Genomic DNA, 72089 nt, shown 5'->3' with positions numbered 1-72089 from the left:
ACTGTTTATTCTAGTTCCACTTCTCCATGGGTCACATTTTTCACAGCACAGAAACTCAAAAAGAAAAGTCAGTCAACCATGGCTAACAAAGGAAATTAAGGACTGTATAAGATTAAAAGAAAAGGCCTATAAAGTTGCCACAAATAGTAGTAAACCCGAGGACTGGGAGGATTTTAGAATACAGCAAAGAAGGGCCAAGAAACTGATAAAGAAAGGACGAATAGAATATAAAAGTAAACTAGCAAAAAACAGACTGTAAAAGCTTCTATAGGTACATAAAAAAGAAAACGTGCCTCACAAATTTTTTCCCACTTACTGATAAAGGTCAGTCAAAGACTATTTTTATCCCAGAATAAAACACACCAACCAGGTTTCTTTAATAAACAACACAATTATCAGTTTATTATAAAACAAAGCATAATGAAGCAAAGCATAAATACACAGATTGACATATTTTTTCCCTTTTTACCTTAGCCCTTCACACACACACACACATACATACATCGATAAACCAGAAAAATAAAAGAGATTTTGGTTTAGAGCTCTGTTACAAAAAATTAAAAAGACAAACAAAAAAACACTTAGGCTGAATACTTGCTTATTCTTGAAGAAAAAAAAGAAGATATGGAAAGATGTCCTTTGCTTTGGTTTGGCATCCTAAATGCATATAGATGGCTGTCACTGGGATCTTCCTAGAACAGTCCTTTCCAGGCGATGTTGAAGATCAGTTTGGGTAGGCTTTCCAAGAAATGCAGCTACAAAGGCTTCAGATAGGCTTTACAACAGAAATGTGACAACAAGGGTTTCAGTTCCTACACATTCAATATGCAGGCTTTCTTCAAATATAGGAGGAAAGAGGAGACTGACACAAGAGAGAGAAAGAGACAAGCTGGGTTTTTCTTGGCAGGCAAAAAACAACTGTCTTTTTTAAAAATTCAAAGTGAAAGCAAAAACATTCCAGAAGTCAAGCTTTCTGACCTGTCACTTCTCTGTAAACATCTTCTCCAAGTACAGCAGTAGAAAACAGGTGCCTTCCAGTAAAGGTTTGTTTAAAAGCCAAGTCCAGGAAGCCTTCTAGTGACCTCTTTTAAAAAAAACACAAAGTTCAGCATCTCTTCAAGCTTCCAGATGAATCAACGTCCATAATTCAACTATAGATTCTTAAAAGCATATTTTACAAAAAATAGAGGCACTCTCGGAACAAAACAGACACAAAGTAATCATTTAGCTTCTTTGCCATTTCTCTATTCCCCATTATAAATTCTCCTGACTCTGCCCCTAATGGACCCACATTTGTCTTAGCCAAATGTTTCCTTTTTACGTACCTATAGAAGCTTTTACAGTCTGTTTGTATGCTTTTTGCTAGTTTACATTCATATTCTATTCTCCCTTTCATTATCATTTTTTAGTTCTCGTTTGCTGTATTCCAAAATCTTCCCAATCCTCCGGTTTACTACTATTTCTGGCAACGTAATAGGCCTTTTCTTTTAATCTTATGTAATCCTTAGCTTCCTTTGTTAGCCATGGTTGACTGACTTTTCTTTTGGGGTTTTTGTGCCTTGAAGGAATGTATAGTTGCTGTAAACTATGTAATAATTCTTTAAAGACTATCCATTGCCTATGTACTGTCATACCTTTGAATGTATTTTCCCAATCCACCTCAGCCAATTTGCCTCTCATACCTTCATAATTTCCTTTGTTCAAATGTAACACCCTGGCTTCAGATTGAACTACCTCACTTTCAAATTCTATCATATTATGGTCACTCATTCCACAGAATGAGTGTAGAATCACAGAATCGCAGAATAATATGGTACAGAAGAGGCCGTTCGGCCCATCGAGTCTGCACCGATGCATTAAAGACACCTGACCTGTCTACTAAAAGCCCTGCTTTTATACTTCTGAAAAACAACTGATTCATGCTTCTGAAAACCAGTTTAAGCCAGCTACCTAATTAACTTGCTGCAGCTGCTCCCAGAGAGCTTGTATACCCCTGTTTTAAGGCTGGAATAAAACTTAACTTCTCTTAAGGAGTAATTTATAGTTAACTGCTTAATTGAAGAAAAAATTAGACTTTAGATAGAAATTAACAGTTAAAACTCTCTCTCACCAGTCTCACCAGATTCACCAGCTGAGTACAGACTCAGTGCAGGTCTCCATTTCTTTAAAAATTCTTTCACGGATGTCAGTGTCACTGGCTACGGTCATAGGAAATAAAATCAGGAGTAGGCCATTCGGCCAGTTGAGCCTGCTCCGCCATTCAAACAGATCATGGCTGATCATCTACCTCTATGCTATTTTTCCCCATTATCCCCATGTCCCTGCCTGTTGTTGGTATTCTGAAATCTATCAGTTTCTGTCTTGAACATGCTCAATGATTGAGCTTCCACAGCCCTCTGGGGTGGAGAATTCCACAGATTCACCACCCTCTGAGTGAAGAAATTCCTCTTCGTCTCAGTCTTAAATAACCGGCCCCTTATTCTGAGACTGTGTTCCCTCCTGCTAGACTCACCAGCCAGCGGAAACATCCTATCCACATTTATCCTGTCACACCCTGTAAGAATTTTGTAAGTTTCAATGAGATCACCTCTCATTCTTCGAAACCCTAGAGAATACAGGCCCAGTTTCCTCAATCTCTCCTCATAAGACAATCCCGCCATCCCAGGAATCAGTTTGGTGAACCTCCGTTACACTCCCTCTACGGCAAGTATATCCTTCCTTAGATAAGGAGACCAAAACGATACACAATACTCCAGGTGAGGTCTCACCAAGGCTTTATACAATTGCAGCACTACATATTTACTCCTGTCATCAAATCCCCTTGCAATGAAGGCCAACATATCATTTCCCTTTTTAATGGCTGCACATGCATTCTAGCTTTTAGTGACTCATGAACAAGGACACCCAGGTCTCTTTGGATATCAACACTTCCCAACCTCTCATCATTTAAGAAATACTCTGCCTTTCTGTTTTTGTTCTACCCAAGTGGATCATTTCACACTTATTCACATTATATTCGATCGGCCATGTTCTTGTCCATTCACTTAGCCTGTCCAAATCCCCTTGAAGCCTCTTTGCATCCTCCACACAAGTTACATTTCCACCTAGTTTTGTGTCATCAGCAAATCTGGAAATATTACATTTGGTCCCCATATCCAAATCATTTATATAGATTGTGAACAGCTGGGATCCAAGCACTGATCCTTGCAGTACCCCACTAGTAACAGCCTGCCATCCTGAGAATGACCCATTTATTCCTACTCTCTGCTTTCTGTCTGTTAACTAATTCTCAATCCATAGCAGTATATTACCCCCAATCCCATGTGCTCTAATTTTGTTTACTAACCTCCTGTGTGGGACCTTATCAAAGACTTCTGAAAATCCAAATACACCATATCCACGAGTTTTAATTTATCTTTGCTACAAGTAACATCCTCAAAAAACTCCAACAGGTTTGTCAAACATGATTTCCCTTCACAAATCCATGTTAATTCTGCCCAATCATATCATTATTTTCCAAGTGTCCAGTTATCTCATCCTTTACAATAGATTCTAACATTTTCCCTATTACTGACGTCAAACTAACAGGTCTGTAGTTCTCTGTTTTCTCTGACCCTCCCTTCTTAAATAGTGGGGTTACATACAGTCATAGATTTATACAGCACAGAAACAGGCTCTTCTGCCCATCGTGTCTGTGCTGGCCATCAATCACCGATCTATTCTAATCCCATTTTCCAGCACTTGGCCCGTGGCCTTGTATGCTATGGCGTTTCAAGTGCTCATCTAAATACTTCTTAAAAGTTGTGAGGGTTCCTGCCTCTACCACCTCTTCAGGCAGTGTGTTCCAGATTCCAACCACCCTCTGGGTAGAAAAATATTTCCTCAAATCCCCTCTAAACCTCCTGCCCCTTAACTTAAATCTATGCCCCCTGGTTATTGACACCTCCGCTAAGGGAAAAAGTTTCTTCCTATCTAACCTCTCAATGCCCCTCATAATCTTGAACACCTCAATCTTGTCCCCCCTCAGTCTTCCCTGCTCCCAGGAAAACAACCCTAGCCTTTTCAGTGTCTCTTCATAGTTGAAATGCTCCAGCCCAGGCAACATCCTGGTGAATCTCCTCTGCACCCTCTCCAGTGCAATTACATCCTTCCTGTAGTGTGGTGTCCAGAACTGTACGCAGTACTCCAGCTGTGGCCTAACTAGCGTTTTATACAGCTCCATCATAACCTCCGTGCTCTTATATTCTATGCCTCATCTAATAAAGGCAAGTATCCCATATGCCTTCCGAACCACCTTATCTACCTGTGCTGCTGCAGTGATCTATGGACAAGTACACCAAGGTCCCTCTGACCTTCTGTACTTCCTAGGGTCCTACCATCCATTGTATATTCCCTTGCCTAGTTAGTCCTCCCAAAATGCATCACCTCACATTTCTCAGGATTAAATTCCATTTGCCACTGCTCCGCCCATCTTACCAGCCCATCTATATCATCCTGTAATCTAAGGCTTTCCTCCTCACTATTTACGACACCACCAATTTTCATGACATCCGTGAACTTACTGATCATACCTTCTATATGCATGTCTAAATCATTAATGTACATTACAAACAGCAAGGGTCCCAGCACCGATCCCTGCGGTACACCACTGGTCACAGGCTTCCACTCGCGGAAACCACCCTCGACCATTACCCTCTGCCTCCTGCCACTAAGCCAATTTTGGATCCAATTTGCTAAATTGCCCTGGATCCCATGGGCTCTTACCTTCTTAACCAATCTCCCATGCGGGACCTTATCAAAAGCCTTACTGAAGTCCATGTAGACTACATCAACTGCTTTACCCTCATCTACATATCTAGTCACCTCCTCGAAAAATCCAATCAAGTTAGTTAGACACGATCTCCCCCTGACAAAGCCATGCTGACTATCCCTGATTAATCCCTGCTTCTTCAAGTGGAGATTAATCCTGTCCCTCAGAATTTTTTCCAATATTTTCCCAACCGCTGATGTTAGACACACTGGCCTGTAATTACCTGGTTTATCCTTGCTACCTTTCTTGAATAATGGTACCAAATTCGCTGTCCTCCAGTCGTCTGGTACCTCTCCTGTGGCCAGAGAGGATTTGAAAATCTGTGTCAGAGCCCCTGCTATCTCCTCCCTTGCCTCACATAACAGCCTGGGATACATCTCATCTGGGCCTCTGGATTTATCCACTTTTAAACCCGCTAAAACAGCTAATACTTCCTCCCTTTCAATGTTAATATGTTCAAGTATATCACAATCCCCCTCCCTGATCTCTACACCTACATCGTCCTTCTCCATAGTGAACACAGATGAAAAGTAATCATTTAAAACCTCACCTATATCCTCCGGTTCCACACACAGATTGCCACGTTGGTCCCTATTGGGCCCTACTCTTTCCCTGGTTATCCTCTTGCCTTTAATATACTTATAAAATGCCTTAGGATTTTCCTTTATCTTGCCCACCATTGTTTTATCATGTGCCCTCTTTGCTCTCCTAATTACTTTTTTAAGTACCCCCCTACACTTTCTATACTCCTCTAGTGCCTCTGCTGTTTTCTGCACTCTGAATCTGCCATAAGCCTCCTTTTTTTCCTTATCCAATCCTCTATATCCCTTGACATCCAGGTTTCCCTGGACTTGTTAGTCCTACCCTTCACCTTTACGGGTACATGTTGGCTCTGAACTCCTCTATTTCCTCTTTGAATGACTCCCACTGGTCTGATGTAGACTTTCCTACAAGTAGCTGCCCGCAGTTCACTTTGGCCAGATCCTGTTTAATCATACTGAAATCGGCCTTCTCCCAATTCAGTACCTTTATTTCTGATCCCTCTTTGTCCTTTCCCATAACTACCTTAAATCTTACAGAGTTATGGTCACTATCCCTGAAATGCTCCCCCACTGACACTTCTACCACTTGACCGGCTTCATTCCCTAGGATTAGGTCCAGCACTGCCCCTTCTCTTGTAGGACTTTCTACGTACTGGCTCAAAAAGCTCTCCTTTATGCATTTTAAGAATTCCGCCCCCTTGAAGCCTTTTGCACTAAGACTATCCCAGTTAATATTGGGGAAGTTGAAATCCCCTACTACTATTACCCTATTATTTTTACACCTCTCTGAGATTTGCCTACATATCTGCTCCTCTATCTCTCCCTGACTGTTTGGAGGCCTGTAGTATACTCCCAGCCAAGTAATTGTCCCCTTTTTGTTTTTAAGTTCTATCCATATGGCCTCATTTGAGGAACCTTCTGAGATATCATCCCTCCTTACTGCAGTAATTGACTCCTTGATCAACAGTGCAATGCCACCTCCTCTTTTACCCCCTCCCCTGTTGTGCCTGAAGATTCTATACCCTGGAATATTGAGCTGCCAGTCCTGCCCCTCCCTCAACCATGTCTCTGTGATAGCAACAATCTCATAATGCCGTGTACTAATCAACACCCTCAATTCATGTCTGTTACTCATAAGACTCCTTGTGTTAAAATAGATGCAATCCAGTCTTGCATTTTTCACTTGTGCCTTAACAGGTCGATATTTGCTCTGCCTTCCGGACTGACTCAGTTTCTCTTTTCTATTTGACTGTTCATCACCCCCTACTGTACCTTCACTCTGTATCCCATTCCCCTGCCAAATTAGTTTAAACCCCGCCCCCCCCCCCCCCACCTGCCAACAGCACTGACAAACCTCCCAGCAAGGATGTTGGTCTCGTTCCGGTTCAGGTGCAACCCGTCCAACTTGTACAGGTCCCACCTTTGCCAGAAACAGACCCAGTGATCCAGGAAACTAAAGCCCTCCCTCCTGCATCATCTCTTCAGCCACGCATTCATCTGCTCTATCCTCCTGTCCCTATCTCACTAGCATGTGGCACCGGGAGTAATCCAGAGATTACAACCTTTGAGGTCCTGCTTTAATCTGCTACCTGGCTCCCTAAATTCTTGTTGCAGGGCCTCATCCCTCTTTCTACCTATGTTGTTGGTACCAATGTAAACCAGGACCTCTGACTGTTCACCCTCCCCCTTCAGAATGTCCTGCAGTCGCTCCGTGACATCCTTGACCCTGGCACCAGGGAGGCAACATACCATCCTGGAGTCACGTTTGCGGCCACAGAAACATCTATCTGTACCCCTTACGATAGAATCCCCTATCACTATAGCTCTTCCACTCCTTTCCCCACCCCCTGCTGTGCAGCAGAGCCATCCTTGGTGCCACAGACTTGGCTCTTGCTGCATTCCCCTGAGAAGCTATCTCCCCCAGCAATATCCAAAGTGGAAAATCTGTTAGAAAGGGAAATGGACCCAGGGGACTCCTGCACTACCTGCCTAGTTCTTCTACTTTGCCTGGCGGTCACCCATTCCCTTTCTGCCTGAGCACTCTTTACCTGCAGTGTGACCAGGTCCTTGTACGTGCTATCCACGGTGATCTCAGCCTCGCGGATGCTCCACAGGGTCTCCAGCCTCCGCTCCAGATCCGAAACGCAGATTTCGAGTAGCTGTAGCTGGAGACACTTACTGCACACGTGTTCACCCTGGACACTGGAAGTGTCCCTGACTTCCCACATTGCACAGGAGGAGCACTCCACGTTGCCGAGCTGCCCTGCAATGATTTACCCTTAATTTATCCCCATAAATTACCCAAAAATTAGATTATTTACACTAGGGACCTTGATTCCCTAAAAAGAAACACTACCTACTATATTAGAAAAAAACTGTAACCTTTCCCTTTACTTTAGTTACTAACCCAGCTATTTAGAGTTATTCCTTAACAGCAGTGACTCACCAACCAATCACCTTGCAGCTTTCCTGTGACGTCACTGTTGGCTTTTTTTTTCCAATCTGCAAGAACCCTTCCAGAATCGATAGAATTTTGAAAGATAACCACCAATGCATCCACTATCTCTATAGCCACCTCCTTCAGTACTCTGTAATGTAGCTTATCTGCTTCAGGGGATTTATCAGCTTTCAATCCAATTAATTTTTCAAGTACTACTTCTTTATTGATACTAATTACTTTCAGTTCCTCAATTTTACAAGTCCCTTGGTTCTCTAGCATTTCTGGGAGATTTTCTGTATCTTCCTCCGTGAAGACAGACACAAAGTAATTGTCTACTCTCCCCGCTATTTCCTCATTCTCCACCACAAACTCTCTTGTCTCCGCCTGCAATAGACCACATTCGACCTTGCTAATCATTTCCTTTTCACATACTTAAAGCAGCTTTTACAGTCTGCCTTTATGCTTCTAGCTAGTTTGCATTCATAATCCCTTTTCCCTTTCTTTATCAGTTTCTTGGTCCTCCTCTGTTGGACTCCAAATTGCTCCCAGTCCTTGGTCTTACTACTTTTTCTGGTGACCTTATAAGTCAATTCCTTTGACCTAGTGAAATCTTTGACTTCCTTTGTTAGCCACGGTTGATTCACCTTTCCAGTTGGGTTTTTGTATCTTAGATGAATGTATATTTTTTGTAAACCGTGTAATATATCTTTAAATGGCTAGGCGAGCATTTGTTGCCCATCCCTAATTGCCCTTGAGAAGGTGGTGGTGAGCTGCCTTCTTGAACCGCTGCAGTCCATGTGGGGTAGGGACACCCACAGTGCTATTAGGAAAGGAGTTCCAGGATTTTGACCCAGCGACAGTGAAGGAATGGTGATATAGTTCCAAGTCAGGATGGTGTGTGGCTTGGAGGGGAATTTGCAGGTGGTGGTGTTCCCATGTATTTGCTGCCCTTGTCCTTCTAGGTGGTAGAGGTTGTGGGTTTGGAAGGTGCTGTCTAAGGAGCCCTGGTAAGTTCCTCCAGTGCATCGTGTAGATGGTACACACTGCTACCACTGTCAGTCAGCGGTGGAGGGAGTGAAGGTTGAAGGTGGTGGATGGTGTGCCAGTCAAGTGGCTGCTTTGTCCTGGATGGTGTCAAGCAACTTGATTGTTGTTGGAGCTGCACCCATCCAGACAAGTGGAGAATATTCCATTACACTCCTGACTTGTGCCTTGTAGGTGGTGGACAAGCATTGGGGAGATAGGAGGCGAGTTACTCACCACAGAATTCCCAGCCATTGACCTTTCCCTATAGCCACGGTATTTATATGGCTGGGCCAGTTCAATATCTGGTCAATGCTAACCACTAGGCTGTTGATAGTGGGGGATTCCGCGATTGTAATGCATTGAATGTCAAGGGGAAATGGTTAGATTCTCTCTTGTTGGAAATGATCATTGCCTTGCATTTGTGTGACGTGAATGTAACTTGCCACTTATCAGCCCAGGCCTGAATATTGTCCAGGTCTTGCTGCATATTAACTCACGCTGCTTCAGTATCTGAGGAATCACAAATGGTGCGGAACATTGTGCAATCATCAGCGAACCTCCCCACTTCTGACCTTATGGTGGAGGGAAGGTCATTGATGAAGCAGCTGAAGATGGTTGGGCCTAGGACACTACCCTGAGGAACCCCTGCAGTGATGTCCTGGAACTCAGATGATTGACCTCCAACAACCACAACCATCTTCCTTTGCGCTAGGTACGACTCCAACCAGCGGAGTGTTTTCCCCTGATTTCCATTGACTCCAGTTTTGCTAGGGCTCCTTGATGCCATACTCGGTCAAATGCTGCCTTGATATCAAGGGCTGTCACTCTCGCCTCACCTCTTGAGTCCAAATCTTTTGTCCATGTTTGGACCAAGGCAGTTACGAGGTCAGGAGCTGAGTGGCCCTGGCGGAACCCAAACTGAGCGTCACTGAGCAGGTTATTGCTGAGCAAGTGCTGCTTGATAGCACTGTCGACGACCCCTTCCATCACTTCACTGTTGATCAAGAATTTCAGATTTCAGTAATGCATGTGTCTTAGTTGAAAAAACCTGACACACTGAAATAATACAGCTCAATGGAAATGTGTATATTGGGTACTGCCTACTGGGTAGTGGTATTATCATTAGACTAGTAACCCAGAGACCCAGGGAATTTCTCTGGGGACATGAGTTCGAATCCCACCACAGCAGAAGGTGGAATTTGAATTTAATTAATAAATCTGGAATTAAAAGCTAGTCCAATGATGGCCATGAAACCATTGTCGATTGTTGTAAAAACCCATCCGGTTCACTAATGTCCTTCAGGGAAGGAAATCTGCTGTCCTTACCTGGTCTGGCCTACATGTGACTCCAGACCCACAGCAATGTGGTTAACTCTTACATGCCCTCTGAAATGGCCGAGCAAGTCACTCAGTTGTACCTAACCGCTACGAAGTCAATAAAAAGGAATGAAACCGGACGGAACACCCGGCATCGACCTAGGCACCGGAAATGACAACCCCAAACCCAGCCCTGTCGACCCTGCAAAGTCCTCCTTACTAACATCTGGGGGCTTGTGCCAAAGTTGGGAGAGCTGTCCCACAGACTAGTCAAGCAACAGTCTGACATTGTCATACTCACGGAATCATACCTTACAGACAATGTCCCAGACACTGCAATCACTATCCCTGGGTATGTCCTATCCCACTGGCAGGACAGACCCACCAGAGGTGGCAGCACAGTGGTATACAGTAGGGAGGGAGTTGCCCTGGGAGTCCTCAACATTGGCTCCGGACCCCATGAAGTGTCATGGCATCAGGTCAAACATGGGCAAGGAAACCTCCTGCTGATTACCACCTACCGCCCTCCCCCAGCTGATGACTCAGTACTCCTCCATGTTGAACAGCACTTGGAGGAAGCACTGAGGGTGGCAAGGGCACAAAATGTACTCTGGGTGGAGGACTTCAATGTCCATCACCAAGAGTGGCTCGGTAGCACCACTACTGACCGAGCTGGCCGAGTACTAAAGGTCATAGCTGCAAGACTGGGTCTGCGGCAGGTGGTGGGGAAACCAACACGAGGGAAAAACATACTTGACCTCGTCCTCACCAATCTGCCTGCCGCAGATGCTTCTGTCCATGACTGTATTGGTAGGAGTGACCACTGCACAGTACTTGTGGAGAGGAAGTCCCGCCTTCACATTGAGGATACACTCCATAGTGTTGTGTGGCACTACCACCGTGCTGAATGGGATAGATTTCGAACAGATCTAGCAATGCAAAACTGGGCATCCATGAGGCACTGTGGGCCATCAGCAGCAGTAGAATTGTACTCAACCACAATCTGCAACCTCATGGCCCGGCATATCCCCCACTCTACCATTATCATCAAGCCAGGAGACCAACCTTGGTTCAATGAAGAGTGCAGGAGGGCATGCCAGGAGCAGCACCAGGCATGCCTCAAAATGAGGTGTCAACCTGGTGAAGCTACAACCCAGGACTACTTGCATGCCAAACTGCGTAAGCAGCATGCGATAGACAGAGCTAAGCGATCCCATAACCAACGGATCAGATCTAAGCTCTGCAGTCCTGCCACATCCAGCCGTGAATGGTGGTGGACAATTAAACAACTAACTGGAGGAGGTGGCTCCACAAATATCCTCATCCTCAATGATGGGGGAGCCCAGCACATTAGTGCGAAAGATAAGGCTGAAGCATTTGCAACAATCTTCAGCCAGAAGTGCCGAGTTCAAGCATCTCGTGCTCCTCCTGAAGTCCCCAGCATCACAGATACCAGACTTCAGTTAATTCTATTCACTCCGCGTGCTATCAAGAAACGACTGAAGGCACTGGATACTGCAAAGGCTATGGGCCCTGACAATATTCCGGCAATAGTACTGAAGGCCTATGCTCCAGAACGTGCCATGCCCCTAGCCAAGCTGTTCCAGTACCGCTACAACACTGGCATCTACCCGGCAATGTGGAAAATTGCCCACGTATGTCCTGTACACAAAAAGCAGGACAAGTCCAACCCGACCAATTACTGCCCCATCAGCCTACTCTCAATCATCAGCAAAGTGATGGAAGGTGTCATCAACAGTGCCATCAAGCAGCACTTGCTTAGCAATAACCTGCTCAGTGACGCTCAATTTGGGTTCCACCAGGGCCACTCAGATCCTGACCTCATTACAGCCTTGGTTCAAACATGGATAAAAGAGCTGAACTCAGGAGGTGTGGTGAGAGTGAGTGCCCTTGACATCAAGGCAGCATTTGACTGAGTATGGCATCAAGGAGCCCGAGCAAAACTGAGGTCAATGGGAATCAGGGGGAAAACCCTCCGCTGGCTGGAGTCATACCTAGCACAAAGGAAGATGGTTGTGGTTGTTGGAGGTCAATCATCGGAGCTCCAGGACATCACTGCAGGAGTTCCTCAGAGTAGTGTCCTCGGCCCAACCATCTTCAGCTGCTTCATCAATGACCTTCCTTCAATCATAAGGTCAGAAGTGGGGATGTTCGCTGATGATTGCACAATGTTCAGCACCGTTCGTGACTCCTCAGATACTGAAGCAGTCAATGTAGAAATGCAGCAAGACCTGGACAGTATCCAGGCTTGGGCTGATAAGTGGCAAGTAACATTCGCACCACACAAGTGCCAGGCAATGACCATCTCCAACAAGAGAGAATCTAACCATCTCCCCTTGACATTCAATGGCATTACCATTACTGAATCCCCCACTATCAACATCCTCAGGGCCACCATTGACCAGAAACTGAACTGGAGTAGCCATATAAATACCGTGGCTATAAGAGCAGGTCAGAGGCTGGGAATCCTGAGGCGAGTAACTCACCACCTGACTCCCCAAAGCCTGTCCACCATCTACAAGGCACAAGTCAGGAGTGTGATGGAATACTCTCCACTTGCCTGGATGGGTGCAGCTCCAACAACACTCAAGAAGCTCGACACCATCCAGGACAAAGCAGCCCGCTTGATTGCCACCCCATCTACAAACATTCACTCCCTCCACCACCGACGCACAGTGGCAGCAGTGTGTACCATCCACAAGATGCACTGCAGCAATGCACCAAGGGTCCTTTGACAGCACCTTCCAAACCCACGACCTCTACCAACTAGAAGGACAAGGGCAGCAAATGCATGGGGACACCACCACGTGCAAGTTCCCCTCCAAGTCACACACCATCCTGATTTGGAACTATATCGCCATTCCTTCACTGTCACTGGGTCAAAATCCTGAAACTCCCTTCCTAACAGCACTGTGGATGTACCTACCTCAAATGGACTGCAGCGGTTCAAGAAGGCAGCTCACCACCACCTTCTCAAGGGCAATTAGGGATGGGTAATAAATGCTGGCCTAGCCAGCGACGCCCACATCCCTGCATGAATTTTAAAAAATTGACTGAACAAATATTTACCACCAATCTGCCATCTATGATGCAAAGATCTCACTACATCAAAAAAAAACTTGCACACTCTCCTGATTGTCTCACCATTTTACCAACAAACACATAAAAAGGCTTTAGTTCACATGTGCACCGTGAGAATTTTAGGATTGAGGTCACATGCCCAGTGTTATGGACAGAATCGAGAGAGAACTGAAACCACAGTTCTTTACCCTTTACTGTCCGTAGTAAATCGTGACAAAGAAGATGTGTGTTTCTTAACTCCTGAGTGTATGTCCAATTTGAATAACCAACAGCTCATTTTGGTGTGTTTAAATAAAGAGGATTATTTTTATTCACATGTTCACCCTGAAAGTCTAACGCTCTGTCACTCACTCACCCCACACACGCACACACTTGAGAAAGAAAGCCGTTAAAGAGGATAGTGCACTTTTCCAAATTGCAAAAAGAGGAATTGCTCGTAAGTCACATCATTTGGCTCGTCTTGGGGAAAAGGCATGCTTTGTAGGCCCGGTGAAGAAGGTGTTTTCACTGCTGAAAGATAGTTGGTTCGATAGCCGGAGTCATATATCGCTGTTGTTGCACGATTCTCTCAAAGAGGTGAATTTTCAGCAGCTCATGAAGTTCGTTGCTTGTAGTTTCATTCCTAGGAGGTTGGTTTTCGGTACTGGTGGGCTTGAAAAGGAAACAGGCTTGGAGAGCTTAAGATTTTATGGCCTCCACTTCTTTGAAGGCCTGATGCCCTGGTCTGCTTGCTGCTTTTTCCTGCTGTCTGTATTTTAAAGGTTTTTAAAAAGAGACCACATGGCTGCCCCAGCATGTGACTTCTCACAGTACGTTTTCCAAATATGGTAGGGGTCCAGGTTGATAAGCCCCATCCTGTTTATCAAAGAATCACAGAACTGCTACAGTGCAGAAGGAGGCTATTCGGCCCATGGTGTCTGCACCGGCTCTCCGAATGAGCAATTCACTTAGTGCCATTCCCCCACCTTCTCCTCTTAACCCTGCACATTCTTCCTTCTCTTATAATTCCCTTTTGAATGCCTCGATTGAACCTGCCTCCACCACACTCTCGGGCAGCGCATTCCAGACCTTAACCACTCGCTGCGTGAAAAAGATTTTCCTCATGTCGCTTTTGCTTCTCTTATCAAGTACTTTAAATCTGTGCCCCCTCGTTCTCACTCCTTTCACAAGTGGGAACAGTTTCTCTCTATCTGCTCTGTCCAGATCCTTCATGATTTTGAATACCTCTATCTAATCACCTCTCAGCCTTCTCTTCTCCAAAGAAAACAGTCCCAAATTCTCCAATCTATCTTCATAACTGAAGTCCCTCATCCCTGGAATCATTCTCATGAATCTTTTCTGTACTCTCTCCAAGGCCCTCACATCTTTCCTAAAGTGCGGTGCCCAGAACTGGATACAATATTCCAGCTGAGGCCGAACTAGTGTCTGAGACAAGTTCAACATAACTTCCTTGCTCTTGTACTCTATGCCCCTATTAATAAAGCCCAGGATACTGTATGCTTTATTAACTGCTCTCTCAACCTGTCCTGCCACCTTCAATGACTTATGCACATATACACCCAGGTCCCTCTGCTCCTGCACCCACTTTAGAATTGTACCCTTTATTTTATATTGTCTCTCCATGTTCTTCTTACCAAAATGAATCACTTCACATTTCTCTGCATTGAACTTCAGCTGCCGCCTGTCTGCCCATTCCACCAACTAGACTACGTCCTTTTGCAGTTCTACACTATCTTCCTCACAGTTCACAATGCTTCCAAGTTTTGTATCATCCGCAAACTTTTAAATTGTGCCCTCTACACCAAGGTCTAGGTCATTAATTTATATCAGGAAAAGAAAGGGTCCCAACATTACCGAGACGTGGATATCACAGGGGCAGGAATGGATGTTGGATGTTCCGGGGTTTAGATGTTTCAAAAGGAATAGGGAGGGAGGTAAAAGAGGTGGGGGAGTGGCATTGTTAATCAGGGATAGTATCACAGCTGCAGAAAGGGAGGTCGTCGAGGAGGGTTTGTCTACTGAGTCATTATGGGTGGAAGTCAGAAACAGGAAAGGAGCAGTCACTTTATTGGGAGTTTTCTATAGACCCCCAATAGCAACAGAGACACGGAGGAACAGATTGGGAGGCAGATTTTGGAAAGGTGCAGAAGTAACAGGGTTGTTGTCATGAGTGACTTCAACTTCCCTAATATTGATTGGAACCTCCTTAGTGCAAATAGTTTGGATGGAGCAGTTTTTGTCAGGTGTGTCCAGGAAGGTTTCCTGACTCAATATGTAGATAGGCCGACTAGAGGGGAGGCTATGTTGGACTTGGTGCTTGGCAACGAACCAGGCCAGGTGGCAGATCTCTCGGTGGGAGAGCATTTCGGTGATAGTGATCACAACTCCCTGACCTTTACTATAGTCATGGAGAGGGATAGGAGCAGACGGGATGGGAAAATATTTAATTGGGGGAGGGGGAATTACAATGCTATTAGGCAGGAACTGGGGAGCATAAACTGGGAACAGATGTTCTCAGGGAAATACACGACAGAAATGTGGAGGTTGTTTAGGGAGCACTTGCTGCGACTGCTGGATAGGTTTGTCCCGATGAGGCAAGGAAGGGAAGGTAGGGTGAAGGAACCTTGGATGACAAGAGATGTGGAACAGCTAGTCAAGAGGAAGAAGGAAGCTTACTTAAGGTTGAGGAAGCAAGGATCAGACAGGGCTCGAGAGGGTTACAAGGTAGCCAGGAAGGAACTGAAGAATGGACTTAGGAGAGCTAGAAGGGGACATGAAAAAGTCTTGGCGGGTAGGATTAAGGAAAATCCCAAGGTGTTCTACACTTATGTGAGGAACAAGAGGATGGCCAGAGTGAGGGTAGGGCCGATCAGGGATAGTGGAGGGAACTTGTGCCTGGAGTCGGAGGAGGTAGGGGAGGTCCTAAATGAATACTTTGCTTCAGTATTCACTGGTGAGAGGGACCTGGTCGTTTGTGAGGACAGCGTGGAACAGGCTGATATGCTCAAACAGGTTGAGGTTAAGAGGGAGGATGTGCTGGAAATTTTGAATGATATGAGGACAGATAAGTCCCCGGGGCAGATGGGATATATCCAAGGATATTACGGGAAGTGAGGGAAGAGATTGCTGCGCCTTTGGCGATGATCTTTGCATCCTGACTGTCCACTGGAGTAGTACCGGATGATTGGAGGGTGGCAAATGTTGTTCCCTTGTTAAAGAAAGGGAATAGAGATAACCCTGGGAATTACAGACCAGTCAGTCTTACATCGGTGGTGGGCAAATTATTGGAGAGGATTCCGAGAGACGGGATTTATGATTATTTGGAAAAGCAAGGTTTGATTAGGGACAGTCAGCATGGCTTTGTGAGGGGCAGGTCATGCCTCACAAGCCTTATTGAATTCTTTGAAGATGTGACAAAACACATTGATGAAGGAAGAGCAGTGGATGTGGTGTATATGGATTTTAGCAAGGCGTTTGATAAGGTTCTCCATGGTAGGCTCATTCAGAAAGTGAGGAGGCATGGGATACAGGGGAAGTTGGCTGTCTGGATACAAAATTGGCTGGCCCATAGAAGACAGAGGGTGGTAGTAGGTGGAAAGTATTCAGCATGGAGCTCGTGGTGTTCCGCAGGGATCTGTTCTGGGACCTCTGCTCTTTATGATTTTTATCAATGACTTGGATGAGGAAGTGGAAGGCTGGGTTAGCAAGTTTGCCGATGACATGAAGGTTGCTGGAGTTGTGGATAGTGTGGAAGGCTGTTGTCGGTTGCAACGGGACATTGACAGGATGCAGAGCTGGGCTGAGAAGTGGCAGATGGAGTTCAACCTGGAAAAGTGTGAAGTGATTCATTTTGGAAGGTCGAATTTGAATGCAGAATACAGGCTTAAAGACAGGATTCTTGGTAGTGTGGAGGAACAGAGGGATCTTGGGGTCCATGTCCATAGAACCCTCAAAGTTGCCACCCAAGTTGATAGGGTTGTTAAGAAGGCGTATGGTGTGTTGGCTTTCATTAACATGGGGATTGAGTTTAAGAGCCACGAGGTTATGCTGCAGCTCTATAAGGCCCTGGTTAGACCACACTTGGAATATTGTGTTCAGTTCTGGTCGCCTCATTATAGGAAGGATGTGGAAGCTTTAGAGAGGGTGCAGAGGAGATTTACCAGGATGCTGCCTGGACTGGAGGGCATGTCTTAGGAAGAAAGATTGAGGGAGCTCGGGCTTTTCTCATTGGAGCGAAGAAGGATGAGAGGTGACTTGATAGAGGGGTACAAGATGATGAGAGGCATAGATAGAGTGGATAGCCAGAGACTTTTTCCCAGGGCGGAAAGGACTATCACCAGGGGGCATAATTTTAAGGTGATTGGAGGAAGGTTTCGGGGAGATGTCAGAGGTAGGTTCTTTACACAGAGAGTGGTGGGTGCGTGGAATGCACTGCCAGCGGTGGTAGTAGAAGCAGATACATTAGGGACATTTAAGCGACTCTTGGAAAGGTACATGGATGATAGTAGAATGAAGGGGATGTCGTTAGTTTGATCTTAGAGTAGGTTAAAGGTTCGGCACAACATCGTGGGCCGAAGGGCCTGTACTGTGCTGTACTGTTCTATGTTCTATGTTCTATTAACACTGGCCCCTGGGGAACTCCACTACAAACCTTCCTCCAGCCCGAAAAACATCCATTAACCACTACTCTTTGTTTCCTGTCACTCAGCCAATTCCGTATCCATGTTGCTTCTGTCCCTTTTATTCCATGAGCTAAAACCTTTTTCACAAGTCCATTATGTGGCACTGTATCAAACACCTTTTGAAAGTCCATGTACACCACATCAACAGCATTGCCCTCATCAACCCTCTCTGTTACCTCCTCAAAAAACTTCAAGTTAGTTAAATATAATTTTCCCTTAAGAAATCCATGTTGGCTTTCTTTAATTAACCCGCATTTGTCCATGTGACTATTAATTATGTCCCGTATTATTCTTTCTAGAAGTTTCCCCACCACAGAAGTTAAACTGATGGGCCTGTAGTTGTTGAGCTTATCTTTACACCCTTTTTTGAACAAGGGTGTAATGTTTGCAACTCTCCAGTCCTCTGGCACCACCCCCGAGTCTAAGGAAGACTGAAAAATTATGGCCAGTGCCTCTGCGATTTCCACCCTCACTTCCCTCAGTATCTGTGTGGAGGTGGTGGCATAGTGTTATAATCACTGGACTAGTAACCCAGAGACCCAGGATATTGTTCAGGAGGCATGGGTTTGTATCCCACCATGGCAGAAGGTGGAATTGGAGTTCAATTAATAATTCTGGAATTTAAAAAAAAAGCTCGTTGAATGATGGCCATGAAACCATTGTCGTAAAAACCCATCTGGTTCACTAATGTGCTTTAGGGAAGGAAATCTGCTGTCCTTACCTGGTCTGGCCTACATGTGATTCCAGACCCACAGCAATGTGGTTCACTCTTAACTACCCTCTGAAATGGTCGAGCAAGCCACTCAGTTGTATTAAATGCTACAAAGTCAATAGAAATGAAACCGGACGGACCACCCGGCATCAACCTCAGCACCGGAAACGACAACGGCAAACCCAGGCCTGTCAACCCTGCAAAGTCCTCCTTACTAACATCTGGGGGTTTGTGCTAAAGTTGGGAGAGCTGTCCCACAGACTAGTCAAGCAACAGCCTGACATAGTCATACTCACCGAATCCTACCTTACAGACAATGTCCCAGACACTGCCATCACCATCCCTGGGTATGTCCTGTCCCACCGGCAGGACAGACCCGGCAGAGGTGGCAGCACAGTGCGATACTGTTGGGAGGGAGTTGCCCTGGGAGTCGTCACCATCAACTCCAGACCCCATGAAGTCTCATGGTATCAGGTCAAACATGGGCAAGGAAACCTCCTGCTGATTACCACCTACCGCCCTCCCTCAGCTGATGACTCAGTACTCCTCCATGATGAACACCACTTGGAGGAAGCACTGAGGGTGTCAAGGGCGCAGAATGTACTCTGGGTGGGAGACTTCAATGTCCATCACCAAGAGTGGCTCGGTAGCATCACGACTGACTGAGCTGGCCGGGTACTAAAGGACATAGCTGCTAGATTGGGTATGTGGCAGGTGGTGAGTGAACCAATAAGAGGGAAAAATATACTTGACCTGGTCCTCACCAATCTGCCTGCCGCAAATGCATCTGACCATGACAGTATTGGTAGGAGTGACCACCGCAAAGTCCTTGTGGAGACAATGTCCCGCCTTTACATTGAGGATACCCTCCACCGTTGTGTGGCACTATCACCGTGCGAACCGATAGATTTCAAACAGATCTAGCAAGTCAAAACTGGACATCCATGAGGCGCTGTGGGCCATCAGCAGCAGCATAATTGCACTCAAACGCCATCTGTAACATCATGGCCCGGCATACCCCCACTCTACCATTACCATCAAGCCGGGGGATCAACCCTGGTTCAATGAAGAGTGCAGGAGGGTACGCCAGGAGCAGCACCAGGCAGGCCTCAAAATGAGGTGTCAACCTGGTGAAGCTACAACCCAGAACTACTTGAGTGCCAAATATGCGATAGACAGAGCTAAGCGATCCCATAACCAACGGATCAGATCTAAGCTCTGCAGTCCTGCCACATCCAGCCGTGAATGGTGGTGGACAATTAAACAACTAACTGGAGGAGGTGGCTCCACAAATATCTCCATCCCCAATCATTGGGAAAGATAAGGCTGAAGCATTTGCAACAATCTTCAGCCAGAAATGCCGAGTTGATGATCCATCTCAGCCTCCTCCTGAAGTCCCCAGCATCACAGATGCCAGACTTCAGCCAATTCGATTCACTCCGCGTGATATCAAGAAACGACTGAAGGCACTGGATACTGCAAAGGCTATGGGCCCTGACAATATTCCGGCAATAGTACTGAAGGCCTGTGCTCCAGAACTTGCCGTGCCCCGAACCAAGCAGTTCCAGTACAGTTACAACACTGGCATCTACCCGGCAATGTGAAAAATTGCCCATGTATGTTCTGTCCACAAAAGGCAGGACAAGTCCAACCCTGCAAATTACAGCCCCATCAGCCTACTCTCAATCATCAGCAAAGTGATGGAAGGTGTCATCAACAGTGCCATCAAGCGGCACTTGCTTAGCAATAACCTGCTCAGTGATGCTCAGTTTGGGTTCCGCCAGGGCCACTCAGCTCCTGACCTCATTACAGCCTTGGTTCAAACATGGACAAAAGAGCTGAACTCAAGAGGTGAGGTGAGAGTGACTGCCCTTGACATCAAGGCAGCATTTGACCGAGTATGGCATCAAGGAGCCCTAGCAAAACTGAGGTCAATGGGAAACAGGGGGAAAACTCTCTGCTGGTTGGACTCATACCTCGCACAAAGGAAGATGGTTGTGGTTGTTGGAGGTCAATCATCTAAGCTCCAGGACATCACTGCAGGAGTTCCTCAGGGTAGTGTCCTAGGCCCAACCATCTTCAGCTGCTTCATCAATGACCTTCCTTCAATCATTAGGTCAGAATTGGGGATGTTCGCTGATGATTGCACAATGTTCAGCACCATTCGTGACTCCTCAGATCCTGAAGCAGTCCATGTAGAAATGCAGCAAGACCTGGACAATATCCAGGCTTGGGCTGATAAGTGGCAAGTAACATTCGCACCACACTAGTGCCAGGCATTGACCATCTCCAACAAGAGAGAATCTAACCATCTCCCCTTGACATTCAATGACATTACCATCGCTGAATTCCCCACTATCAACATCCTAGGGGCTACCATTGACCAGAAACTGAACTGGAGTAGCCATATAAACACCGTGGCTATAAGAGCAGGTCAGAGGCTAGGAATCCTGCAGTGAGTAACTCACTTCCTGACTCCCCAAAGCCTGTTCACCATCTACAAGACACAAGTCAGGAGTGTGATGGAATACTCTCCATTTTCCTGGATGGGTGCAACTCCAACAACACTCAAAAAGCTCGACACCATCCAGGACAAAGCAGCCCGCTTGATTGGCACCCCATTTACAAACATTCACTCCCTCCACCACCAACGCACAGTGGCAGCAGTGTGTACCATCTACAAGATGCATTACAGCAATGCACCAAGGCTCCTGAGGTAGCACCTTCCAAACCCGTGACCTCTACCAACTAGAAGAACAAGGGCAGCAGATACATGGGAACACCACTATCTGCAAGTTCCCCTCCAAGCCATACACCATCCTGACTTGGAACTATATCGCCGTTCCTTCACTGTCACTGGGTCAGATTCCTGGAACTCCCTTCCTAACAGCACTGTGGGTGTACCTACCCCAAATGGACTGCAGCGGTTCAAGAAGGCAGCTCACCACCACCTTCTCAAGGGCAATTAGGGATGGGCAAAAAATGCTGTCCTAGCCAGCGATGCCCACATCCCATGGATGAATAAGAAAAAAATCTCATTCGTTCAGGGTGCTTTATCCACTTTAAGTACAGACAGTCTATCTAATGCATCCTCATTATCAATTTTAAACCCTTCTATTGTCTGAATTACCTCCTCTTTCAACATTGCCTGGGTTGCAGCTTCTTCCTTGGTAAAGACAGATGCAAAGTGTTCATTTAATGCCTCAGCTATGCTCTCTGCCTCCATGCATAAATACTCTTTTTGGTCCCTAATCAGCCCAACTCCTCCTTTTACCACCCTTTTACTATTTATATGCCTATAGAAAACTTTGGGATTCCCTTTAATGTTAGCTGCCAGTCTCTTTTCATGCTCTCTCTCTTGCTTCTCTTATTTGTTTTTTCACTTCCCCTCTGGACCTTCTATATTCAGCCTGGTTCTCAATAGCATTTTCTACCTGGCATCTGTCATAAGCACACTTTTTCTTCTTTATTTTAATCTCTTCCTCTTTTGTCATCCAGGGAGCTCTGGATTTGTTTACCCTACCTTTCCCCTTCAAGGGAACATAGCTTGACTGTGCCCAAACTATCTCTTCTTTGAAGGTAGCCCATTGTTCTGCTACCATTTTTCCTGCCAACCTTTGACTCCAATTTAATCATCCCAGCTCCATTCTTACCCCATTGAAGTTGTCTTTCCCCCTGTTAATTATTTTTACTCTGGATTGCTCTTTGTCATTTTCCATAGTCAGCCTAAACCTTATGATACAATGATCACTATCCCCTAAATGCTCTCCTCCTGATACTTGATCCACTTGGCCCACCTCATTCCCAAGAACCAGGTCTAGCAGTGCCTCCATTCTCGTTGGACTAGAAACATACTTCTGCAGAAAGTTTTCCTGAACACAATCCAGGAATTCTTGCCCCTCTCTGCCCTTTACACTCCGACTATCCCAGTTTATGTTTGGATAATTAAAGTCCCCCATTATAACTACCCTATAATTTTTGCACCTCTCTATAATTTTCTTGCAAATTTGTTCCTCCATGTCCTTCCCACCAGTTGGTCGCCTGTAGACAACACTGAGCAATGTATCTGCACCTTTTTGTTCCGTAGCTTTCGCGAAATTGTCTCGACCCCTCTGGGACATACTTTTTCTCCAGCACTGCAGTACTCGCCTTAATCAATACCATCACCCCTCCCCCTATTTTTCCCTTTCCTATCTTTTCTGAACACCTTGTATCCAGGAATATTCAATACCCAGTCCTGCCCTTCTTTGAGCCAGGTCTCTGTTACAGCCACAACATCATATTTCCACATATCAATCTGCACCTGTAACTCACCAATCATATTAACAACACTCCGTGTATTCATATACAGGCACACTAACTCTGATTTAGACTTGATTACTTTCTCCCTTCTCTGCCCCCACTTAATAACTTACTATTCTCTACTCTAGTGCTGTCTATCCCTCCCAGTATTCTGTGCACCTTGGTACTCCTCTCTGGTATTTCCTCTTGATTCCCACACCCCTGCCAATTTAGTTTAAACCCTCCCCAACAGCACTAGCAAATCGCCCAGCAAGGAAATTTGTCCCAGTTCTGTTAAGGTGCAACCCGTCTAGCCTGTACGGGTCCCACCTTCTCCAGAACTGATCCCAGTGCCCCAAGAATCTAAAGCCCTCCCTCCCGCACCATCCTTCCCTCCATGCATTCATCTGTACTACCCTCCTATCTCTATACTCACTTGCCTGTGGCACTGGGAGTAATCCAGAGATTCCTACTTTTGAGGTCCTGCCTGCTAATTTCTTCCCTAGCTGAGTAAACCCTTTCTGCAGGACCACATCCCTCTTCCCACATATGTCGTTGGTACCCATGTGGACCATGACTGCTGGCTGTTCACCCTCCTCCTTCAGGACACTCTACAACCGTTCAGTGGCATCCTTGATCCTGGCACCAGGGAGGCAGCACATTGTTGATACAACCAGGTGAGAAAGGGGTCTAGGGTTCCCTCTCAGCCTTCACCTGGTCTTACCATAACAGGGTTTAATTTTAAACACACTGTTTTTTTAGCTCCCCATTAGTGAATCCTTGTTCACTAACTTCCAATTATAAGGCAAATAAACTAGCCAAACAGGTTTTCTTAGGTTTAAAGAAAAATGGTTGAACTTTATTAAACTTAAACTCTAATTCGGTTAACACTACGGATACGCGACACACCCACGCTAGCATGCATAGGCGATATACAAATGCAGATAGAGACAGACAAGAGCAGCACTGCAGAGGTTGGAGCAGCCCCACAATTCCTTTATCTATTAGAGTGGCTAGTGTATTGGCTAAAACTTCTCTATGTAAAAGCAGGCAGTTACTGAGACAGGAGCAGTAAGACCTCCAATATAGTCACCTTGCATTCTATGCTGTTTTCAATCAAACAGATCAATGCAATGGAAAACAAACAGGTTTTAAGTTTCCTGAGTCTAAGCTGACACACCCAGTGCAGTACTGAGCGAGTGCTGCACAGTCAGAGGTTCTCTCTTTCGGATGAAAGGTTAAACCAAGGTCCTGTCGGCCCTCCCAGATGGATATAAGAGATTACCATGGCACAATTTTGAAGAGAAGGGGAATTCTTCTCAGTGTCCCAGCCAACATTCATGCTGCAACCAACATCATTAAAACAGATTATCTGGTCATTATAATAGATTCATTACGGTACAAAAGGAGGTCATTCGGCCCATCGAGTCCATGTTGGTTCTCTGTAGAGCAATCCAGTCAGCCGCGTTCACCCGAACTATCCCCATAGCCCTGCAAGTTTATTTCCCTCAAATGCCCATCCAATTCCCTTTTGAAATCATTTATCATCTCCGCTTCCACCACCCTTGTAGGCAGCAAGTTCCAGGTCATTACCACTCGCTGCGTAAAAAAGTTCTTTCTCACATTCCCCCCTGCATCTCTTGTCCAAAATCTTCAATCTGTGTCCCCCCTAGTCCTTGTACCATCAATTAATAGGAACAGCTTTTCTTTGTCTGCCTTATCTAAACCTGTCATGATCTTGTACACCTCTATCAAATCTCCCCCTCAATCTCCTTTGCTCCAGGGAGAACAGTCCCAGTTTCTCCAACTAACCTTGTGACTAAAATCCCCCATCCCTGGAACCATTCTGGTAAATCTCCTCTGCACCCTCTCAAGGACCCTCACATCCTTCCTAAAGTGTGGTGACCAGAACTGGATGCAATACTCTAGTAGTACCCTAACCAGAGGTTTATACAGATTCAGCATTACTTCCCTGCTTTTGTACTCAATGCCTCTATTTATGAAGCCCAAGATCCCATATGCTTTACTAACCACTTTCTCAATATGTCCTGCCACCTTCAAAGATCTATGCACATGAAGGCCCAAGTTCCTCTGTTCATGCATGCTCTTTAGAACTGTACCATTGCCTCTTCCTACAATACAAAGAACAAAGAACAAAGAAAGTTACAGCACAGGAACAGGCCCTTCGGCCCTCCAAGCCTGCGCCGATCCAGATCCTCTATCTAAACATGTCGCCTATTTTCAAAGGGTCTGTATCTCTTTACTTCCTGCCCATTCATGTGTCTGTCTAGATACATCTTAAAAGACGCTATCGTGCCCGCATCTACCACCTCCGCAGGCAACGCGTTCCAGGCACCCACCACCCTCTGCGTAAAGAACTTCCCATGCATATCCCCCCTAAACTTTTCCCCTTTCACTTTGAACTCGTGACCCCTAGTAATTGAATCCCCCACTCTGGGAAAAAGCTTCTTGCTATCCAACCTGTCTATACCTCTCATGATTTTGTACACCTCAATCAGGTCCCCCCTCAACCTCCGTCTTTCTAATGAAAATAATCCTAATCTACTCAACCTCTCTTCATAGCTAGCGCCCTCCATACCAGGCAACATCCTGGTGAACCTCCTCTGCACCCTCTCCAAAGCATCTACATCCTTTTGGTAATGTGGCGACCAGAACTGCACGCAGTATTCCAAATGTGGCCGAACCAAAGTCCTATACAACTGTATCATGATCTGCCAACTCTTGTACTCAATACCCCGTCCGATGAAGGAAAGCATGCCGTATGCCTTCTTGACCACTCTATTTACCTGCATTGCCACCTTCAGGGAACAATGGACCTGAACACCCAAATCTCTCTGTACATAAATTTTCCCCAGGACTTTTCCATTTACTGTATACTTCCCTCTTGAATTGGATCTTCCAAAATAAAAGCAAAATACTGCAGATGCTGGAAATCTGAAATAAAAACAAGAAATGCTGGAAATACTCAGCAGGTCTGGCAGCATCTGTGGAGAGAGGAGCAGAGTTAACGTTTCAGGTCAGTGACCCTTCATTAGATTTGCAGTTTTGATGAAAGCCTTGGTTCAAACATGGACAAAAGAGCTGAACTCCAGAGGTGAGGTGAGAGTGATGGCCCTTGGCATCAAGGCAGCATTTGACCGAGTATGACATCAAGGATCCCTAGCAAAACTGGAGTCAGTGGGAATCAGGGGGAAAACTATCAGAATGTCCTGGGTTTGAATGGTAGTCTCTGCTGACTTAGTAGCACTTCTACAATTGTCCTCATGGTTCCTAGGTTAGGGAAGAGATAATAGTCCAGGGTAAATTACTGCGGATGCTCAAGTGAAAGGGTGGGTAGGGTGGGTGTTGTGGGTGGGAAGAAAAACAAAAGAGAAGGTCTGTGATCGAACGAGGGGGTTGCAGGAGAGATTAAATGACAAAAGGTTTTATGGTATAAGGCCAAAGGGAGTGGTAATGGGACAAGTAAAGAAACAAAAGATGTCTCTAAATGAGGTGTACATGGCAGGATCCTGAACAGCTGCCATCCAAAAGCAAAGGAAATAAGAGAGAAACAAGATGAAAAAAAACTAGCAAAGAAAAACAAAACAAAATGGAAGAGGTTATGATTTGAAATTGTTGAATTCAATGTTGAATCCGGAAGGCTATAAAGTGCCCAGTCGAAAGATGAGGTGTTGTTCCTCGAGTTTGTGTTGAGTTTCATTGGGACACTGCAGGAAGGTAAGGACAGAGAGGTCAGAGTGGGAGCAAGGTGGAGAATTAAAATGACAGGAAACAGGAAGCCCAAAGTCACAGTTGCAGATTGAATGGAGGTGTTTTGCAAAGTGGTCATCCAATCAGAGTTTGGTCTCCACCGTGTAGAGGAGACCACATGGTGAGCCGCGAATACGGTATACTAAATTGAAAGAAGTACAAGTAAATTGTTGTTTCACCTGGCAGGAACGTTTGAGGCCTTGGATGGTGAGAAGGGAGGAGTTAAAAGGGAAGGTATTGCACCCGCTGCACTTGCTTGGAAAGGTGTAATAGTCCAGGGTTCCCCAACCTGATCATGATCCAGTCACCTTCTGGAAATTGCAGGTGTGTTCATTTATGAAATGTAAGCATTGCTGGCCAGGCCAGCATTTATTGCTCATCCTTAATTGCCCTTGAGAAGGTGGTGGTGAGCTGCCTTCTTGAACCGCTGCAGTCCATATGGTGTAGGCACACCCACAGTGCTGTTAGGAAGGGAGTTCCAGGATTTTGACCCAGCGACAGTGAGGGAACGGCGATATAGTTCCAAGTCAGGATGGTGTGTGGTTTGGAGGGGATCTTGCAGGTGGTGGTGTTCCCATGTGTCTGCTGCCCTTGTCCTTCTAGTTGGTAGTGGTCATGGTTTTTGAAGGTGCTGTCTAAGGAGATGTATTGTGTTGCTGTTGTGCATCTGGGAAAGAGTACAGATAATTACCAAAGCACTGGGTTAAGCTTGACCCATGATGCTCAACATAGTTGATTAGCTTGCTGACACCAATTGTCCAGTCAGACGTAAAGAATGGACACTTGGCTGAAATACTAGAGATACTGGAGGGTGTTTGATGTGTCAGAAATCAGACCTCCCGTTCCCAACACCAACCCCCCCCCACCCAAGCACCCGCCCCCCGCACACCCCCACCCTGACAAGGTGCCGTGAGCAGTTTTGAGGGAGGGAGGAGAAATTGATTTCTTCCTCCTGCCATTTTGTTTTAATGCTTAGAGATTTATTGCAGTAATCCAGTTTCTACTTTAATTTCACTTTATGCAGAGATCACTGGGGGATTGACTTTGAACTCATGAACAACTGACATTGACAGATAATTGGCACAAAGGTCACGAGAAAATTAACAGTAGGCTTTCCCATGCATTGCCTTCCAGATAAATAAATTTGCTGAGGATTTATGGATGTTGCAAAATCTTGGATTGTACAGCAATGCTGTGCACGTATCACACGTTTGCTCTGTGTGTCTTTGGTAAGGTTGTAACTGCATCATTCGCTTCAATTGCTCCCCATGTCTTTCTGGCCTCTCACTCAGAGGCATCCTGCCTTCCCATTGACTGTCCCACTTTTCTCACCTGACCCGGTGCAGGAGGCAGCAACGATCGAGTGACTTGCCATCTAGTATCAGCCATGGCTTAGAGGGTAGCATTCTTGCCTCTCAGTCAGAAGCTAGTGGGGTTAAGTCCCACTCTAGGACTTGAGTATAAATTTCAAAGCTGACACTCCAGTGCAGTACGGAGGGAGTGCCTCACTGTTGGAGGTGCCACCTTTCAGATGAGACACTAAACTGACGCCCTGTCTCGGGTGGATGTTAAAGATCCCATGCCTGTGCTTTGAAGAAGAGCAGGGGAGTTACCTCTGGTGTCCTGGCCTATATTTATCCCTCAATTAACATCACGGAAACAGACGAGCTGGTCATTATCACGATGCTGTTTGGAGGAGCTTGCTGTACAGACTGGTTGCTGTGTTTCTGACATTACAACAGTGACTGCACTTTAGAACTACTTAATTGGCTGTAAAGTGCTTTGAGATGTCTGTTGGTTGTGAAAGGTGCTATACAAATGCAAGTCTCTGTCTCTTTTTCTTCAGATTTGCTCCAGTATCTACGGCGGTTTGCAGCCATTTAGAGGGCCAGGAGAATCAAATTTATTTCCTTCACTTGTACAGTGCCTATCCTGTTGAATGGGGCAGTTGTGACTCTATTGGTAATATCTTGCCTCTGAGTCAAAAGGTTGTGGATTCAAGTCCCACTCCAGAGATTTATCTCACCTGACACTTCAGAGTACTGAGTGAGTGCTTGATTGTCCTTTGGATGAGGTGTTAGACCTGGGCCTTCTCTGTCCCCCTGGTAAACATCCCGGGCTGCTATTTTAATGTTGAGCAGGGGAGTTTTTCTTGGTGTCCTGGCCAATATTTAATCCTCAACCAACATCACAAAAAAATAGAAAAATCAGCAAGTTGGCTGATGTGTTTCCTACATTCGGCAGTAACTATACTTCAGAAGTACTTCATTGGCTCTAAAGTACTATGGAATGTCCTGAGGTGCAAGTTCTTTCTTTGGCTCAGAGTATGGATGAGTATGGGGAACTGCACTGGGTGTTATTAAATCTCACAGTGTAGGAAGAGACCATTTGGCCCATTATGCTGTGCCAGCTCTCTGAAATAGCTACCATTAGGCCAACTCCCCTCCTCTTTCCTCATGGGTTGTGGACCTGATGTACATTTAAAAAAAAGAGTGTGACTTTAAGCGGCAAGTCTTCATCGTGTGATTGGGTAAGCTGCTTTGACACAGGCATTCAGCTAACACTGTTCGACAACTGCATGCGTCACAGTCCAATTCGGCCCACACGCACTCTTTCCAGTGTGGGTCACTGTGGAGCGATCGGGAGTGGGAGCTCCGGCCAATTTCTTGCTCCTTAACCTAGGGACACGGAGATCACTGCCAGCAACCTCAGTGCCAATTAAACGAGAAACGACAGATGTTGCTGTCCTTGATACTGCAAGGCTCAGGCGCCTTTGTGAGACATTTCCTCCAATGTGTGCTGAACTAGACAGTTTTGATACAAAAAAAGATGAGTCACCGTTATTTTTAAGTACTTGCTCTTTTTCATGCTTATATTAGTAATCTGTAACTTCGAAAGCTCTCAAAATACACACCCTTTATTGATAATGTAACACACAAAGGATGATATGTTTTGTTGAAGAGGAGTGTTTTGTTGCATAAGAGAGGTTTTTGTGGAACTTTCCTCCCTCCCCTTTCTCTGCGGGCATTGATTCCTTGCTGGCATCTAGTTCCACAACTGTTATTCTCCCTAGACTGTCAGAGGGAACATCCTGTTCAGACATTGGGTGCAAACCTAACAGCCAAGCTCAATCCTATCCTCAGCTCAACATCTGTACCAACAGGAGATTTCACACACCAATCGAATGCTCGCTGACTTTTCACTTCCCCAACACTGGGGTACTGAGGACAATTATAGAACCCGTCACCCCTAACTCCACCCTGCCACAACTCTCCAACTCTGGCTGAGGGCAGCTTTTTGCAGCACACCCGGAATTAAACTGGGTCCTACATGGACTCCTGACATATGGCCTTACCTCGCACCAAGTCCCGTTCACTCAGCAGCCCTGTGCTCAATGGATCCCAGTTGAGCAACACCACGGTTTTAAATTCTCGTCCTTGTTTTCAAATCTTTCCATGGCCTCGCCCCTCCCTATCTCTGTAACTTCCTCCAACCCTCTGAGGTCTCTGTGCTCTTTCAATTCTGGCCTCTTGATTATTCCCTATTTTAAGTTCTCCACCATTGGTGACCATACCTTCAGCTGCCGGACCCTAAGCTCCAGAATTCCCTCCCGATACCTCTCCGCCTCTCTCTCCTCTTTTAAGACGCTCCTTAAAACCTACCTATTTAACCAAACTTTCTGAATTGTCCGAATATCTCCTTATGTGTCTCGGTGTCAAATTTAGTTTGATAATGCTGCTGTAAAGTGCCTCGGGACATTTTATTACTGTAATGGCACAATGTAAATATCAGTTGTTATTGAAAGATAGCAAGAAAGACTTTCATTTCTCTGGTTCCTTCACATACTCAGGAAGTCCCAAAGCGCTTTGTAGTCAATGAAGTTATTCTGAAGTTTAGTCACTGTCGTAGTGTCGGAAACACACAGTTTACACACACCAAGATCCCACAAACAGCAATATGACAATGACCAGATCCTCTGTTTTTGTTATAGAAGGAAACACATTGGCCAGGACATAGGGACCAACTCCCCGATTGAGTGATCGGGGAAGGGCTGGGGAAATTGTTCTGGGTTTTGAACTTGGCAGGAAAGGCCTCCTGCAAAGACACAACTACACAGCCCGTAATGACTGGCTCTGTGAACACTTTTGCACTGGCACAGATGCTAAATGTGCTACGTTGCAAAACTTTCCTGTGACAAGTTTTTCACATGTTTATATTATATATTTAAAATGCCAACTTAAGTAAGCAATGAATTTCTGGCAGCACTGCTAGTGATGCTGTACCTGTGCAGACTTCTCCATGTGCAATCATGTCTTGCCAAATATTTTACCACAGTGATGCTGTTTGTTAACACTTTACAGACTTATTGAGAAATAGCCAGCGTCATTTAAACGAATCATTCATTCTTGGAATGTAATTTTGCAGCTGGCAACATATAACATGAGAGACAAGATATGAATAATAAAACAGAGGTTTTAAACTCCAATAATTTACACTAATGGAGAGTATCAGAGGTGTACAGCACTGAGCTAATGGTGTTAGCTGTGCTGTAGCGGGTAGCATCCATGCTTGACTCAGAAAATCATGGGTTCAAGACCCACTCCAGAGCCCCAGCCATATAATCTTGGCTGACACTCCCATTGTAGCACTGAGGGAGTGCTGCACTGTCAGAGGTGCTGTCTTTTGGACCAGGTCTGACTTGCTGGTTGATAGGTAAATTGGCTATTATAAAAAAAAAATTGCCCCTAGTATAAGTAGGTGGTAGGGAAATATAGGGACAGGTGGGGATGTGGTAGGAATATGGGATTAGTATAAATGGGTGGTTGATGGTCGGCACAGACTCGGTGGGCCGAAGGGCCTGTTTCAGTGCTGTATCTCTAAAACTAAAAAAACCTAAAAGATCTCATGGCCACTGTTTTGAAGAGCAGGGAGTTCTCACTTTGCCATGGCAGTTCAGATGAAGGGTCACTGACCTGAAAGGTTAACTCTGCTTCTCTCTCCACAGATGCTGCCAGACCTGCTGAGTGTTTCCAGCATCTGCAGTGTTTTGCTTTATTTGGGAGTTCTCTCTGGTGGCCTGGCCAATATTTCTCCTTCATCCAACACCACCAAAAGCAATAATCTGCTTTGGATCTCATTACTGTGTGTGGGAACTTGCTGTGTGTGGAAATTAGCTGCTGTGTTTCCTCTAACAGTGACTACACTTCAAAAGAAAAACGTCATTGCCTGTAAAGTGCTTCGGGGCTTGTTGAGGTGCTAGATAAATGCAAGTTCTTTCTGAAAACCACTTATCTGGTGGGAAGATCACTTTGCAGCAGGCAACTTTTCATGAGGTAGGGTAAATGATATTCCACCAGCCTGAGTTAACAACTTTTAACAGCCAGAGATATATTTTTCTGCATGGTAGCAGGGCAAAGAATACTGAAGGATTTAAAAAAAAAATTCCAACACAATGTCTGGGGCCTATTCTGTTGCCTTATTCCCCAAAGGTCTAGAGCAATGTTGGCTGTAACGTACGTCACTAACACACACACAATAAGATAGAAACCCAAAAGAAAAAAGCCCCATCCTCCTGCCTTGTCTCTGGCACCCACACTCAGACAGCAACGTCAAGTTGAAAGGCGCAGACTGGCGCCGCCCCGCTCATCAAGATGTGCGGCCGGCAGCCAATGGCGTGCGGCGGCCGGACGGCCCCCGCTTTGCATGCGGCGGCGGCCGCCAATCAGCGCGCGGCGGCCCGGGTCACGCGCTGTGTTGCTAGGGCGCCGGCGGGGAGCTGCTGCGACATTGATCTGTTTGCACGGGCCAATCAGCGGCGGCGGCCCAGCACTTGTTGATACATTTGCTCGCTCTGTGCGTGCGGAGTGCAACCAAACGTGGCTGTCGAGCCGCCTCCCCATTGGAGAGCGCGGCGGCCAGGGCTCGGGCTGTCAATCAAAGTGCGTCACAATGCATCTGGGCTGCTCAGCAGGCTAGGTTGAGGGGAAGTGTAACAGAAGGGCTGCAGAAACTTGTCTCTCTCTCTCTGTCTCTCCTTATAAGTCACATAGTTTTATTTTGCAAAGCAAACCTCCCTTTTATTTCCAATGTTAATTCTCGGATAGGCGGGAGATTTATTTTTTGGAGAGAGACACCCACGCGAAACTATATATATATATATATATTTTTTGCATACAGAAATGGCATTCTTTAATATTCAAACCTTACTGGAGGCAGCCGAGTATATCGAGAGACGAGAGAGAGGTATAATGCAGAATTTGTTGCCTTTTCCCGCACACCAGTTGCAGTTGACTGCATTCATCTATTTGCAGATGCACAGTGTTTTTTATTGTTTTTCTCGCTTTCAGAGGCAGAACACGGCTACGCGTCGATTTTACCCTGCAACGTCGAATTTAACAGGAAGAAAGGCAAGACGAAGAAAAGCCCAAATAACAGGTACAGGGAGAGGGGAGGGGGTTGTGTGTGTTTTTATATATTTGGCTCTTTAATCTTTCCCAGTCGCCATTTTCCCCCCCTTTGGGCTTGGCTGTGTTTAGATCGGATATAAACACTGCCACGCGTACAATATTCCCTCACACATTTACAGTCTCATTTTACAGGACAGCTGCTTCCCTCCTGCACATTTCTACCCAGTTTCTTCACCTTCCCTTCCCCTAAAATCCCTGAATTTAATTTCCAGTAACCTATTTTAAGCATTTAATCATTTCCCCAAAACAATCCACGTCCTCTTGCTGCTTTGTTCACTGTGCAAAAAGGGACTAAAGCGCAGATGTTAGATTTTAATGTTTTTTTTTTGGAAGCAAGGTGTTAATAATAATGCAGGAGCTATCCACAAACGCCGAACGGTTTTGGCTGACTATCCCCTCAGGTTTGTGGACGTGATGCTAATAAAAAGATATTCAGATAAGCCGAAATGAGAAATGCAAAAAGAAAATTCAAGGGAAAGGTGACTTGTTCCGCGGGATTGATGTTTGTGCCCTGCATATATATATATTTTTTGGAAATATAGTGTTGCATTATTTTCCCCCAAGATCTGTTTTTTCTTGAGTCCCTTTTTTTTTGTCTGTAGTTCAGCTCGATGCTGCGCATGCGCCATGCCGTCTGTTTGCCTGGTGTTGGAATGGGTTGAGCCAGTTTGAAGAAACAGTTCCTCCCTCCCTCCTCCCTTTCCTCCCCTCCTTCCAGTTTGGCCCATGTTCATTCACTTATATGTGTGTATCTGTATGCAGAGTTAAATTGCAAGCTCATCAGTTCGGCTGCTTGCATTTTTCAGAGATTCTCAGCACAGGGTGAGACCATTCAGCCCATCATGCCAGTGAAGGAGCTAGTCCCCCTTCCCAAAGCCCTGCAAAATATCCCCTTTTGATTATTTACCCAATTCTCATTTGAAAATTTTTTTTTTTTGTCTTTCACGGGATGTGAGTGTCGATGGCCAGGCCAGTATTTGGCGTCCATCCCAAATTGCCCTTGACGACTGAGTGGCTTGCAGGACCATTTGAGAGCAGTTAAGTGTCAGCTACGTTGTTGTGGGTCTGGACTCTCCTGTAGGCCAGACCAAGTAATGACATCAGATTTCCTTCCTTAAACAATGTTAGTGCACCAGATGGGCTTTTAATGACTATCAATGATAATTTCATGGCACCATTACTGAAACTCGCTTTCAATTCCAGATTTTTATTCATTGAATTTAAATTCTGCCACCTGTCATGGTGGGATTTGAACCCGAGTCCCTAGGGCAGTAGCCTAGGCCTCCAGATTACTAGTCCATTGACACTTCCACTACCCCCTCACACAGAGCATTCCAGATCATCATAACTCGTGTAACATTTTTCTTCTCCCTCTATTTCTTCTGCCAAACATTAATAAATCTTTTTCCTCTGGTTGCTGACCCTCCTGCCACTGGAAACCGTGAATATCACAGCCGATAATATCAATTAAAAAAAAAAAAATTAGAAGTGCTTTCCTAACCGTTGTTAGCTCTGATTAGCGTCCAGCTTAATATATTTGGTTTTATTTTCTATCCCTTGATTCATCAACTTATTTTCTCTTGTTTATTAATTCCCTGACCCAGAGATTTTCAAACTGAGCCACCTTCCCCTTTCTTTTCCCCCCCCCCAAACTACAGGGGGTCAGTGATGAGGGGGTTGAGTCTCAAAATATCTAATTGTCATCACTTTGTTGTATTTGTTAACTTGGGTTGATGTATAACAAAAAGTATCCCTTTCATAGAGCCATTTAGAATGCCATTCCGTCGGTCAAATTTATTTCCTTCAAGGGCCCCTCCAATTCTCTGAACTGTTGCTGTTTTCCTTCGGGTTACTGGCTCTTGAGAGCAAAGACTGGTATGGGGAAGAGAAAAGGGGGCAGTGTTCTTGGATCTGTGCTACTCTTTTCAAGGAAGAAATGTGTAATTGCATCTCACATGCTGAGGTTTTATTAAAAATGAATTCAGTCCTGATTGTCAGTTGCCTTGTATGATTCAGGCCTGAGTAAATGTGACTTCCTTTAGCTTTAGATGTTGTCAGTCTGACTGATGCAACTTGGCACAGTTTGAGTGACAGGTGAATGATTGATTGGGGATCAAGTTGTGGCAAAATTCAGTGTGTAGATATTCAGGACGCGTGAGAAGGTTGTGTAGTTTTTTTGAAAGTTGCATGACCAGCATCTTTGCTGGAGGTGCAAACTCTAACTGGGGAATATTCCCCTGGCCTGTGCTTCTCCTGACTGGCCATTCCTTTAGCTGAAATACCACTCGCTTTCCAGTAGGAGTCAGTGGTTAGCAATCTGGAGCTGATTGCTTTTTTTTTCACACCCCACTCCTCCAACCCTGAGGCTCCCTGGTCTGCTTCCTCCTATAGTCGAATAGCCTACTGATATTTGCCCTCGAGGCTTATGAAAAGGCAGTGGTCAGTTGGGAATGGCACTGAGGCTGATTGATCCATCAGTTTGAGATTTGAAGCTCCTGATCCATATGACTGTCACTGGATGGCACCTGTAGTCACTGGTTTATAACCATCTCCTTCAGAAATATCCAACTTCACAGTGGTCCATCCTCTGATGGGTAAGTTTGAGCAACACACAGTAGTCTCCGCATCCTGAGGCAATAAATGGTTGCTGTGACAATGTTCCAAGGGTGCTGTTTGCCATCCTGCCTAACTATAAGGGGTAGGGTAGCATAGTGGTTATGTTCCTGGTCTAATGATCTGGAGACGTGAGTTCAAGTCCCACCAGAGGGGAATTTTAATTCAATTAATTAAATACATCAGGAATGTAAAGCTAATCTCAGTAATGGTGACCATAAAATTACTGGATTGTCATTAAAAACCCATCTGGTTCACTAATTTCCTTTTTTTATAGAAGGAAATCTGCCATCCTTGCCCTAGTCTGGCCCACATGTGACTGCAGACACACTGCAATGTGGTTGACTCTTAACTGCCCTCTGCAATGGCCTAGCAAGCCACTCAGTTGTATTCAGGAAGGCAGCTCACCACCTCCTCAAGGGCAAACCGGGATGGGCAATAAATGGTGGTCTAGACAGCGAAGCTCACATCCCATGAATGAATGAGTTTTTAAAAAAAAAAAGTGTTTGCTAACTGTTAAATCTTATAAATATCGATTAGGCTATCAAGCAGAGGGGGAAGCAGACTAGATTAGATTTAGATTAGAGATACAGCACTGAAACAGGCCCTTCGGCCCACCGAGTCTGTGCCGAACATCAACCACCCATTTATACTAATCCTACACTAATCCCATATTCCTACCAAACATCCCCACCTATTCCTACCAAACATCCCCACCTATTCCTATATTTCCCTACCACCTACCTATACTAGTGACAATTTATAATGGCCAATTTACCTATCAACCTGCAAGTCTTTTGGCTTGTGGGAGGAAACCGGAGCACCCGGAGAAAACCCACGCAGACACAGGGAGAACTTGCAAACTCCACACAGGCAGTACCCGGAATCGAACCCGGGTCCCTGGAGCTGTGAGGCTGCGGTGCTAACCACTGTGCCGCCTTGTTACTTTGCTGTTCACACAGGCTGAAGGTTTTTGGTTAGCAATAATAAAAGAACTTTGTCCCCTTATCCCAGGGACCAAACGCAGCATCTAATTGCTGCCCAGATGTGGGATTAATTAATTCAGCAGAGACTAGATGGGGCAGTATCGATGCTTGGCTCTTCCTTCTCATCTTACTGTGCCAGACAAGACATGAAACTCATTGAGTCATCAAAGAGCCTTGTAGCAGGTCCGTCCTGCCAGCTCTGCTGGGGAAGCTGTGTAGTGGAGAGAGAGAGAAAGACAGTGAGTGCACCGTTCAGGTGTGGGCAGCTTTGATACATGTGTTGTGTGCTAGGAGGCGAGAGACACTTCACGTTAGCCTTCTATGGCGTGCCTGTGCCCTCGAATTCTACATTTTTTTTTTCCAAAATATACTTTATTCATAAAAATATGTAAAAAAAAAAAATACATTACCAAACAGTTTCAAACAGCACCATGTCAAAAATTGCAGACAGTGCAAAGGTGATCCGTTTCCTTCAATAGAATCATGAGTTGCCTCACAACCCTTCCATTTCATTTTTCATGCCAGATGCATTTTTACATTTTACAGCAAACGAAAATTTTCCCAATACAGTTCGAGGGGTTTCCCATGGATCCAGCCCCTCAGTTCAGCTTGGTGGGGGGGACCTTACACAGTGGTCTTTCCCCATTGAGCCTTTGCTGCGGTTGCCCCAAGCTTTAGTGCGTCCCTCAGCACGTAGTCCTGGACCTTGGAATGTGCCAGTCTGCAACATTCGGTGGTGGACAACTCTTTGCGCTGGAAGACCAGCAAGTTTCGGGAAGACCAAAGGGCGTCTTTCACCGAATTGATAGTCCTCCAGCAGTAGTTGATGTTTATCTCGGTGTGCGTCCCTGGGAACAGCCCAGATGCCCACAACCCACGCGCGTGCCCTGTGCAGAGCGCTCCCTCCACGCGGGTTGAGTGTTCCTGGTTAGAACATTCAACTTCCTGTTGTCAGGTCAAACGTTTAATTTAAAAAAAAAAAAATTCTCATCCCTGTTTTTCAAATCCCTTCGTGGCCTCGCCCCTCCCTATCTGTAACTTCCTCCAGCCTGACAACCCTCCAAGATATCTGTGCTCTAATTCTGGTCTCGCGCATCCTGATTTTAATTGCTCCACTATTGGCAGCCGAGCCTTCAGCTGTCTGGGTCCTAAGCTCTAGAATTCCCTCCTTAAACCTCTCTCTTTTCCCCCCCCCCCCCCTCTACTTTGCTCTCCTTAAGATGCTACTTAAAACCTACCTCTCTGACCAAGCTATTGATAATCTATCCTGATGGCTTCTGAGACTGTCAAATTTTGACACCCCAGTGGAAAGCCTTGGGATGTTTTATATATTAATGGCGCTATATAAATGTTGACCTGTTGCTGCGACTTGAACTTTCTCCGACTGTTGCGTTTTGTCACATTAATCTTCCAGGACCGAGCGGAGAAATTGTGCAACTGCATTCCCCTCAGTTGAAGCACGGACTTATCAATTTCTGAATGGAGCACGGAATTCCTGGATTCTCCTGCTATTCAAATGTATATTGTACTACCCCCCAAGCCTGTCGCCTAACGTGCCCCGCAGGCAGGGGTCACTGAATAGCAGCAGTGAGTGGGAATCCTGGCTCCTTTTGCTTCCTACCCTCTCCCTAGCCCAGGAGGCTGCAGGCTAATGTTAGCAACTTTCTCGAGGTGTCTCCCTGGTTTTGTACAAGCCACAAGCTAGAACCCACAAGGTGCCTTAATGCTATCTGGGGAATTAGTAGTGTTCTTGTGGCACGATTTCTCAACACTACAGATGAAATTAGAATCATAAACCCTTACAATGCAGACAGGCCATTCAGCCCATTGTGCATTGGTTGACTGAAAGTTACCAATTAGTCCCACCCCCTTGCTCTTTACTCATGGATTGTGGGCTTTAACTTTGACTTTAAGCATCAAGCCCTCATTGGGGAAACTGCTTTGACGCACATTCAGTAAATGCTGTTCGACTGCGTGCATCACAGTCCAACCCTGCCCACACGCACTCTTCCCAGCCTGGGTCACTGCAGTGATTTGTGAGTGGGAGCTCTGGACAATTACCTGCTCATTATCCCAGGGACACAGCGACACTTTCCAGCAACCTCAGTGCCAGTGAAACAAGAAACAAAAGAGGTTACTGACCACTTAATAATTTTTCAAATTATTTCAACTCCTTTATCTTGCAAGACTCTAGAACCCTTGGACACTCCCAACAGTGAGCGTGAGATAGAGGTACAAATATGTAAGCAGATTATGGAAAGATGTAGGAGCAACAGGGTGGTGGTGATGGGAGATTTTAATTTTCCCAACATTGATTGGGATTCACTTAGTGTTAGAGGTCTAGATGGAGCAGAATTTGTAAGGAGCATCCAGGAGGGTTTTCTAGAGCAGTATGTAAATAGTCCAACTCGGGAAGGGGCCATACTGGACCTGGTGTTGGGGAATGAGCCCGGCCAGGTGGTTGAAGTTTCAGTAGGGGACTACTTTGGGAATAGTGATCACAATTCCGTAAGTTTTAGAATACTCATGGACAAAGATGAGAGTGGTCCTAAAGGAAGAGTGCTAAATTGGGGGAAGGCCAACTATACCAAAATTTGGCAGGAGCTGGGGAATGTAGATTGGGAGCAGCTGTTTGAAGGTAAATCCACATTTGATATGTGGGAGGCTTTTAAAGAGAGGTTGATTAACGTGCAGGAGAGACATGTTCCTGTGAAAATGAGGGATGGAAATGGCAAGATTAGGGAACCATGGATGACAGGTGAAATTGTGAGACTAGCTAAGAGGAAAAAGGAAGCATACATAAGGTCTAGGAGGCTGAAGAAAGACGAAGCTTTGAAAGAATATCGGGAATGTAGGACCAATCTGAAACGAGGAATTAAGAGGGCTAAAAGGGGTCATGAAATATCTTTAGCAAACAGGGTTAAGGAAAATCCCAAAACCTTTTATTCATATATAAGGAGCAAGAGGGTAACTAGAGAAAGGATTGGCCCACTCAAGGACAAAGGAGGAAAGTTATGCGTGGAGTCAGAGAAAATGGGTGAGATTCTAAACGAGTACTTTGCATCAGTATTCACCGAGGAGAGGGACATGACGGATGTTGAGGTTAGGGACAGATGTTTGATTACTCTAGGTCAAGTCGGCATAAGGAGGGAGGAAGTGTTGGGTATTCTAAAGGGCATTAAGGTGGACAAGTCCCCAGGTCCGGATGGGATCTATCCCAGGTTACTGTGGGAAGCGAGAGAGGAAATAGCTGGGGCCTTAACAGATATCTTTGCAGCATCCTTAAACACAGTTGAGGTCCCGGAGGACTGGAGAATTGCTAATGTTGTCCCCTTGTTTAAGAAGGGTAGCAGGGAAAATCCAGGTAATTATAGACCGGTGAGCCTGACGTCAGTGTTAGGGAAGCTGCTGGAGAAGTTACTGAGGGATAGGATCTATTCCCATTTGGAAGAAAATGGGCTTATCAGTGATAGGCAACATGGTTTTGTGCAGGGAAGGTCATGTCTTACCAACTTAATAGAATTCTTTGAGGAAGTGACAAAGTTGATTGATGAGGGAAGGGCTGTAGATGTCATATACATGGACTTCCGTAAGGCGTTTGATAAGGTTCCCCATGGTAGGCTGATGGAGAAAGTGAAGTCGCATGGGGTCCAGGGTGTACTAGCTAGATGGATAAAGAACTGGCTGGGCAACAGGAGACAGAGAGTAGCAGTGGAAGGGAGTTTCTCAAAATGGAGACGTGTGACCAGTGGTGTTCCACAGGGATCCGTGCTGGGACCACTATTGTTTGTGATATACATAAATGATTTGGAGGAAAATATAGGTGGTCTGATTAGCAAGTTTGCAGACGACACTAAGATTGGTGGAGTAGCAGATAGTGAAGGGGACTGTCAGAGAATACAGCAGAATATAGATAGACTGGAGAGTTGGGCAGAGAAATGGCAGATGGAGTTCAATCAGGGCAAATGTGAGGTGATGCATTTTGGAAGATCCAATTCAAGAGTGAAACTATACAGTAAATGGAAAAGTCCTGGGGAAAATTGATGTACAGAAAGATTTGGGTGTTCAGGTCCATTGTTCCCTGAAGGTGGCAACGCAGGTCAATAGAGTGGTCAAGAAGGCATACGGCATGCTTTCCTTCATCGGATGGGGTATTGAGTACAAGAGTTGGCAGGTCATGTTACAGTTGTATAGGACTTTGGTTCGGCCACATTTGGAATACTGCGTGCAGTTCTGGTCGCCACATTATCAAAAGGATGTGGATGCTTTGGAGAGGGTGCAGAGGAGGTTCACCAGGATGTTGCCTGGTATGGAGGGCGCTAGCTATGAAGAGAGGTTGAGTAGATTAGGATTATTTTCATTAGAAAGACGGAGGTTGAGGGGGGACCTGATTGAGGTGTACAAAATCATGAGAGGTATAGACAGGGTGGATAGCAAGAAGCTTTTTCCCAGAGTGGGGGATTCAATTACTAGGGGTCACGAGTTCAAAGTGAGAGGGGAAAAGTTTAGGGGGGGATATGCGTGGAAAGTTCTTTACGCAGAGGGTGGTGGGTGCCTGGAACGCGTTGCCAGTGGAGGTGGTAGACGCAGGCACGATAGCGTCTTAAGATGTATCTAGACAGATACATGAATGGGCAGGAAGTAAAGAGATACAGACCCTTAGAAAATAGGCGACATGTTTAGATAGAGGATCTGGATCGGCGCAGGCTTGGAGGGCCGAAGGGCCTGTTCCTGTGCTGTAATTTTCGTTGTTGTTTTCTTTGTACTTACTGCAGTAATTTGCTGGACTGGACAGTTTAGAGGCAAAGTTTTCTTAAAACCACAGAAGGAGAGCATTCAGCCCATCGTGCTTTGAAAGAGATTCCCAATTAGTCCTGTCACCCCTGCTCTTCCGCAGAAGCTTGAGCTTCGGGTTTCGGAGCTCGAGTGGCGGCTGGAGTCACTGTGGCACATCCGCGAGGTGGAGGACTATGTGGATGGCACGTTTCAGGAGGTAGTCAAGCCGGTGCCTAGGCGAGCACAGATGGTGGGAGGGGGGGACTGGGTGTCTGCTGGACAGACGAAGAAGTCAGGGCAGGTAGTGCAGGAGTTCCCAGAGGACATCCCACTTTCTAACCGGTATTTAGTTCTGAGTACCGATGGGAAAGAGGGTCCCTCTGGAGACGGCACCACGAGTCATGACTAGAATGTCATGGGTGACTCAACTGTGCTGGATGGAGAAAAAGGGACAAGAGGGCAATAGTGGTAGGGGATTCTATGGTTAGTGGAACAGATAGACATTTCTGTGGTCGCAGATGTGATTCCAGGTTGCTATGTTGCCTCCCTGGTGCAAGAGTCATGGATATCACCGAGCGGTTAGAGTATTCTGGAGGGTGAAGGTGCACAGCCGGAGGTCGTGGTCCACATTGGTACCAATGACGTAGATAGAAAGAGGGGTGAGGTCCTGCAAAAAGAATTTAGGGAGTTAGGTAGCAGATTTAAAAAGTAGGACCTCTAAGGTTGTAAACTCTGGGTTTGTTTTAGTGCCACGGGCTAGTGAGAATAGGAGGTTAGAGCAGATGAATGCATGGCTGGGGAGATGGTGCAGGAGGGAGGGCTTTCGTTTCCTGGATCACTGGCCTGTTTCTGGCAAAGGTGGGACCTGAACTGGAATGGGACCAACATCCTTGCTGGGAGATTTGCTAGTGCTGTTGGTGGGGGAAGGGGGGGTTTAAACTAATTTGACAGGGGGATGGTATACAGAGTGGAGGTACAGTAGGGGGTGATGTACAAATGAAATATAAATGTGAAGCTACTGTACTGTAAATGTAAAGATACTGAATTAGGGGAAGGCCGAGTTCAATAGGATAAAAACAAGATCTGGCCAAAGTGAACTGGGAGCAACTTCTTATAGGAAAGTCTACATCAGACCATGGGAGTCATTTCGAAGGGAAATTGTGAGGGTTCAGGTGCAGCATCTTCCCGTAAAGGTGAAGAGTAGGACCAACAGGTCAAGGGATATAGAGGATTGGATAAGGAAAAGAAAGGAGGCGTATGGCAGATTCAGAGTGCTGAAAACAGTGGAGGCCCTAGAGGAGTATAGAAAGTGTACTTTAAAAAAAAAAAGTAATTAGGAGAGCAAAGAGGGGGCATGAAAAAACACTGGTGGGCACGATAAAGGAAAATCCCAAGGCGTTTTATAAGTATGTTAGGGGCAAGAGGATAACCAGGGAAAAAGTGGGGCCCTTTAGAGATCTAAGTGAGGTTTTGAACGATTACTTTTCATCTGGGTTCACTATGGAGAAGGACAATGTAGGTGTAGAGATCAGGGAGGGGGATTGTGATGTACTTGATCAAATTAGCATTGAAAGGGAGGAAGTATTAGCTGTTTTAGTGGGTTTAAAGGTGGATAAATCCCCAGGCCCAGATGAGAGGTATCCCAGGCTGTTACGTGAGGCAAGGGAGGAGATAGCAGGGGCTCTGACACAAATTTTCAAATCCTGTCTGGCCACAGGAGAGGTACCAGAGGACTGGAGGACAGTGAATGTGGTACCATTATTCAAGAAGGGTAGTAGGGATAAACCAGGTAATTACAGGCCAGTGAGTCTAACATCAGCGGTTGGGAAAATATTGGAAAAAATTCTGAGGGACAGGATTAATCTCCACTTGGAGAGGCAGAGATTAATCAGGGATAGTCAGCATGGCTTTGTCAGGGGAAGAACGTGTCTAATTTGATTGAATTTTTCGATGAGGTGACTAGATGTGTAGATGAGGGTGAAGCAGTTGATAGTCTACGTGGACTTCAGTAAGGCTTTTGATAAAGTCCTGCATGGGAGATTGGTTGAGAAAGTAAAAGCCCATGGGATCCAGGACAATTTGGCAAATTGGATTCAAAATTGGCTTGGTGGCAGGAGGCAGAGGGTAATGGTCGAGGGTTGTTTTTGCGATTGGAAGCCTGTGACCAGTGGTGTACCGCAGGGATCGGTGCTGGGACCCTTACTATTTGTGGTATACGTTAATGATTTAGACGTGAATATAGGAGGTGTGATCAGTAAGTTCGCAGACGACACGAAAATTGGTGTCGTAAATAGTGAGGAGGAAAGCCTTAGATTATAGGACGATATAGATGGGCTGGTAAGATGGGTGGAGCAGTGACAAATGGAATTTAATCCTGATGAGTGTGAAGTGATGCACTTTGGGAGGTCTAACAAGGCAAGGGAATATACAATGGATGGTAGAACCCTAGGGAGTACAGAGGGTCAGAGGGACCTTGGTGTACTTGTCCATAGGTCACTGAAGGCAGCAGCACAGATAGATAATGTGGTTAGGAAGGCATATGGGATACTTGCCTTTATTAGCCGAGGCATAGAATATAAGAGCAGGGAGTAAATGCAAAATACTGCGGATGCTGGAAATCTGAAACAAAAACAAGAAATGCTGGAATCACTCAGCAGGTCTGGCAGCATCTGTGGAAAGAGAAGCAGAGTTAACGTTTCGGGTCAGTGACCCTTCTTCGGAACTAGAGGGTCACTGACCCGAAACGTTAACTCTGCTTCTCTTTCCACAGATGCTGCCAGACCTGCTGAGTGATAAGAGCAGGGAGGTTATGTTAGCTGTATAAAATGCTAGTTAGGCCACAGCTGGAGTACTGTGTACAGTTCTGGGCACCACACTATAGAAAGAATGAGATTGCACTGGAGAGGGTGCAGAGGAGATTCACCAGGATGTTGCCTGGGCTGGAGTGTTTCAGCTATGAAGAGAGACTGGATAGGCTTGGGTTGTTTTCCTTAGAGCAGAGAAAGTTGAGGGGGGACATGATTGAGGTATACAAAATTATGAGGGGCATTGATAGGTTAGATAGGAAGAAACTTTTTCCCTTAGTGGAGGGGTCAATAACCAGGGGGCATAGATTTAAGTTAAGGGGCAGGAGGTTCACACGGGATTTGAGGAAGAATATTTTCACCCAGAGGGTGGTTGGAATCTGGAACCCACTGCCTGAAGAGGTGGTGGAGGCAGGAACCCTCACAACATTTAAGAAGTATTTAGATGAGCACTTGAAACACCATAGCATACAAGGCTATGGGCCAAGTGCTGGAAAATGGGATTAGTTAGGACAGGTGCTTGATGGCCGGCACAGGTGCGTTGGGCCGAAGGGCCTTTTTCTGTTCTGTGAAACTCTGACCTGCCAATTTTTTCTTAAGTATTTATCCAAATTCCCGTTTGGAAGTTACTCTTGAATCTGCTTCCACTGCCCTTTGTAGGCAGCATCTTCCAGATCATTATAACTTGCTGTATGTAAAGTGAATGTTCTCACCATTTTGGTTCTTTTGCCAATGTCCTTAAATCTCAAGTTTAATATATTTTTAAAAAATTTTTGTTACAGGTCTTCGCACAATGAGCTGGAAAAGCACAGGTGAGTGCAGAGGTGGTTATACAGTTGCTGAAGTAGCTGCATGTTGTAGATTTTAAGCTGTAGCGTTACTCATACCAATTGTGTGTTGGAATCAAACCCATTTGGCGAGACGTTATGGAAAGCTGGTTGCCATCCTTTTGGAGCAGCGTTTTTTTTTTCTTTTTCTCTCCCCCCCCCCCCCCCCCCCCCCCGCCCAGTTAATTTTCACGACAAGCTTGTCTTTGTGGTGCAGCGGTCCACTGAGACTCATCTACCCCGACCCCAGTCAAGCACTAAATCCCAGCTGTAACCTGTAGAACCTGATTGCTTCTGGTCTTCGGAGGTGTGTGTGTAACTTGGCTTCTTCAGAGACACTGCCACCTCCAGGGTGTGGGGGAGAATGGGGTGTTGACCATGTGGGGGGTGGAGAGAGAGAAGGTTGAGCTGTGATATAATTGCTGTTTTTAGCATTCTAAAATTCTTGATAATATCGACGGCGATGAGCTGTTCCATCGTGTGCAGTTGGCACAGCCTGCGCTGAAAGTGGGGAAAGTTCAAAACACATTTGTGGAAACAATATGTGTGAGCCAGTGATCAAACTGCTGAGGGAGACGATGGAAGGAGTTAGTATTGATTTGTTCAAAGGCAAATTAGAGATTTCCTTCTGAAAATAACATTTTGGGATACAATATTATGAGTAATTTCAGACATGATGCGTGTGAGTGTAGTGTGCTTGGATGGAACAGGGTGACCTTGGACCTATGACACCCCGAGCTCTTGTCCAATGGGGATTTTCCTCACCGCCTGGCTGAGTGTGTTTTGCATGGATTGAAATTGATGACTGCGATTAGACGATTCCATTGTCATTGTATCAGGTGATTACCAGGTTGCTGGGCACTGAACTAGATGGACTTTACTCAGTATTATCCGGTAATTCCTATGTTCCTAACAACAGGGAAATGTAAGAGTCTAAGGTTGTCTTCTATTTGAAAGGGAATAGCGTGAGGGCGTGCAGACGTGTGTGCTGTTTCTACTGAGTGTGGTCTGGGCAGCAAGGTGTACAAGACTTGGTGATGGGGTGTTTGATCTTTAAAACGCTTTACACAGTATTTACAGCTCCGAAACAGGCCATTCGGCCCACCTAGTCCATGTTGCATCACCTGAACATATGAATTAGGAGCAGGAGTAGGCCCCTCGAGCCTCCTGCCACCCAACTTCATCTCACCCCATCAACATATCCTTCTATTCCTTCCTCCCTCATGTGTTTATCTAGTTTTCACCTTAAATGTATCAATGCCAATTGCTTCACCTCTTTGTGGTAGCGAGTTCCACATTCTCACCACTCTCTGGATAGTGAAATCTCTCTTGAATTCCCTATTGGATTTATTAATTATTTTGTATTTATGGACCCTAGTTCTGGTCTCGCCCATAAGTGGAAATATCTCCTCTACATCGACCTTATCAAATCCTCTCGTTTTGTTAAAGAAGCCCAGCCTGTTCAACTTTGCCTGTATAACTCTCCGTTCTAGTGCCATTCTTGTGGATCTTTCTCAACACCACCTCCAGTGCCTCCATATCCTTTTTTATAATATGGAGACCAGAACTTTGCGTCGCACTACCAGTGTGGTCCAGCCAAGGTTCGATACAAGTTTAACCTAACTTCGCTGCTTTTTTAAAGATGGATACTGAGTTAGCCTCACTCACTGTTGCTTTCTCATTCTCAATGGTCCTTAACTGGCGAACAGAAACCCTTTTCCACAGCATGCTTCAGATAGAGGTTGGGATAGTTTGCGCTAATTGAAGCCTTTTGGGATGTGAGTTTAAGTAGCTGGCACGTCCCTTCTCCTGTTTAGTGTGAGGTCAGAGGTTTTTGCAGTGCAGGTGGGATCTTTGTGTATTTTATTTTTAATCCCTCCTTGGGATGTGACAGTCACTGGCAAGGCCAGCATTTATCATCCATCTGTAATACCTCAGGAGGAGGTGGAGGGCCTTATTCTTGAACCACTGCAGATGTTACTCATTGCAGTGGTTTGATACAACTGAGTGGCCACTTCAGAGGGCAGTTGAGAGTCGACCACATCGCTGTGGGTTTGGAATCACATGTAGGCCAGACCAGGTAAGGACGGCAGATTTCCTTCCCTAAAGGATATTGGTGAACCAGATAAGTTTCTGACAATAATCTGACAGCTTCACGGTCACTTTTATTGCTTCTTTTTATTTCCAGATTTTTTTTTTTAAGCTATGAAAATTCCCGGTCTAGTGTGATTTTTTTTTTTTACACTGGTGATTTCTACATTACCGGTCCAGCAATGTAATTACTATAATACCATAACACACCTTCCCTTGAGCAAGTTAAAGCAAAACGATACAGGTTGTTCTCCTATTCCAACTAATTCTCTTCATTTCCCCCGGAGAATCCTAGTGCAAGGAGGCCATTCGGTCCATCGTACCTGTACCAGCTCTTTGGAAGAGCTATTCCAATAGTCCCACTCCACTGCTCGTTCCTCATAGCTCTGTAGAAAACGTCCCAAGGTCCTTTACAGGAGTGCAAAATTTGACATTGAGCCTCATGAGATAATAGCATAGGTGGTGAAACTCTTGGTCAAAGCGTTGGGTTTTAAGGAGCATTTTAAATGAGTTAGACAGGTGGAGAGGTTTAGTAAGAGGAATCCAGAGCTTGGGGCCCAGGCAGCTGAAGCTGTGGGTGACAGTGTCAGAGTGAAGGGAGTAGGGGTTGGACAGGAGACGAGAATGGGACGAACGCAGAGATCGGAGAACAAGGTGCTGGCGTGTGCATTAAGAGCTGGTTCACTGTATTTGGGTTGGTGCAGAGATCATGTTGTACAAGTGGTAGATACCGTGTAATACAGGTCGTGATCACTGATCCTGGACTTGTTTTGACCACCTTTGGTGGGTGGGCTTAGAGCCGGGGAGTTTGTTTTGGATTTCACATCCCTCCCTGGAGATGACATGGATCCGGGTGGGTAAGGAATGTCCAAATCTTCACTCTCACGTTTCTTACTCTTGTTTTCCAGCTAACTGGGGCCCCAAATCTAAATTCTCTTCCAAAATCCCTGTCCCTCTATTTTCTACCTCCACTCCCTTTGCTCCACCCATGTCGCTCTCATCTCGATTCAGTCTAATGAAGTATTGTTGCTCCACCTCGAAGGCAAGTATATCCTTCCTTAGTTACAGAGACAGAAACTGTACACACTATTCCAGGTGTGGTCTCACCTGAGCTCGACAATTGCAGCAAAACTTAGTCACTCTTGTACTCCCAACGCCCTTGCAATAAAAAGGTCAACAAGCCTTTTTTTGTTGTTGTGACTTGTATGTGTTAACTCATCACATTGCATACCCAATAGTAACCTCCCCTTGACTCCTCCGCCCCCACTTCTCCAGATGAATAATTGCCACGTTAGATGATGTACTTCATGGAGCAGGATCTTTGATTTTGGACCCTCACTGTTCCATCAAGCACTCAGGTCAAGTAAGACAGCGGCCAGTAAAGGGGGAAAAAAAAAAAAAAGTTTTGTATTTATATAGCATCTTTCACAACCCCAGGACATCCCAAAGCAGACGAACATACAAATTAGGAGCAAGACTAGGCCACTCGGCCCCTCAAGCCTGCTCCGCCATTCAGTAAGTTTGTGGCTGAACTGATTACTCCACATTTCCACCCACCCCCGATAACCTTCCACCCCCTTGCTGATCAAGAATCTATCTACCTCTGCCTTAAAAATATTCAAAGACTCTGCTTTCACTGCCTTTTAAGGAAGAGAATTCCAAAGACTCATTACCCTCTGAGAGAAAAAATTTCTCCTCATCTGTTGTAAATGGGTGACCCCTTATTTTTAAACAGTGACCAGTTTGAGATTCTCCCACAAGGGGAAACATCCTTTCCACATCCACCCTGTTAAGACCCCTCAGGATCTTGTATGTTTCAATCAAGTCGCCTCTTCTAAATCTTCTAAATTCCAGCGGACACAAGCCTAGCTTGTCCAATCTTTCCTCGTAAGACAGCCCGCCCATTCCAGGTATTAGTCGAGTAAACCTTCTCGCATTTACATCCTTCCTTAAATAAGGAGTACTCCAGATGTGGTCTCACCAATACCCTGTGTAGCAGAAGCATAACCTCCCTACTTTTGTATTCAATTCCCCTCATGATAAACAATAACATTCTATTAGCATTCCTAGTTATGTGCTGTACCTGCATATTAACTGTTTGCGATTCATGCACTAATAATTAGCAATGCACACTTCTCATAAATGAATTTTTTTTTTAAAAAGCTTGAAACAACACGATGTGCACTAAGAGGCTCGTAGTGATGACACTGGTCCTTGGTGTTCACTGTCCAGATAGCCAACTCTCATGGATTGGCTGCTATGGGTTGTCCCTCACTGCAGAGGAATAGGAGAAGAATGGTTGGAAGGAGAACCTGGAATGGGATGGTGGGGACCCCGCACCACAGGGAACACGGAGCTGATGCACGTCAGCACACAAGCTTTGACTTCAGACCCTTCCAAATGTGGGTGACGTGCATCAGATGTTACTCTGACCGACGTGGGTGTTAATGTTTCAGACAGAGATGCTTGGCTGTTTGCAGGAGGTTTTGTTCTTGGTTTCAGAGCAGCCCCCTTGAGTGTCTCTCTTATCTGAAAACAAAACATATAATCGACTCGAGAATGACATTGGTCTCTTTGAGCACCTTCCCTGTGCCGATTGTGAAAGAGGTGACTCTGGTGCAGGGGGTGGATTGTGATGAGTGAATCGTACTCCATTGGACAATGATCTATTTCAATAAACTCATTTTAAAAGGTCACTTGCCCGTCTCTGTGTGTGTCTCTGTGTGTGTCTCTGTGTGTGTCTCTGTGTGTGTCTCTGTGTGTGTCTCTGTGTGTGTCTCTGTGTGTGTCCGAACATTAAAGTAAGGCACTGTCTATGTGGATGAACTATGTTTAAGATCCAGCAGCCACTATTTTGCAGTCAGCCTTCTGGCCAACATTTGTCCCCCCACCAAATCACTTAAAAACACATCAACTGTTTTCTTGTCTCCCTGCTGATAGTGGGATCTTGCTGTACGAAAGTAGTGTCAACTGATGTAACAATCTCCTTTTGAAGTAGTGCTTTGTAATTGGAGCGGTCAGGGATATTTCTGAGACAGTGGGTGAGGTGATGCATAAAAATATGTACCTTTTTATTTTCTAATTACTTTGTTTCAGAAAGGAAACGCTTTTGCTTGAATCAGGGGATTCTGTGCAGCCTCTGAGTCTGCAAGTTCACTGTGCAGGTTGTGTGTTTTCAGAGACAAACAGGAGCTTTCTCACCGCCGCCTTGTATTTTCTGTTGTCTAGTTTTGAGTCTCAATCAGGCTTCAGATGGAGATGAGCTTTGTCTGGCTCCTCTTGTCTTAACTCATTCTTATTGAGTTAAAATGTCACTGCTGGAAGTCGAGCCGCCCGTCAGGTGATTTCTCTCCTGTCTCCCTTTCACTGTGCAATCGAGGGTGTGAGCACAAAAGGGGTGAGGCGAGAGTGACTGCCCTTGACATCGAGGCAGCATTTGACCGAGTATGGCATCAAGGAGCCCTAGCTAAACTGGAGTCAATGGAAATTAGGGGGAAAACCCTCCGCTGGCTGGAGTCATACCTAGCGCAAAGGAAGATGGTTGTGGTTGTTGGAGGTCAATCATCTCAGGCCCAGGACATCCTCAGGGTAGTGTCCTCGGCCCAACCATCTTCAGCTGCTTCATCAATGACCTTCCTTCAGTCATAAGATCAGAAGTGGGGATGGCTACTGTGCAATGTTCAGCAACCCCTCAGGTACTCAAGCAGTCTGTGTAGAAATGCAGCAAGACCTGTACAAGATTCAGGCTTGGGCTGATAGGTGGCAAGTAACATTCGCGGCACCCAAGTGCCAGGCAACGACCATCTCAAACAAGAGAGAATCTAATCATCTCCCTTGACATTCAACAGCATTACCATCGCTGAATCCCCCACTATCAACATCCTAGGGGTTACCATTGACCAGAAACTGAACTGGAGTAGCCATATAAATACCGTGGCTACAAGAGCAGTTCAGAGGCTGGAATCCTGTGGCGAGTAACTCCCCTCCTGACTCCCCAAAGCCTGTCCACCATCTACAAGGCACAAGTCAGGAGTGTGATGGAATACTCTCCACTTGCCTGGATGGATGCAGCTCCAACAACACTCAAGAAGCTCGACACCATCCAGGACAAAGCAGCCCACTTGATTGGCACCCCATCTACAAACATTCACTCCCTCCACCACTGACACACAGTGGCAGCAGTGTGTACCATCTACAAGATGCATTGCAGCAATGCACCAAGGCTCCTTAGACAGCACCTTCCAAACCCGGATCTCTACCAACTAGAAGGACAAGGGCAGCAAATGCATGGGAACACCACCACCTGCAAGTTCCCCTCCAAGCCACACACCATCCTGACTTGGAACTATATTGCTGTTCCTTCACTGTCGTTGGATCAAAATCCTGGAACTCCCTTCTTAACAGCACTGTGGGTATACCTACCCCACATGGGCAATAAGTGCTGGCCTAGCCAGTGACGCCCACATCCCATGAATGAATTTAAAGAAGTCACTGCGAGGAAACAGCAGTTATCTCTTTGCTCCTTGTGTTGTGACTGGTGTCGTCCCACTCCGGATCTGCTGTCTTCTGATAGTCAGTAAATGTGGACTACGAACAGAAACTTTCAGAAATACTTGGCTGGTCTGGCAGCATCTTTGGAGAGAGAAACTGAGTTAATGTTTTGTTTCTGCAGCCTTTCTTCAGTGAAGGAGGAACTTGCGAATGACAGTGAACCCCCTCTCGCCCTCACCCTTTATCCTCATCCTCCTCCGTGGACACACGGTGATTCATTGGTTTGCTTCAAGTACCTTACCCGTTAATGGTGTGCGAGCCTAGATGTTGAAAGGCAGCACGTTTTCTGTCCAACTTTGAGAGTCGGAAGTTACGGCTGAGTTTGATCCTTTCGGGCGGAGCTCTGGACACCCTGTTTGGTTTTTCTCCCTCTCCCCACAGCCCAGTCTTTAGGTCCTGAGGCCAGTTGTAGCACTTGCAATGTGTTCATCCACATGTGTACAAGTTGAGTACATCTGTTGTTTCTTAATCTTTTATAATATCATTCTTGGTCCTCACTTGTATTTTTTTTGGAAAACGTTATTTATTGCTAAGCTAGTGAGCGCTACAAGTGCCAATTCCTTGTCAACAGGCAGATGGAATTAAGATACAGATTAGCCAAGATCTATTTGAATGGTGGATCAGGCTTGAGGGGCTGAATGGCCTCCCCTTGTTCCTTTGAGGGTTTGGGGGTGTGTTAAATCTAGAGTCTCGGTGTGTCTCCAGAGCCTGGGGGCAATTCTCTTTCTCTAAGATACCAGGTTCTGTGCGGGCCCCCACCCTCCCCCAGGTCCAGCCCCAAGCACAGTCTGTGAATGTAATTGTCCTAAGTCAGTGTTGGGTTAGGAAATGGAAGGTAGGCCAGGCTTCTCACCCCTGTGATAGTGACACACTGCCTCACTGGAACTGGTTGTGAGGGGATGTTGGGTGAGTACAGTACTGAACTTGGGGTGGGGGGAAATTAATAATCTCTGGATGTGGGTGTCACAGGCTGGACCAGCATTTGTTGTCCATCTGTAATTGCCCTCGAGAAGGTGGTGGTGAGCTGCTTGCTTGAACTGGTAGGTACACCCACAGTGCTATTGGGAAGGGAGTTCCAGGATTTTGACCCAGTGCCCGTGTATAAAGTGGGGATGGTGTGAGATTTTTGGGGTGGGGTCAGTAAGGTGGGTATTGGCCTCCTGTTTGGGGTTCACATTGGAGAACAGTCTCGGGTGAAATTTAGTTCCTGTGAATCCTTAGCGAAGTGAGAGTCAGCAGCTTCTGGAGAGCATTCGAGGCAGAGACAGCACAATTAGTACTGACTGAGCTCTGTGCTCTGGAGAATTCGGTCCTGGCTCAGGTGGGGAATGTTCTCCTCTGAGTCACAGAAATCCAGGCTGACCCACCCAGTGCAGTACTGAGGGAGTGCTGCACTGTGGGAGGTGAATGTCTGTCTGTGTGAATCTCTGCTCGGTCCCTGTCAGTCCGAGACACAGGAGGTCAGTTTCAAATACCTAATTGGGTTGCAAGACTTGGATTTTCCAGCTGGAGATTAGTGTTTGACGGGGGAAGAGGGTCTGTCTGGGTGTCAGTATATTTTGATATGTTAATGACCTACTCTTGGGTATACAGAACATCACTTCAAAGATTGCAACTCAAATGTAGTTTACAGGATAGTCACATAGAAACATAGAAAAAAGGAGCAGGAATAGGCCCTTCGAGCCTGCTCCGCCATTCATTATGATCATGGCTGATCATCCAACTCAGTGGCCTGTTCCAGCTTTTGCCCCAAACCCTTTGATCCCTTTAGACCCAAGAGCTATATCTAACTCCTTCTTGAAAACATACAATGTTTTGGCATCAACTGCTTTCTGTGGTAGCGAATTCCACAGGCTCACCACTCTCTGACTGAAGGAATTTCTCCTCATCTCAGTCCTGAAAGGTTTACCCCATTTCCTTAGGCTATGACCCCTGATTCTGGACTCCCCCACCATCGGGAACATCCTTCCTACATCTACCCTGTCAAGTCCTATTAGAATTTTATAGGTTTCTATGAGATCCCCCCTCACTCTTCTGAACTCCAGCAAATATAATCCTAACCGACTCAATCTCTCCAGATTTGGGTTGGATGTAGACTGGTGAAATGTAGATACAGTTTAACGCAGAAAGTGTGACTTCCATTTTTGGTAGAAGAATGAGTAGAGAATATAAAATTGGTGCAGTTTTAAAGGGGGTGAGAGATCTGGGGGTGTAGTACATAAAACTGGTAGGACAAGTTGACAAGGCTGTTAAAGAATTTGGGATTCTCCTCTTTATTAAGAGAGTACAAAGCAAACCAGTTATTGTAACATTTGTAAAACACTGGTTCAGTCTCAACTTCTGTTCAGTTCTGTGCACTGCATTTTTGGAAGGATCTCAATATCTTCGAGTGATTTAAAGAATTTTATTTTTGAATGGCTGAGGGACTTCAGTTATGTGGAGAACTGGGGTTGTTGTCCTTTGGAGCAGGGAAGGTTAATGGGAGATTTCATCCAGGTTTTCAAAATCGTGGAGGCTTTTGATCAGAGTAAATAAGGAGAAACTGTTTGCAGTGGCAGAAGGGGACAGAGATTTAAGACCATTAGCAAAATAACTAAGAGTGACATGAGATTTTCTCAGTCAATGAATTGTGATGTGGAGCATGCTGCCTGAAAGGGTGGTGAAAGCAGATTAATAATCCCTTTCAAAAGGGAATTGAAGAGAAAAAGTCTCGAGTGGGTCAGTGTATGGGATGGGAGGTCTCTCCTGCATGTCACAGTGTGGGATGTGTGTCTGTGAACCCTGGCTTCGGGAAACACATTTTCAAAAGTATTTCCCCTGCCGCCTCCTGTGACTCTGTTTGTAAACGTGGTGAGGTTCTCTTTATGGACAAGCATTAGGTGATTTCTGTTTTGTCGCTGTGTCCTTGTTTATCTGCTTTCTGTCTGACTTACTTTGTTGGAGGGTGGGTGGAGTTACTGCGGCCAGTCTGACACTTCAGTCACCAGAGGTCGTAGGTGACCCTTGCTGTCTCTGACCATCCGGCCCTGTTTATCGTCCCGGGGGTGGGCTACCAGATTCTGAGTCTTTTTCGGTAAAAATGCTGGTTTTGCGTTGAGTCTCAATCTACGCTGACCAGGGCTGTTTTCAATTGCAGAAGAGCCAAGCTGCGACTGTACCTGGAGCAGCTGAAAGAGCTGGTGCCACTTGGGCCGGACTGTTCCAGACATACCACTCTGAGCCTGCTGAAACGAGCTAGGACTCACATCAAGGTAAATGAAGCATTGCTCAGGGCAGTTAGATTCTGTTCACTCTGTCATCTTCCGTGTGCAGCTGATTCACTGGCAGTCTAGAGCATTCATATCTTTTCGGTAACTTTTGGGATGCTAATTTTTTTTTTAAGTTGATCACTTCCAAGGTCATTGGCAAACTAGTGAGGAGATGAGAAGTGTTTTTTTTTTTTTACACAGCGAGTTACAATCTAGAATGTGCTGCCTGAAAGGGCGGTGGAAGCAAATTCGGCAGAAACTTTCAGACGGGAATTTGATAAATACTTGAAAGGGAAAATTTTGCAGGGCTGTGGGGAAAGAACAGGGGTGTGGGACTCTTTGGATAACTTGCAAAGAGCAAGCATGGGGACAATGGGCCAAATGGCCTCCTGCGTAGTATCATTGTATGATTTGTTTGTTCCAGTCACGTCCGAGCTAAGTAAATAGATAAGAGCCACCTTAAAGAGATAAAAATTGAGGATAGAAACTCTTCTCTCTGCGGAGTGTAGATTAATCTAAACATTCGAGCTAGGCCCTTCTGGAGTGAAATCAGGAAGCAATATTTCATACGAAGGTTAATGGAAATTGGACGCGCTCCCAGAAAACTCTTTGGGGGAGGGGGGGGCGGAAATGGAGCTTGATGGGATTTTGTTGGGTCGGGAATCGAGGGATATGGAGCAAAGCTGGATAAATAGTGAAGGTGCAGATCAGCTGTGATCTGATTGACTGGAGCAGCCTCGTGAGGCTGAATTCTCTCCTCCTGTTCCTGTGCTGCTGCTACTCTAAACAAGAGCGGTGACTCGCTGATTCTCCATGGGGACTGTGGCTGTTTGCCGCCCCTCGTGTGTCCGCTCGGCCTTGCTGGGGTCAGGAATACTGTATACCAGGCTGCTCCTGCTGTATTGGGATGGGCCTCTCCCTGCGGAAGGGAGGACACCTGCATGGTAAGATGTTGGCAATTCCGGTGCATCACGAGGTCCTGTAAATGAATACCTGGCAATACCTCCCAATGACTCCATTGGGGAGTGCACGTGAATGGCAGTGGACATCCTGCTGTGGGCAGGGCTTAAGTTCACAGGTGTGACTCGTGTGCAGTCTGCACAAACGTGTGACTCCTGTAACTTGGGTGGATTGTCCAGAGGAGGCAAGGAGAGGGCGAGTGCCTGGGCTACTTTCAGCCACTGGGACCATGGGCTTCTGAAGGATGAAAGCAGACTGACCATTGCACAGGGAAACTTTGACCCTGGTGGACGTGCATGCGCAGGCTTCCCGTCAGGTGTCTGACCTATCTCAATGGATAGCACTCTCACCACTGTCAGACACTTGTGGGTTCCAGTCAACCTCCAGACTCTTGAGCATAAAATCCCTAGGCTGACACAGCGCAGTTCTGAGGGAATGCTGCACTGTCAGAGGTGCCGTCTTTTGGATGAGACATTAAACAGAGGCCCCCGTCTGCCCTATTAGATAGACGTAAAACATAACATGGCTGCTTTTTAGCAGAGCAGGGGAGTTCCTCGCAGTGTCCTAGGCCAGTATATATCCACAGCCAAAAGTTTCTTACATTACAACAGTTTTTTTAAAATTTCATGTGACACAACCGTCACTGGCAAAGTCAGCGTTTGTTGCCCATCTCTAATTGCCATTGAACTGAGTGACTTGCTCGGCCATTTCAGAGGGCAGTTCAGAGTCAACCACATTGCTGTGAGTCTGGAGTCACATGTAGGCCAGACCAGGTGGGGACGGCAGATTTCCTTCCCTAAAGGGCATTAGTGAACCAGATGGGTTTTTATGACCGTTGGTGCAGCTTTTTATTAATTAATTAAATTTCATCAGCTGCCATGGTGGGATTTGAACCCACGTTCCCAGGGCATTAGCCTGGGCCTCTGGATGACCAGTTCAGTGATCTGATCGCTCGGCCACCGCCTTCCCTTCAAAGGTACTTCATCGGCTGTAAAGCGCTTTGGAATGTCACGAAAGGAGCTATATAAATGCAAGTTTGCCTTTCCTTTTTCTGTTGTGCAGAAGTTAGAAGAACAAGACAAGAAGGCTCTACACCAGAAGGAGCAGCTTCAGCGGGAGCGCCGGTACCTGAGGCGGCGTCTAGAGCAGCTGGCGGTGCAGGGGATGGAGCGTCTTCGTACTGACAGCCTCGGGTCCGCACTCTCCACCGACCGGTCAGATTCTGAGCAAGGTGAGCTCAGAGGCTTACTGGGGGGCAGAACGTAACCAAGTTTTCACTTCCCTGAACCCTTGGGTATAAATACAGTCCAGGGCACGGAAGGTGCGTGGGTTTTCAAAAAAAAAACCCAACTAATTCTGGCAGATGAGCACGTCGTCAGCGAGGGCTCGCGTTCAATGCCCACCTCGCAGGAGGTGATGGTAGGCTGTCTTCTTGAAGCGTTGCGGAGCGGTTCTGATACACCCACGAGGCTGTTTCAAGGAGCATGTGAGAGTCGACCGTCCTAGTTTGGGTCTGAAGTCTCACGTAGGCCCACTGAGTAAGGACGGCAGACAGACATTAGTGAACAAAAATCTGACCAATTCATGGTCGCCATTACTGACACCAGCTATTTATTACTAGCTGCCGCAGTGAGATTTTAAACTGTGTTCTCTGGATTATTAGTCCAAGCCTCTGGACAGCTAGTCCGGTAACACGACTACTGTACGTCTGGTGTAGTTTTGATCCCAGACCAGCAATCCAGTGGACACAAGGTCCCATCCCGCTGTGGCAAGTTTAATTTGTGGACTCACACCAGAAAAAGTGACCGTGTAAAATGCCAGATGGTAAGTTTTCCAAATAGGAACTGGTTTGCTTCAGGAAACTCGTTGCCTTTACTTTGGCTTGAGCTGTAAGTGGCTCCAGTCTCAGTCACTGGAATTGACTCTCAACGTCCTGTCAAGTAGCCTGGAAAGTCACTCTACTTGTAAAGTGAGGAGCAGACCTGTCGCCACCTTATGACCATAGCTTGCATTTATATAGTCACTTCTAACCGAGCAAAACGGCCCAAGATGCTTCACAGGAGTGTTACCAAACATGGATCACTCGTGCAATTGAGGATGAACTAATTTGGAAAACGAAATGGGCTGGGCGGAGATCAACGAACCTTGGCTTAAATCCTGAACCGTTCAGTTCCTAAAATGCAGAAAGGTTGACTCCAGCGAATGATGTGTTGTCCTATTTAAAGTACAGCAATCGCAGGTTACTGTTTAAAATGATATGGGCGAGGGTGTTGAGTTTCTCTTTCTCCTGTTTAATTTAATATTTCCTCCCCCTCTTCCTGCCTGTAAGTGCCTGGGCGTTCAATATGAGTATTGAGAGGTGCCCCAGGGCAGTTGGTATCATGCGTTGCCTTTTCTTTGTATTTCCCTGTAATAGTGAGTTACCACTCTGCCTACCCCCCTTGTAACATTAAATATTAAATGTTACAGTGCTGCCAGTAGGAGTGCCTTCATGCTGTTTGCAATCTCTTTATGTTCCTCACCTTTTCTCTTTCCCATTCTGAGCAGGGAGCAAAGTGCCTTCTCTTTTAGACTTGTGCTCTTGAATGTTGCAGGTGAGGTTACACTGGAAATAACGTTGATGCAAATACATTTTCTTAACCAATTTTTCTTTTAATTCCTCCATTGGCATCGTGCCCATTAACCAAGCTCATGACAAAGATAGACCAAGTCTGAGTTCTAAATTGGGAAAAGCACATTTTACTAAACTGAGATTTGATTTGGCAAAAGTGTACTGAAAACATCTACTTGAAGAAAATTCAGTGCAGCAGTGGGAGCGACTCAAGGAGGGGCTTAAAAGGGTTCAGAACACGCATCTTCCCACAAAGAAAAAGGATGGGACTCCCAAATCTAGAGCCCCCTGGATGTCCGAGCGTAACGGAGTAGGTTAAGGCAAAAAAAAAAAAAGCTTATGTCGGATGCTGAGAGCTCAATACTGCAGAAAGCCTAGAAGAGTATAAAAAAACAGGGGTGAAATTAAAAAGGAAATTAGAAAAGCAAAAAGAAGCCATGAAAAAATATTGGCAAGTAAAATTGAGGCAAATCCAAAGATGTTTTATAAATACATGAGCAAACGGGTAACTAAGGAAAGAAGTGCCAACTAGAGATCAAAAAGGTAATTTATATGGAGGTGGAACACTTTGTGTCTGTTATCACAAAAGAGAGGGCTGAAGCAGCCCTTGTAGTTGAGGAAGAGTGTGAAATATTGGATGGTATAAGCAATACTGAGCAAGGAAGTAAGGTGTTTAACATCCTTGAAAGTTGATAAATTGCCAGGCTCAGATGAAATGTATCCCAGGCAGCTAAGGGAAGAAATAACAAAGCTCTGACCATCATTTTCCAATCCTCTCTAGCTACGTGCATGGTGCTGGAGGACTGCTAACACTGTACTGTTTTAAAAAGGGAGGAAGGGATAGACTGAGTAATTAACGGCCAGTCAGCCTAATCTCAGTGGTGGGCAAATTATTGGAAAGATTTCTGAGACGTAGTATAAATCGACATTTGGAAAAGCACAAAAATAAGGATAGTCGACGTGGATTTGTTTACGGGTAGGTTGTGTCTGACAAAATTGAATTTTTTGAAGAGTTAACGAGGAGGGACGATCAGTGTAGTGCATTTGATGTGGTCTATATGGATTTTAGAAAGGCTTATGATGAGGTCCCACATGGCAGACTGGTCAGAAAATTAAAAGCTCATGGGATCCAAGAAGACGTGGTAAGTGCCTGGAAGCAATGGGTGATGGTGGGGTGTTTTTTGTGACTGGAGGGCTGTTTCCAGTGGGGTTCCACAGGGCTCAGTACCAGGTCCCCTGCTTTTTGTGGTATACATCAATGATGTAGGGGGCGTGATTACGAAGTTTGCAGGTGATCTGGAAATTGTCTAGATGGTTGACGAAGATAGCCGTAGACTGCAGGAAGAGACTGGTCAGGTGGATAGAAAAGTGACAAATGGAACTCAATCCAGAGAAATGTGAGGTAATGCATTTGGGGAGAGCGAACAAGGCAAAGGAATACACAACAAATGGAAGGATACTGTACAATTCTGGTCAACCCATTACAGGAAGGATGTGCTCAAACTCAAGAGGGTACAGAGGAGATTGACGAGGATGTTGCCAGGAATGGAGCATTCCGGCTGTAAGGAAATTTGCATAGGTTGGGGTTGTTTGGAACAAAGGAGGCTGAGGGGAGATTTAATGGTGGATTAAATTGAGGGGTCTAGATAGAGTGGGTTGGAAGTACCTGTTTCCATTAGCAGAGGGGTCGGTAACTAGGAGGCATAGATTTAAAATAATTGGTAGAAGGATTAGAGGGGAGTTTAGTCATTTTTTTTTCCACCGTGGTGGGGTCTGGAACTCGCTGCCTGAAAGGGTGGTAGAGCCAGAAACCCTAATCGTATTTTTTTAAAAAAACACTAGGATATGCATTTGAGTCATAACCTACAGGGCTAGGAGCTAGAATTAGACTGGCAGGGGCATGATGGGCTGAATGGCCTCCTGTGTTGTAAATTTGTTTGGCTGGCATTGTGACCATTATTTAAACTCATGGCACCTGACTGCCCTCATTTTTAGTCTTTGCCGTGGTTACTGGTGGTGTGGCACTTCGTCCAAGAGCGAAGGTGAGTTTCCACATGTGGCCTCGCTACGCAGGGAAGATTTGTGTATGAAGGCAGCACCTTCCATAGTAACGACTCTGATTACATCATTGGGATGGTGGAACATTTGGGGAGGCGAGAACCAGGCCTCGGGGAGGTGACATCAGACAGTCAGAGAGCGATGTGAAGGAGGCATTGAGCATGGAGGGAGATGTAGGAAGACAGACCTATCGAGCCCACTCTATCCTCAGACTACATACAGACCTAGTCTACCTGCTGTTCTAAACTTCTGAAGTCAGACATAAATAGTCCCCAGTCTCACCAAACGTTTAGTCAAGCATAACCTACGTCCATCCTGAAATGGATAGATTTTTGTGCAGTAAGGATATTAAGGGATATGGAACCAGGATGGGTTGGTGGAGTTGAGATGTAGATCAACCGTGATTAAATTGAATGTTAGGACAGGCTTGAAGGGCTGAATGGCCACCTCCTGTTCCTATCCTCTCCTATCTCTACAACTTTTGATCAGGGCTGGTTGTCCTTCAGTGCACGACATCTATTCCAGACTGGTCGGCTGACACAGGAACCATGGTAATCTGTGATGTCTTTGACTGCATTTGAACAAAGAACAAAGAAAATTACAGCACAGGAACAGGCCCTTCGGCCCTCCAAGCCTGCGCCGATCCAGATCCTCTACCTCCAATATCCTCTATTGGTTTAGTACCAGTCCCATATAATGGTTTCATCTGGCTCCCAGCCAGTTATTTATCAGGCCCTACCTTTTTTTGAGATTGGTGTATCAACTGCTATATTTGGGAGTCTGTCCCACATGTCTGTTACTGTAACTTTAGTCACAGTAAATTTTATTTTCCCTCCACTCTTGTACAGAAGCCGATGTTGACATCGAAGGCATGGAGTTTGTCCCCGGTGAGTTGGACAGTGTTGGCAGTGCCAGTGATGTCGATGACCACTACAGTTTCCGGAGCAGTTCAAGTGACAGTGGCTACGCAGATTCTCGCACAATCACACCGAGGCTATCATAGTTTCTGCTGCAGTTACTAGCCGAGGACCACATGTCAACGCAGGGCACTTAGAAACCAAATTTTTGTTCTTTCATTTTTCCTGAGATGTTAACTGCCACTCTTTCTCAGACACCCCAACTACAAGAGCACTCAGCGTTGCTGTTGCCCTCCCGCACTTCTTTGCAGGCCCAACTCGTCCAAGACCCAACCCAACTCGTCCCGGTCCACCAATGTTTGAATTCTTGGCTGAAGGATGCAAAGAAATGTGGGATGGTAGTTGCAATAAAAGTGGGTGGAAAGGGGGAAAAAAAAGCCAGCTCTAATGATTAGCCTTAAAAGTAGAGTATTGATTTTCTTCCAATTTGATTTTTGTCTGGTTCCAGTCTCTCCACAGTGAGTTGTGACGAGCACACGACAGAAGGCGACATTGTTGGCAGTGACTGCGTTGTTTTGTCTTTTGCAGCTCTGCTATTGGAGGAGATAGGAGTGCTCCTCATGCATATCAAACGTCTGCTTTTCCTGACGTTGGGGTTTTTTATTTAAGTAACTAGACAGTATTCTAATTAAGGCTAAATGCAGTGCTTTTGTTGTCTCCTTGTTAATCTGCAAGAGTCGATTGTTTTGTAAGGGGGGATGTTTTTAAAAACAAGAAACTCTGCCAGGCGGTGTGTTGATCAAGAAAAGAAAAATACAGATTTTTGCTTCTGCTTCATTCAGCGATTTATACACCAGGCGTGCGGCAGTTTCATTATCCATGTCATTTAGACAGCTTCTATTGAAATGTTTTAGCATTACTAACGGCGTGTTTGTTTTCACTGTCTGCTTGGTTTTAGTCATTAGAGCATGGCTTCCTAGACAAACTGACCAATCTTTCAATTACACATCTCTCGAGAGATCTTTCTCCTTGAGGGGAAAAAAAAAAGACTGAAAAAAATTACAAAAGTAGTCAAGTAATTTTAGCCAGTGTAGTCTCAAATTTCCTGTATCAAAATTTTGTATTATATTTTCCTAAATGTTATCTAAAGCATGCTTGTTGGGTAGAGAGGGAGGGGTGGTGGGGGAGGAAGGGGTTAAAATGGTACAGGACCCAGACCAGAGTCTCCGACTCTCTGCCATTGTCATTGTGCCTTGGTGACTCTTTCTCGGAGACCCTGTGGCCCTCCGATTGCTGGCACTTGTGTCCATCCCTTGCCTCTCAAAGTGGATACGATGAGCAGAACTTTATGGCAGCTCGCGCCCTTCTTTGCACTCTTTTAAAAGCGACATTTCCAAAGTCGCCAACCGGGCGGTCTGCAGTAGTTGCAGATCATACGACCTTGCTCTGTGACCCTCCTCCCACCCCCCTCACCCCCCAACCTCCTGGTGGGGGAAGGTCAAAGGTTAGAACATGGCAGCTGAATTTTAAAAAAAAAACTTTAAAAAAAAAAGTATATTGTATCCTATTATTGCTGGTCCCTGTAATGAAAGTAAATCACACTATAAACCCCTCATTACAAGGGATGTGGCTCAATAACAAACGTGATGTTTGACAGATTTCAGAATTTCCTGCAGTTTTGTTTTGAAGGTTATTTTTTTTTTGTGTTTTCTCTCTTATTGACGCCAATTTCCAGATCATGAAAGCAATAGAATTTTACTTTTATCATCAATAAACGCGCGTGACTGTTAATAGGATCAAATTCTGAAGTGACGTTTGCAATCTGTCCATTCCTTTCCTGGATGACGGAATGCTGAGATCAAAAAAAAAAGCTGTTTACTAAAAGTGAAACTCTCGCACAGAACCTCCATGTCATGAAGGAACTGAAAGGTGACTAACTTGTAGTAAGCATTACAGCTCTCTGTGTTTGTGTTAGTCCCTTTTCACATCATGTTTCTCAGGCATTTTAAAAATGAATTCTAACCAAATGTCTTTTGAGTGAATAATCCTGGATATCCTGAATTGTATATTCAGCGGTGTTGTGCCATTCATTGTCCTTTTAATGACGGGCTCAACTTAAAACTCTAGAACTACCGAGGGGGCCAGCTAGTGATTGTGTGGTGTGGAAGGGCTTTGGCCAGTGGGGCTGGGTGTCCATTTGTCCAAGATATTTGGAGCTAGGGGCTGTTGGACCTTCCTGCCTGGGCTTGTGCTGTTCTGCCCACCTCCCCTTGCTATTTTAATCGAGAGATCACGCATGAGACTTGCTCGTGTCTGTACATTCCTGGATCGATTTGTTAGGTGTGCAGGTTTGAGCTGGGTTGATTTTATTCTGATTTTCAATTCTTTTGTGTTTAAAATTCCCTCCCTTGGGATATATTTCATGTTCTGGGGCCTTCTTGAACACTCAGCATTGTGGGCTATCATAGGATAACATCCATCAATAATTTATCTGACGGCACTTGGCTTTGTCAGTTACGACCCCTGTTTTGTGACTTGGGGCCCAGTATTATCCAGGGAGGCTGTTTGGCACATCAGACCTGTACTGACCCTTTCCTAGAGCAGTTCAAAACTAGTCCCTGTGGATGCTGGGTCAACTGAAGTTTTAAACATGAGATCCATAGATTTTTTTTTTTTCGAGTAAGGATTTGAAGCAAAGGCAGGTAAATAGAGTTGAGGTACAGATCAGCCATGATTAAATTGAATGACAGAACAGGCTTGAGGGGCAGAATAGCCTTCACGTATTCTCTCTTCGATGATTGAGGAGTTGCTGGTGCTGCACTTAAACATGGCTTGAGATGGTTTGGGGCAGGTTGGTGTAGTGAACTTGGATCAAAGCCTACTTCGCCCATGCTAACCAGTGTTTTTTTTTGTGCTGTGGGTTCCTTGTCATTGGATCACGCACATCAGCGCCCTCACTTTCACAGTGACATGTTATAGCTTGGATAGAATTGGAACATCTGGAGTGTGTGTGAGGCTCTGCTGTGTGCTGAGTCTCCTCACCCAGACTTAGAGGAAGAAGGTGGAGAGGAGGTTGGGCTTGCACCAGTAGACAGGATCCATGTGTTAACGACCAGCATTGGGTCCTGAGATTCTTCACTCAGCTGCCATTGCACCACAGGAGGTGTGGCAGCAGAAATTCAGACCCAAGGCACCTATTTGAGTCTGAGCTGAAGGTTGCTGGGTGGCTTGATCAGGATGAGACGCGCCCAATCTTGTAAGGTTGCTTAACACTACGCTTACGCTGTTGTAAGGTGCATGTGTGGTGTGAGAATAGGCTGAAGATTTCAATCTTCCACTAGGAGTATAGGCACAACTAATAATTTTAGGGGTTCAGACCCAGTGCTGTGGAACTGGATACAAGCCTTTTAATGTTTCACTTTTTTTTTTCTTCCCTTTTTCCCCCTTCCCACATTTTTGTCTCTAGGCTTTCAGTGCTGCTGTAAATATCTGTTTGAGAGGGGGTGAGGTCTAACTTCATCTCCCTGCCTCCATCCCCAACCATATGTAGTCGAAGAGCATGGTGACAAGTCCTGGTTGATTCCCTACAGGGGAATTGCTGGTGCAGTTAACCTCTTTGGACTAAGCCTGCTTGAACTATTCTGTGATCCAAATCAGCTGTTGGGGTGGGAGGAGAGATGTACTCAAGTTGACCACCTCCCGATGTTATGTGGAAGAAATTCCATATTGGAATACAGCTGAGAGTTAGTCCCGCGAGGTCCAACATTACTGATGCCTTCTTGGCCACCTGAATCAAAACCATTTCTCTATCCGGTTTGCACTGAATGTGAGTGATACTTGTAGAATTAAAGCTGATCATCCTTCCCCTTCTCCCCTCCCCACCACATGTGCACATAAACCCACCCCATCCTACAGATGCACAAATACACAGCCACAAGATGCTGGTGTGTCTTGGTTCTAGGTTTTTGCTGAAATCAACTTGAGTCAACAGCCTGCCCAATTTAGCCACCCATCTGCAGTGACGTGTCGGGCTGGAATGAGGGGCGATGACTTCCAAACATAAAATAGGAAACTTGCAGCTAAGCATATATTTTTTTTTTTTTTCTTTTTTGGTAGGGGAAGTGGGTGAGGTGGGTTTGGGCAAGCAATGTAGACTTTATATATAAATAAGATTTCCAACAGACCAAAACTGAATTCCATCGATTTGTACAACTGATAATTGCAAAGCATTTAAATAATTGGTCTTTTATCTTTTTGTAAGGAATAACATTGGCCTACTCTGATATTTGAGCCCATTGATTGTTACCAGGCTTTTCAAGAAGGGGAACATCACTGCAGTATTAAATCTTACTGTTCCACTTGCCTTTTGTAAATTTAAGTCTCTTTAAAAAGTTTTTAGAAGGTGGAAAGGGTAAGTTACTTCTCCATTCAGACACAAGGACTTGATTTGGAAATGACTTTTTTTTTGGTAAACTTTTGGAGTTGAGAAAATCCTCTCCACCTTCTGAAAAATGAGATTCAAAACTCCTGAGGCACTGTCTCGTCGTGGCTGGTTGGAAGTTTCAACTGCAGTTTCTATTGAACAGATTAACATTATTCTTAATGGATAGTTGGTGTTGATGAGGAGGGCAGCTTATTGAATGGCTTGCAGTCCACTGGATGAGTTCTGTGCCAGAGACTTGTGAATATGTATTGTTGAGGAGCTCCCTTCAGTATAGAATGCTTTATATAAGCTCCTAAGATGTATAATATAAATTCACACATACATGGTGCTGGCTACCCCCCCTTGTAGCACACTGAAGGTAATGTGTTGTATCATTCTTTCATTGTAATATAATAAAACATTTTTTTTACATCATTTGGTCTGCTGTTTTTTTTATGGTTCTGTTTAAATGTTGAAATTAATATTTCTTGAAGGTTTTTGATGAGAGATGGTAGTGCTTTTTGTTTTGGATCTGATTGTGGCTTTTGAATATTACCTGTTTCCAGCTATTTGTGAATATTGTCACATTCCGAGGGTCACCTATCCTCCCTTGTGAAAATCTTGTCATGCTCACTTCTCTTCCCACTGTTCCCTGCCTGTCCCATTTCTCAACAAATAGTGCAGTGCTTCCGGGGAAAATGTTCCAGAATAGGATACGTGAGATCTTCCCAACCCCCTGCAGAAACACTCCTGTGAATGCTAGCATAGGCTCTGGGGAACACGGCAACACGCAAATAATTTAGAGCTTTGGATCAGAAATTGGCTAGCTGAAAGAAGACAGAGGGTGGTGGTTGATGGCAAATGTTCATCCTGGAGTTTAGTTACTAGTGGTGTACCGCAAGGATCTGTTTTGGGGCCACTGCTGTTTGTCATTTTTATAAATGACCTGGAAGAGGGTGTAGAAGGGTGGGTTAGTAAATTTGCAGATGACACTAAGGTCGGTGGAGTTGTGGATAGTGCCGAAGGATGTTGTAGGGTACAGAGGGACATAGATAGGCTGCAGAGCTGGGCTGAGAGATGGCAAATGGAGTTTAATGCGGAAAAGTGCGAGGCGATTCACTTTGGAAGGAGTAACAGGAATGCAGAGTACTGGGCTAATGGGAAGATTCTTGGTAGTGTAGATGAGCAGAGAGATCTTGGTGTCCAGGTGCATAAATCCCTGAAGGTTGCCACCCAGGTTAATAGGGCTGTTAAGAAGGCATATGGTGTGTTAGCTTTTATTAGTAGGGGGATCGAGTTTCGGAGCCACGAGGTCATGCTGCAGCTGTACAAAACTCTGGTGAGACTGCACCTGGAGTATTGCGTGCAGTTCTGGTCACCGCATTATAGGAAGGATGTGGAAGCTATGGAAAGGGTGCGGAGGAGATTTACTAGGATGTTGCCTGGTATGGAGGGAAGGTCTTACGAGGAAAGGCTGAGGGACTTGAGGTTGTTTTCGTTGGAGAGAAGGAGGAGGAGAGGTGACTTAATAGAGACATACAAGATAATCAGAGGGTTAGATAGGGTGGATAGTGAGCGTCTTTTTCCTCGGATGGTGATGGCAAACACGAGGGGACATAGCTTTAAGTTGAAGGGTGATAGATATAGGGCAGATGTCAGAGGTAGTTTCTTTACTCAGAGAGTAGTAGGGGCGTGGAACGCCCTGCCTGCAACAGTAGTAGACTCGCCAACTTTAAGGGCATTTAAGTGGTCATTGGATAGACATATGGATGAAAATGGAATAGTGTAGGTCAGATGGTTTCACAGGTCGGCGCAACATCGAGGGCCGAAGGGCCTGTACTGCGCTGTAATGTTCTAATTCTAATTCTAACCCTTGGGACGCATCTCTACCTAATTTACAAAAGCCAAGTTGTCGGCAGTTCAATGGAAATGGTGCTATGAAGTGTGGAAAATACTCGTTTATACAAACAAGGGCCTAGCATATCCACAAAAATAAAAATTACTGTGTATCTTTAAAACAAAAAATTCAACTTCTGGTATGGAAGAGAACCCATGAATTGTGAATCTCCAAGACGATGGATAATTTAATGCACTCATTTGTAGCCTTCAGAAAATGCCAGCTCCCCCTCAACTTCCATTGCTGCCTTTGGATGTTAATTGCCCATTAAACTTGAGGTAGAAAGTTAGGACTGGTACTAAACTAAACCAACACTCTGGCTCAGAAAGGGAACAATGGAAAGTGGAATCTCATTTCTGCAGATAGTAACTGTAAAGATTTTAATTTTTTTCCTCTCAATCCAATCTTTCTTTCCCTGTCTATACCCATTCATCCTGCTGCCTTCTCCATTGTGCTTCTATTTCCTTTTTGGGCTGTAAATATCACTAAATAAAGAGATAGACTGTTGGATATACTTGCACAGGAGGCAGTGCTGTGAAGATTTACTAAATTGGTCCCTATGATGAGAGGCTGAGCAAATTGGTCCTATATTGTCTTGGAGTTTAGAAGAATGTGATTTACTGAGACACAAGATTCTGAAAGGGCTTGATAGGGTAGCAGCTGAGATTTTTCCCGCTGATCGGGGAATTTAGAATATGGGGGCACAGTCTCAGAATAAGGGGTCAATCGTTCAGGACTGAGATGAGAAATTACTGCACACAAACGGTTGTGAATCTTTAGAATTCTGTACCTCAGAGGGTTGTGGATGCTCCATCATTGAATACATTTAAGTCTGGGATAGATTTTTGGTGTCTCGGAATCGAGGGATATGGGGAGCAGGCAGTAAAGTGAACTTGAAGCCCAAGATCAGCCATGAAGGTTTTGAATGGTGAAGTGGACTTGATGGACCATGTGGTCCACTTCTGCTATTGGGACCCATTGCCCTTGTGCACCATTATCAACTGACACTTGCAGGGCCAAGAACTTTCATGCAGGAGAAAGTCTACCTAATGGTACACTGAGATGCCCCACTACAAAACCTGGGCCAATACTACGTGATGCCACTAAATAAGGGTTAAAAGAATACAGAATTCTGAAGCTGCTGCAAACTGGATAGTTAACCCATCATGTGGACTGCATTGGTTCAAGGTGACCCACCATCTCAAAGGCAACTGGGGAGGTGGTGTCCGGTCTACTTAATCTGTCACCTTTTCCCCATTAAAAGGCACTGGAGGAGGCCATTCAGCATGTCGTGTTTGCGCCGACTGGAAAAAATCGAGCCGTCCACTTTAATCCCACCTCCCAGCACCTGGTTCGTAACCTTGCCGATTGCAGCATTTCAGGTGCAGATCCAGGTACTTTTTAAATGGGTTGAGGATTTCTGTCACCACCACTGTTCCTGGCAGTGAATTCCAGACACCCACCACCCTCTGGGTGAAAATGTCTTCACTCATGTCACCTTAAAACTGTGCCCCCTAGTAATTGACCTGTCCACTAGAAGAAACTGGTCTTTCTTGTCTGTTCTTTCAAGGCCTCATAATTTTTTACACTTCAATTAAGTCACCCTAAGCCTGCTCTGTTCGAAGGAAAACAACCCTAGCTGGTCCAATCTTTCCTCATCGCTGCAACTTTCAAGCCCTGGCAACATTCTGGCCTGGTGGTGTTCCTTCTTAAAATCAACTTAATCTGCTTCCACTTAATCTTCTTAACCATTTCCTCCCGGCTAGTTCATATTGTTCCGACCCAAGATTTTTATTGCTCAATATTTGTTATCCTGTTTTAAGCAGCTGGATGAACATAGCAGTGTACAGGGTGTATTAACTACCAACCGCCTCTGGTATTTGTGAATGCCGGAGGGAGTAACTTTAAGGGTGCCGTCACTCCATTTGGAGTGAAACCCAATTAAGTGTCAACTGTAGCTCAGTGCCATCACTCTGAATAGAGTTGCCAACTCTGGCTGGATGTATTCCTGGAGGTTTCATCACATGACTGCCGCCTTCCAATTGCACTGCCTCCACACTTCCCACATTGCTTGTCCAACATGTCTGTTTTCACACTGCAATTGGTAAGCAATGGCTCAATGCAGAGTGCAGGAGGGCATGTCAGGAGCAGCACCAGGCATTCCTCAAAATGAGGTGTCAACCAGTGAAGTTGCAATCCAGGACCACTTGCGTGTCAAACAGCAGAAGCAGCATGCAATAGACAAAGCTAAGTGATCTCACAGCCAACAGATAGATCTAAGCTCGGCAGTCCAGACACATCGAGCAGTGAATAGTGGTGGAGAACTAACAGGAGGAGGAGGCTCGACAAATATTCCCATCCTCAATGATGGGGGAGCCCAGCACATCAGAGCAAAAGACAAGGCTGAAGCATTTGCAACAATCTTCAGCCAGAAGTGTTGAACGGATGAAATAAAAAGAAGAAATGCTGGAAATACTCAGCAGGTCTGGCAGCATCTGTGGAGAGAGAAGCAGAGTTAATGTTTCAGGTCAATAACCCTTCTTCAGAATTTCTTCAGCGAGGTTCTGCCAAGTGCACTCAGCTCCTGACCTCATCACAGCCTTGCTTCAAACATGGACAAAAGAGCTGAACTCAAGAGGTGAGGTGAGAGTGACTGCCCTTGATATCAAGGCAGCATTTGACTAAGTATGGCATCATGAAGCCCTGGCAAAATGAGTCAGTAGGAATCAGGGCAAAACGCTCCACTAGTCATACCTAGCACAAAGGTTGTGGTTGTTGGAGGTCCATCACCTCAGTCCCAGGACATCACTGCAGGAGTTCCTCAGGTTAGTGTCCTAGGCCCAACCATCTTCAGCTGCTTCATTGATGATCTCATTACAGAAAGGATGTAATTGCACTAGAGAAGGTACAGAGGAGATTTACGAGGATGTTGCCATGACTGGAAAAATGCAGCTGAGGAAAGATTGGAAAGGCTGGGGTTGTTTTCCTTGGAACAGAGAAGGCGGAAGGGAGATCTGACTGAAATGTAGAAAATTGCAAGAGGCCTGGTTAGAGTGGAGGTGTCGTGGAAGCGAACTTAGGGGTGCTGGTGTTCCCAAACACCTGCTGCCCTTGTCCTACAAGATGGTGGAGGTCTTGGGTTGTGAGTTGCTACAGTGCATCCTGTAGCTGTTATACACTCCAGCCACAGTGTGCTGCTGGTGCAGGGAGTGGATATTTGGCTCATCAAATGATTTCCCGACTGTCTTTTCTTCCATCAGCAATTTGCCTGCTTAACCATGGAATGCCTTACTTCCTGGAGTAAAAGTCCGACTCTTTTACGTAGGGTCATGGAATCCAGATCCACCTATCCACCAGTTGTCTGTCCGAATCCCTCATTTAGGACTCTACTTGTTTTATTTTGGTACATAGAAAATGCAAACCATTTAATAAAAGGCTTTGAAAGTATCCCATAAACTGTCATATTATGGACCACACCCAAATTCTTATCTGTACATCCAAATCTAGCAACTGGCTTTATAAGCTGAGATAGAGGTAGATAATTTTGGCTTGTTAAATTCTGACTGGAACTCAGAAAATGGAGATGATATGAAATCTGGATGGATCGAAGCAGTGTTTGTCCTTTGCACTCAAATCGCAGGTGAGTAGATCATTTTTCCAGAGTTAACGCTACAAATATAGGATTAGTAGCAAGCACTCAAATGTTAATATTTGCAAAGGTGCAAATTGATCAATTAGGTTCAGATTTTAGATGTTGGTCAAGATTTAAATAAAGTCTTGTTCAAGGAAACTATTACAGCTGTGAGGAGGGATGATATGTTGGAAGGTTCATCAGATGCCATATGGATTGAGCTAAGGAACAAAAAAGGGGCAATCACACTGCTGCGAGTTTACCATAAACCCCTAAATAGAGGGAGATAGAAGAGCAGATCTGAAGGCAAATCTCTGAGAAGTGAAAGAACAATAGGGCAGTAATAGTAGGGGATTTTAACTACCCCAATATTAACTGGGATACTTATAGTGGAAGGAATTGAGGGAGCAGAACTCTTGAGGTGTATTCAGGAGCTCTTTTTTGCCCAGTCCAACAAGAGAGGGTGCAGTTTAGACTTAGTTTTAGGAAATGAAGATGGGCAGGTGGAAGGAGTGACAGCGGGAGAGTGTTTTGGTGGTAGTGATCATAATTCAGTCAGTATTAACATAATAATGGAAAAAGACAGATTGGGGCAAGGTCAATTTT

General features: G+C 45.5%; 1 protein-coding gene across 1 annotated transcript; it reads left to right on the top strand.

Annotated features, from left to right (window-relative positions):
• The first annotated feature begins 32619 nt into the window (after window positions 1-32619).
• mxd4 (MAX dimerization protein 4) lies at window positions 32620-66390 on the top strand. Its single transcript, XM_068029221.1, has 6 exons — window positions 32620-32926; window positions 33031-33118; window positions 45112-45141; window positions 54935-55049; window positions 57069-57237; window positions 61524-66390. Exons 1-6 carry the CDS (start codon window positions 32863-32865, stop codon window positions 61676-61678), a joined length of 621 nt encoding a protein of 206 aa, XP_067885322.1. The 5' UTR covers window positions 32620-32862; the 3' UTR covers window positions 61679-66390.
• Window positions 66391-72089: the final 5699 nt, after the last annotated feature.

This window comes from Heterodontus francisci, chromosome 4 (assembly GCF_036365525.1).
Source record: "Heterodontus francisci isolate sHetFra1 chromosome 4, sHetFra1.hap1, whole genome shotgun sequence".
NCBI lineage: Eukaryota > Metazoa > Chordata > Chondrichthyes > Heterodontiformes > Heterodontidae > Heterodontus > Heterodontus francisci.
The sequence above is the reverse complement of the archived record's forward strand: the minus strand, read 5'-3'. Positions and strand labels throughout refer to the sequence as shown.

What these genes read in the sequence shown, in the direction of transcription:
- mxd4 (XM_068029221.1), top strand. Translation starts at nt 32,863, where the DNA reads ATGGCATTCTTTAATATTCAAACCTTACTGGAGGCAGCCGAGTATATC. An exon ending in AAGAAAAGCCCAAATAACAG is followed by an intron (nt 33,119 to 45,111) that starts GTACAGGGAGAG and finishes TTTTTGTTACAG; the next exon opens with GTCTTCGCACAATGAGCTGG. An exon ending in GAGCTAGGACTCACATCAAG is followed by an intron (nt 55,050 to 57,068) that starts GTAAATGAAGCA and finishes TCTGTTGTGCAG; the next exon opens with AAGTTAGAAGAACAAGACAA.